The 68,441-nt window shown below is 60.9% G+C and overlaps 1 protein-coding gene across 2 annotated transcripts; it reads left to right on the top strand.

Annotated features, from left to right (window-relative positions):
* Positions 1 to 8,280: 8,280 nt before the first annotated feature.
* Positions 8,281 to 65,544, top strand: BAHCC1 (BAH domain and coiled-coil containing 1). Of its 2 annotated transcripts, none has more exons than XM_088829252.1 (28): positions 8,281 to 8,631; positions 8,845 to 9,239; positions 28,786 to 28,965; positions 39,370 to 39,492; positions 42,918 to 44,666; positions 44,964 to 45,072; positions 45,376 to 45,584; positions 45,714 to 45,872; positions 46,111 to 46,325; positions 46,503 to 46,836; positions 47,912 to 48,757; positions 52,643 to 52,842; positions 52,986 to 53,122; positions 53,724 to 53,834; positions 56,008 to 56,128; positions 56,961 to 57,243; positions 57,987 to 58,169; positions 58,269 to 58,570; positions 58,779 to 58,886; positions 58,982 to 59,126; positions 59,214 to 59,328; positions 59,421 to 59,496; positions 59,616 to 59,724; positions 60,452 to 60,571; positions 60,747 to 60,923; positions 61,021 to 62,192; positions 62,318 to 62,554; positions 63,165 to 65,544. In XM_088829252.1, exons 2-28 carry the CDS (start codon positions 9,059 to 9,061, stop codon positions 63,369 to 63,371), a joined length of 7,908 nt encoding a protein of 2,635 aa, XP_088685378.1. In that variant the 5' UTR covers positions 8,281 to 8,631; positions 8,845 to 9,058; the 3' UTR covers positions 63,372 to 65,544. The 2 variants fall into 2 exon arrangements, with proteins under 2 accessions (XP_088685378.1, XP_055264325.2); XM_055408350.2 differs by having other exon boundaries at positions 46,500 to 46,836.
* Positions 65,545 to 68,441: the final 2,897 nt, after the last annotated feature.

The raw sequence follows: 68,441 nt of genomic DNA, 5'->3' as shown, positions 1-68,441 counted from the left end.
ATGGGGTGGGGCCTAACCCTGCTTCCTGGGGCTGGAGGGGTGCGGAGGCTGAGCTCCTCCAATCTAGGCATCTTTGGGAATGTGTTTGATTTTTTTTTTTCTTACCCCACTTACTTGAGAGGAAGAGTACAAACCTCTGACCCCTGCATCAGATTCTGGGCTGAGATGAGGTAACGGTAACGCTGACCTCCAGCTGAGGGCGGGTGGGGTGGTTGCTGTGAACCACACCCGGGGCCCCCAGTTTCCCACTGCAGGCTGGGCGAGTACAAATCAGTGACCCCAGCACCCCTCCAGACAGGCTGTCTGTCCCCGAGCCCAGCCTCTAGACCCAGCCCCCTGTGCCTCTGGTAGGAAAAATTAAGAGTCAATTTTTGTCAAGAAATTGTTTTTAATTTGCCCTTTGACTAATGGCACAGGGAACAATGGAGAGACACCCGACACACAATTACCCAGCGCGCAGCTCTGCTGCTCTCTGGCCCAAGCAGGCGTTTATTTGGAGCAGAGACTAATTCACAATTTTATGTAACTCGCCCAACACCTCCACCCCCTTGCGTTAAAAAAATGATTATTTATTTCATGATTTCAGACAGAGCTGGATGGCGGCCTCTGGGGAGTGAGGAGCCCTGGATTTGCAGCTGCTCTCAGGGGCAGTGGGGGCAAGTGCTGGGAGAGGTCCCACGGCTGGGCTAGGTTCTGGGGTGGCAAGGGCCCCCAGGCTGTATAAGGAAAGGCAGGCTCTCCAGAGCATTGGTGCCAGTGTGTGTTGTGAACGTATCGGTGTGTGGGTGTGTGACGTGCTGTATGATGCTCAAGCGTGTGCCCGTGATGTGTTTGTGTATGTGTGTGCACACATGCATGTGTGTGGATGGGCAATGTGCAAGGGTGCACGCCCAGGTGTCAGGGCACAGCTGGCTGCATGGGGCCATAGGGCAAGCTTGGGTACCTGCCACGGAGGAAGCAAGCTGGGATTTCAAGGACACCCCTGGGTAGTGTTCCAGGCTGGGGCAGGGCATGTGGGTTGGGCAGGGTGTGTGGGCCTCGCCTGACTGGGAGCCCATTCATTTGTGAAACTGTGGGTGACTGCAGAGACCTGGACACCCCAGCTCACCCCTGATCTCACATTTCTACCCCCTCTCCTTTCTCCTTCCCCACCCACTCCCTGGTCCTGTCTCCCTCCCCAGTGGAAAGCTGGTCTGCAGATCCCTACACCATGTTCCTCTAAAATTAAAAACATTTGTTAGCTCTGGACAGCAGGCAGAATAAAAAAGGAAACTGGGGAGGTTTCCTCTGAGCTGATAGTGCGCCCAGCCAAACATGCCCCGGCCGGCCGGAGCCTCGGTAGGCCGCGTCTTCTGAAGGGGAACACGGGGAGCTTATTTTGGTACTGCGGGAGCTGCTGAGCGGCCAGGCGCCCGCGCTGGGCAGCTGCCAGCCCCTGCCGCATCCAGCAGGCCCGTCTGCAGCTATTTGCTGTAACAACTGTTTTGAAACAGTATTAAGGAAAAAAAAAAAACCCACTAGATTTGTTTTCAAGTGATGCTGAGGAAAGGAGGGGAAGAAGCCAAGCAGACAGGGGGCTGTGCTTCGCCTCCCCCAGGCAGGCAGCTTCTCTCCCTATGGGCCAGGAGGGGCAAGGGACAGCAGTGGGGATTCTGAAAGCCAGTTCTCTCCCACTGAATTAGGAATTTGGCGATGGCGAGCTGGAAGGATCTGAGCCAGCCTTCCCAAGGGCAGGGAGGACCCGAGCCGTGCCATCCTCTGCCCTTCCATCTCGCTGGCAGCCTGCACATCTTGGATTATGCCTAGGGTGGGGCCCATCAGCCAGGCTCCAGGACCCTCAGACAATATTTTGCGTGTGGGGTATGGGGGTTTGGGAGCCCCTCCTCACACACTCCGAAGGAGAGTGGGGCCTGGAGGCCCTTTCCCCACGTGGTGGTCCAAGGCTGAGCCCCTTTCCGACTCCAGTGCACCCCAGGGGCCCGCGCTGGCAGGCGCTCAGAGAGCTAAGAGCAACTACAGGGACACTGAGGGTAGGCAAGGTATTCTTTCTCTGAGGTGGAGGATTTTTCTCTCATAGACTTTTTTCTCATTTTTAAAAATGTCAAGTGGAGCTTAAAAACTTCAGTTATAAGTTTCTGCGCCAGAAAACAAGCTCATCAGAGACAGTAATCCGGAACCCAGATTCCAAACGTCCGGAGGCGAGGAGCACCCAGCTGGGGGTCAGGACTCCGAGGGCTGCGGGAAGCTGGCGGGACCCCTGGGCGTGCGGAACAGGCAGTCTCGGCGTGCCAGGTCACCGGTTCCGAGGAGGCGGTGCGAGGCCGGTGTGATCCGGGACAGGGACCGCACAGCTAGCCGCTCCCAGCCCTAGCTCCGGCTGCTCCTGGCCTTGTGCTGGATCCGGGAGCCATGGCCGCCCTTCCCGCCTGCCTACCCACCCTCCCTTCCGAGGACGCGATTTCTCCGCAGCCGGGCCGGGCTCAGGCTGGCTTTGCACAGTGTGCACTGGAAGCCGGCCGCCCCCGCACGCACCCGCTGGGGCAGGACCTGGAGGAACCCGTCCCCTCAACTCGCTCCGGGGCCGATGCTTTGACTTCTTCCTCCGGAAGCCACGGCCCAAGCCCGCAGGTCTGCGCCAGAACCTTTTCCCCCCACTTCCCGCCCCGCATTGGCGGCTGCGGCCAACCCGCGCCGGCCCCACCTCGGGCCCGCACCCAGGACCTAATTCAATCGCCCCCGGCCTAATGAATAGCCGTGCGCTAATCGGATCTCCGAGCGCTTTATGGATTTATACGTGCCGCCTCCTCTCCCGCTGCTGACGCGCGCCACCCTGGTGGCTTCCGAAGGCACGGGCTTCGGGACTGGCCAGGGGCTCAGGCAGTGGGGGACAGGGGTCCTCGTCACCTGGCAGGGGTGTCGCTGGAGCCGGGACTCAGGACCGCGCCGGCCGAGTCCTGCGTCCTAGGCCCGGGTCCGCGGAGCCAGGCGCTTACCTGCCAGCCCCGGACTCTCCGGAGCTGCCCGGCCGCGCTGCCCAAAGCAGGCTCCCAGTTCCGGAGCCCCGCCCGTGGCCCAAGCCCCTACCCAGGTCAGAGATGCCCGCGGGGGAAGGCCGGCCGGAGCCGTGCGCCCGGCTTCCCCTTTCTCTCTGGATGCCTTTGATCCGCGGGCTCCTCGCCGCACCTCGGCTCCAAGGCTGCCAGGGTCGGCCCGCGGGGGTCCTGGAAACGGTCCCTAGCTTATCTCCTTTCATCAAGCGGCCTGGGGCCGCCTTGAAACCGCGGAGCCAGTAATTGCTTTTTTCAGGAGGCCCTGTGCGGACTGGACAACAGCCAATCAGCGCCTTGTTTACACTCGGTGATTGACAGCCTGCTGGCCGAGTGCCAGCCAATCCTGGCGGTCCCGAGGGAGCGGGCGGGGGGGCGGGGAAAGGAAGGTGACAACAGAAGGCCTCTGGCTTAACCCGTTCCTATCCCTACTGGTGGAGAAGGAAATGGCAACCCATTCCAGTATTCTTGCCTACAGAATCCTGTGGACGGAGGAGCCTGGTGGGCTGTGTCCATAGGGTCGCACAGCGTCGGACACGACTGAAGCGACTTAGCATGCATGCATGCATTGGAGAAGGAAATGGCAACCCACTCCAGTATTCTTGCCTGGAGAATCCCAGGTACAGAGGAGCCTGGTGGGCTGCCCTCTATGGGGTCGCACAAAGTCGGACACGACTGAAGCGACTTAGCAGCGGCGGCGGTCCCTACCTGCATGAGCCGGTGGATAATTTCTAGCGCGCGTGCCTGGAGTTGGTTGGCATCTAGTTTAAATGCCATTTTTGTCCTCCCGGAGGGGGAAGCAGAGCTGCACCTGGAGGAGTAAAAATAATGTATCCATCGCCACTAAGACATAGACTTGACTCCTGAGCATAAATAGCATCGTTGGGAAACCAAACTCTTAACAGAAATATTTGGAGAATAACCTAAGAAAGTAGTTTGCATCTAATTACGATGAAGATATTTGTTTAGTGGCTTTTTTATTTAGGGCAAGAATTTAGCAGATATGCAGGAGAGTGACATTGAAAAAATACTGTGCATGGTTTTCACACTGTGGGTATCAAAGTGAACATATTTTTAAAATCTAGTTGCAGATGAAGAAAGGGCAATCTTTGTCATGGCCATAAATCCCCGATTTTCATTTTCATCAGTGCTCCGTTGCAAAATATAGCCAAGGGGAATAAAAACTGAGGGTCCTCAGATACGTGGCCAGAGACACAAGAACTTCCCCCCAGATTCTGATCCCTGGGGCAAGAGGAGGAGAGGACAAGGCCGGCGACTGGAGGCCTCTATGCTTGGATCTCGGGCCTACCTGTGCCGGGTTCAGCCACCTGCCAGACATCCCAGGTATTTTAAAAAGCATCTGCTTCAAAGTGTGTTGCTGTATCATCTGGCCTCTGTGCACCGGACGCCAAACGTTAGACCTGCTGGGTTAAATTTAAAAAAAAAAAAAAAAGCAAAAGCCTTCCCCTCGGCGTGGATAAGCGCTCCCACTCGCCCCTTCTCCCTCTCCCGCCCTGCGCCAACACATTCCCATTCAGCAGCAACGATCTGCGCAAAGGAGCTGCGCAGTCGCCGGGCTTGAATTAGGCGCCATCGGGCTTGGTAGTAGCCCTGCTGCTCCCTGATTGGCAGCTCCCTGGCCCGGCGCCAGCCTATTGGGAGGCCTGTTTACGCCGAATGAGTGGCACGAGCTCCAGGCCGCGGAGGGCCGTGCGACCAATCAGCGCACTGGCTGCTCCGGGCTGAGTGGCACGAGCTTATTAGTATGCAGGGCCCGTGGCTCGCCGCGCCGGGCTGCAGGTTTGAGAGCCGCTCTGGATGGGCTCGCTAGAGTCGTTGTTGTGGAAGCGGTGCATTTACAGTGCAACAGTCAGCACATTGAAAATACCAATAGGAATACAAAACAAAGTCACATTTACTGGTTTAATTGTATTGCATTCAATTGTATCCAGGAAACAACCTCCAGTAAGTAACTGAAATTGCTTTCATTTTTTTTTTGTTTTTGTATTTTTATTATTATTTTATTTTTATTTTGGCTTTGGGGATTTACAATTTTTTTTTTTTGTAAGAGAATTTCAGGGTTGCGATGTTAAGAAGTATATATCTACCCTTTTAAAAAATCCGTTATAATGTCGAACAGGCTTTTTTTTTTAATGGACTATATGTAAGAGCGATTTTTTTTCCCCTCTGAAAAATCTTATCGATCGGTTTAAAATCCCCCCCGTAATGCGTCCTTGCTTTGCTCTGAGCGCTTGTTGTGTCGATCGACACCCAGCATTAAAAATAAATAATCGCGACAGGACAGGGACCGCCAGGCTGCGTCCGGCGAAAGCCGCGCGGGCCGCTCCGGCTAGACAGTTGGCTAGGTCCCCGACGCAGCCAACGCGCTCCCGGCTCTGGCGGCACCACGAATGAACCCCAATTGTTTGCACACCCCGCCACGCTGCTCCCCTCCCCCGAGCAGCCTTAGGTCAGCCCCGCCCGGTCGCTCCGCGGCGCCGGGAACCGGCTGGCTCGCGCTGGCCGAGGCGGCCGAGCCGCCTACCAGAGGGTCTTGCCGGTCCCCAGCCGCGTGCGGGGCGAGGGACCGGGCGGAAAGGGGTAACGGCGAGGTTTGTGGGGGTTCGCTTTCCAGAGCCTAATTCATTTCAGGACATTTCAGAAAAAATTTTCCGGGGCGGCTGAGGGTGGCGGAGGGGGCCAAGAGGCCAGCGCAGGGTGGGTTTCTCACCGAGCGCATTCCGGGTGGCGTGCAGGGCTCAGACCACCCCCCCAGAGGCGGCATCTGCGGGCGGGTGCGCCTTGGGGTGCGGGGGCCCGGAGCGGCCACGGGCCTCGGCCCTCTCCTGGCGGGGGTAGGGTGGGTGTCGGGCGCGACCGTTTCGCAGGGAGCGGGTTCTACGGCGGCGCCTGAGCAGCACGCGCCGGGTGTGCGCTGGCCCCAGCCCAGCCTGCAGGCCCCACAGCGCCAGCGCACCAGGAGACGGCGCCGGGGGACGCGGGCGGCCGAAGCAAAGGGAGGGTTTTCCGTGTTTAAATTAAAACCGAAGCAAAACCGAAGGAGCCGCTCCCACAATCCTGCAGCGCTCGAGCCACGCGCAGAGAGACGAGCGACTCCTGGGATCGCGCCGCGGAGTCCTGGGGAGGCCCCGGCGTTCCGAGGTTCGACTGTTTCCAAAATACCCTTGACAGCGACTTTCCAGCCGGCGCGGGAGCCCCCGGCACGCCACCGCTTTAGCTCAGTGTCCTTTCCGAGTCCGGCCCGACGCGAGCTGCGGTCTCTCTTGGCGCTGGGGGGAGGGGGCTCGGAGGCCTAGGATTCGCAGATGGCGGTGCCTGGGATCCGAGGCTCCGGGCCCAGGCGACGGCGGCCGCGCGTCGCCGCCCCGCTCCCTGCCGGGCTCGTGCTCCGTAGGCCCCCGGGAGCCGCTCTCTGGCGCACTGGGAGGCGCGGCGCGGCCTCTTCCCCGGAGCAAAGAACACAAAGGAAAGCTCTGACCTGGTGAGAATCTCCGCGGCACGGAGGGGCGACAACAACCCATCCCCTTCCGAGTAAAAAGTCTGGCGGGCTGGTGGGGAAGAATCAATCCGGCCCACAGAAGGTGAAGATTAAAGCTGTTGCTGGTAGCCAAGCCCGCGTCCCGAGAATCGAGAGCAACTCCCTTTCTCGACAGTTTTGGAATTTCTTATTGGAAAAAAGAAACCCCACAAAACAAAAGCATAGTATACGCGGTTCCCCGGAGGCCGCTGGGAAGCCCCCCACCCCCCGTGCGCGCAGCCGCGGGCCTTCGGCGCCTTTGAAGCCGCAGGTTCTCGATCTCCCTCCCCTCCTTCTTTCCCTTTGTCCCGCCCCGTGCCCCCCGGCTCGCAGCTAGCTGCTGCCCGGAGGCCCTAAGCCCCGCGCGGGCAGCCCCTCCCTCCCCTGACCCCAGCGCGGGCAGCCCCCTCGCCCGGCGCTCTCCGGGTCCTGAGGCCAGGCGTTCGCTCGGTAGGCCCGAGCGGCGGCGAGCCGAGTGATTTGTTAGACCCGGGTAGAGAGCTGACGATCCCTAGAGGGGAGGAAGCCCAAAACCCCTTTGTAGGAAGTTGAGAGACAAAGAGAACTCTTTGTGTAGGTCCCGTTTATTTACAATGCAAAAGCTCTGCGAATAAATATTAAAAAGCTTATCAGCTGAGCAAATATGTATTCGCTTAATACATTATGTTTTCGGTTATAGATTAAATCAAACACAAAACAGTCTGCAAATAAGACGTGTAGAACCTGTAGCATTAAATATAGTAATTTAAAATGGTATTCACAAAATGGAAAACATCTTAATCGCTTTGTTGTCACGGTGGGACGACTAAAAAAAAAATCCGAAGACTTTCTGCAAAGTTCACAGTTAAGAATATTGAGCCTGCCCATCTCCCTTTTGTTCGAAGTGATATCAAACGTTAAAACAATGCAGATTGAGGAAATGAGAAATGTGCAAAATGAAAGAGGTCCACGCGGGCGCACAGCTGTTCAGTTTATGTTGCTTGCTTCGTCGTTTCATACTCAGCATCTGAAATTGTCCCCAATTTCACCTCGGAGTGGACTCTCCGCGTTGGGTGGGGGTGGAAGAGAAGGGAGGTGAGGGACATTACAAGTGGCTCAGCCGAGAGGTGGAGGTGGACGACGGAGGCCAGGGGTCCGCTGGGACCTGGGCATTGGCGAAGGTTGCCCTGGGCCGGGCCAGTTGTCCGCGATCCTACGGCCGAGCCCTGCGTCGCTAACCCCACGTCCCCGGCCCGTGCCGAGAACGGCCTCGGCTCAGCGAGCGACCTGGGGCAGGCGCCGAAGGGAGAAATTCCGTGGCTGATTTGGGGCGTTGAGGAAGAACAATTTCTGACTCGCAAAGAGGCCCCCACCAAACCCCCAATCCGCAGAGGAAGATCCTGGGCGAATTTCACCGGGGGGCGGGGTGATTGTTTGAGCCTCGCTAGGAAGCTCCCGGCTCCCGGCCAGCCGGCCGGGCACTGCGGCGTGGCGGCCCAGGTGACGCCGCTGGCGGACATAGACCCCTGGGGCTCGGGGAGCTGGCCCGGGGTCCGAGCTCGGCATTGCGGGGTGGGGACTTGGTCCCGTTAGGGCTATGGCGGGGCGGGGGTGGGGGGGAGGAGCGGCGGTTCAAAAGAATGGACCAAAAGACGCATGGGGGGGATGGGAGAGGGGAGAAAAGGAAGGTTATAAAAAAAAAAAACTCTTGAGTTACAATCAATAAAATTACTCGCTTAATTAGCATGGTTATTCGGTTAAGCAGAATGCAGTAAAAGCTGGACCTCGGAATGGAGAGAGAGGGAAAAAAGCTAGCGTGGACCCCAGGCCTTTTCCTCAGAGACACCTTTGGGCAGCGGGGGAGGGGAGAGGGTGTGCGTGCGTGTGTGTGTGTGTGTGTGTGTGTGTGTGTGTGCGTGATGGCTTCGCAGATTTGGGTTTTTATCACCCAACGGAGCCAGCAGCCTTTCGCCGCGGCGCCCTCGCCTCAGGGACCCGCGAAGGGGAAGGGGCGAGCGGTACGGCCGGGTTCCCTCAGGCTCCTCCGGACCGAGCGTGGCCGGGACGGTGCGTGTGCGCGGGGGGATCGGGGCGGCCCGGGTGGCCCACGCGCGCGCGTGCAGCGGGGAGACGCGCGGGGCGCTTGGCGCCCTGGCCGCCCGGCCTGGCGGGACTCGGGCCGGCGGGGTGGGAAGGATGGCAGGCGGGCGGGCGGGGGCGGGGACCCCCCGGCGAGCCGAACCCCCCAAGTCACCTAGTCTCCTCTGCTTGTCTCCGCAGACTATGGATCTGCACGGCGGCCGCCGGCTTGGCACGCAGCCGCCCGCCGAGGAGCCCAGTCCGCCCGCGTGCTGACCGGCCTCGCCGCCGCCGCTGGTGACCCCAGACACCGCCTCCTCCGCGCCGCCTGCGCGCCGCCCGCGCGCCGAGCGACCCCCGGGCCCCGGCCGTGCTGCTCCCGGGAGGCGGCGGCGGGCCGGGGCCGGGGCCCGGCATGGATGGCCGCGACTTCGCACCGCCGCCTCATCTACTGTCGGAGCGCGGAAGCCTGGGCCACCGCAGCGCCGCCGCCGCCGCCGCGCGCCTCGCCCCGCCCGGGCCCGCCGCGCAGCCCCCAGCTCACTTCCAGCCGGGAAAGTACTTCCCGTCGCCGCTGCCCATGGCTTCGCACACAGGTCAGTGCCGGCCGGGCGGGCGCGGGAGAGGAGACCCTGCCGCGAAGTGGGCACGGTCGAGGGTCTGATGGGAGCCTGCCTTTCCTCTCTTGGAGCGTTTGCGGAGAAGCCTTCGGTTTCATTTCTCTGCTCCGGCACCGGTGGCGGCCCGCGCGTCCTGCAGGGGCCCCCGGACCCGGATCATCGCGGTTTAGAGCGCCCTTCCCCGGGGTCCCCCAGGGTTTCGGAGGGGCAGCCCCAGAGCCGACTAAAAATAAAGCCTTTCCCCTCCTGCACCCTCCCCCACCCCTTCCTGCCGAAGAACTAAATTCCGCGGAAACCTCATTTCTGCATTCTGCATTCACATCCTTAAGACATTCCGGGGCTGGGACAACGAGGCCACTTTCTGCGGGAACAAAAACGGCTGTTGTGACTTGGGGAGGGGAGTGCCGCGGCCTCTCGGATTAGGGCGGTGTGTGCGCCGGGTGAGCGTTAATAGGGACTGCTGGTGTAAGACGAGCAAATCCTGTTTCTATATAAAGCCTTGAAGTGTCAGGGCGAGAATGGGTTTGCAGGGGATGCATTTGCTTTAACAAGTGCCTCTGGTATCCTGCTAAAGCCGGACAAAGCGTGGCCAGATCGTGGCCCAGCCTCTAGGCCTGCGCTCTGGGGGAGGGCAGCGCCGGCGCCGGCTCGGCTGGGGGCGGCGCGGGGGCCGCCGCCGGATTTCGGTGCAGGCGAGTTCGCCGCAGATTTGCTCCAAGAGGAGAGAGCTGGGGCCTCCCTGCACTCCGTCCTCTCCCGGGAGAGAGCTGTTCCTTGGCAGAGCTGACCCAGATCTCCAGAGCGGTGCCCCTCTGGGGTGGCTTCGATACTTCTGTCGAGCCAGGTCAGAGGAGAAGCAGGGCCAGGCAGAGGGTGGCAAAGGGGCCTCTACCTCGCGGAGACCCTGGAGGTCACTGGCCAGCGCCGGCTGAGCTTGCAGGAAGCCGGAGTGGCTGCGTGTTTGGGGACCCTCTGGTCACCCTGGAAGGTTGGCTTGCTTTTGTTTACAGTTTGTTCTAAACATTAGAAATGTTGTTTGCCTCTTTTTTGTTGTTGTTAATTTGGCAGTAACAGTTATTATTGCTAGCTTGATGAACTGTGAATACTAATAAAATTATATCTGCTTTAATGGGATTACAATTAGTGTGTGGATTAAAACGGATGGCAGAGTCAGGCTAGAAGGGAAAATGTCAGAAGGGAGGGCAGTCAGAAAAACATAAATTTCCTAAAAAGAAAAAAAATAACGAGAAATTGCTTAATTACTAATGGGCTTTTAGCATTTACCACATGAGATTCAAAAAGTTAGAGCAAGCTGAGAGTGGAGGGGCTGGACTCAGCACTCTCCTGGAATCAGCGCTTCGCCCGTGTTTCCTGTTCCAGTGTGAGCCTTCTGCAAGACTGCCTTTTTCCTTTGCCTCGCTCTTCCCTCTTCCTTGCTTTTTTCCTCTTATAGATTTATAATTCAAAAGAGCAAAAGCACTTGCCTGGGCAATCGGTGATTTTAAATATCTGTCCTTACTGTCCCTGTGGTTATCCCTCCTGCTCCTGCATTGGAGATGCTGCCTGCCCAGCTCAGCTCACACTGAGGGGCTGTGGTTGGGGGCTTGTGGTAGCCGTAGGGACAGTGCCACAGCGTCTCAAGTCCTTTCTGGATGCACCCCCCCCATGCCATATGCCATGCCCTCTAGCCTGGAGGGTAACAGAAGCAAGGGTTCAGAAGGGCCCCTGACACCAAGGCTGTCCCAGTAGTGCACAGACAGGCTGGGGCCATGCCCTCCTGGGCGCTGGGCGGCGGTGGGGGGGCATGGCCAGGCTGGATTCCCCATCAGTTTAAGTCACTGCTGCCTCCCTTGTCCCTATTCAACAGCCCACAGTCCTCGCCAGCTCCTGGTCAGCCGCCATTTCTGCTTTCTGCTCTTATATCCAGATGCAGGCACCACCAGGCCAGGTGGGAACATGGTCTGGGTGACCTGAACCATTGTCTTGCTCATTCCAAGTTTGACCACGTGGTTCTTGGATCGTAGGCCATGGAGGGACTGGAGAAATCAGGTGGGCGCTGGCCTGGTCTGTGTCCTTGACCTAGACCCTACTTACCTTTCCCATAGGCAGGGTGCTCTAGAGAGCACTGGAGGTCCCCAGGGCACCCTCAGAGGGGGAACTGGGGGCCCACATGTCCGCTGCTCCTGGAGGCTGCTTCCACCTCCCCAGGGGACCAGAGAGACCTATTGTGCCTGGAGATGTTCAACCCATTTGTGACGGAAAGGCTGGCCTAGAGGGCGTCCAGCTAGAAACATCTGCCGCTGAAAGGCTTTTTGAAATTGCTGAAAACCAGGATCTTGTATTGGTTTTAAAATTTAGCTACATCAATTAAAAAAAAAAAAGAATTATACCTCAGACTACTTTGCTTTGGACTGTATCTATATATGATCCAGTTTAAAAAGGAAAAAGTATAATTAAGTTAAAAATTTTTTTTTTTTGCATCTCATGTTCGGATTTCAAAATGGCCAGTTTGGCGGACTTTCTTCCCATTTCCGTGACGGCCTCAGGTCCATAAGCCAGGCTGCAGCAGCCCAGCCTACCCCTCCCTCCACTGACTACCCTGCTGAAAGGAAAATTGCACCAAGCTTCTTCCTATTTGTTCGGCTCTAACATGGGAATAGGATCCAGCCACCGGAGATCGAGTCCCTGGCTTCTGAGGATTCCTCGTCTTGGCTCGGCACCCCCAGCCTGGGCCAAGGGTCTCCCTCCCTGCGCTCCTCCAGTGCTGCCCCCACCCAGCGCTTTCAAAATGTCATCTTGAAGGACCCCGATGGGATGTTGGGCTCCAGGGCTTCTCCCATTGTTTTTCTAAAAATGAAAGTGTGGATAGCTTTATCATCGGGCTGTAAGGTTTTATGGTAAAGTGCTGTTCCAGTAACCTTGTCACCAAAAGGTGCAATTAGAATGTTTGGAATCATTATTTTTAGTGCAGTGTTAGATTTTGTCTCTAATACAGATGGTCCGGAGGCAAAGCTGTGAAATCTAGGGGGGGAAAAAATGAAAATCAACAACACACCAACCCAAGATTTTTCATCAGCGCTACTGCCTGGAGCGATTGGGGATCGCGCCTCTCCTCGGAGGGAGCGCATCTAGTAGGAGGCAGACCTGCCTGGGAGAAGCCGGTCCCCGCCCCCTCTTCCAGCCGGTCAGCTACAGCTACTGCCCTTCATCCTTCTCTGTGTCGCCCTTGGGGCCAAAGGAGAATCACTGGGTCTCCACCCGAGGAAGGCGGAGGTTTCGGCAATGTGACTGCGGGTGGGTTCTCCTCTCTACCCCTTCTCTTGGCTTCTTTGGCGTGTAAATGACTCGGCCTGGAAGCCAGGTGCCCTGGGCCTGTGGTGGTTGTTGGGAGTATACAGGGCGGCAGGTTCCTTCTGGTGGGATAACCACAAACTTCTCTCCTGCTAAAAGTGCTTCTGATCCTCAAAGAAAAAAAAAACGCAGTGGGGTTGGGGAAGATAATTTCCTGGTGTGAAAAGACCCCATCAAAGGATCCCCCTCCCTTCTCATGTGATATTTTTTCGTATAGAAAAAAAAATACAATTTCGTAAATACCTCATTAACTCAATGACACGATGGAGTGTTTCGGCAACCGTTACCAACATTAAGTAGGTGTGAAAAGAGTTACTTTCCGAAGACTCTACCCATCCTGCTCTGTAAGTGGCAGAAGCAAACATCAAAGCCACGGCCGCCCTGTGGAGTCCAGAATCCGGCGGCTGCGTGGACTGGCCAGGCTGTGGCTGCCTCACCCACCCCAATGAAGCCATTTTTGGAATGTGGGTTTTTTCTCAGTGGGGCTTGTACTGCCCCCATGTCTGATTATTCCTACAGGGATATTCCTATAGGAATATCCAGGTCACGTGAGCACTAAGGCAAATTAGCCAGCGAGGCAGGGAGTGGCCTTGTGCAGATCCCAAATCACCCCCAAATGCTCCCGTTTATTCTTAGAAATCTCCCTCGTCTGCTGTGAGACTGGGTTCAACAGCCCGCACAGACAGGACAAAACGCACAGGAGGCTGTTAGAATAACATGGAGGGAGCTAAAAATACCCCTCAGAAACACACATAAAAAAGCCAAATCCAACAACAGAACGAGCTAAAAATATTCCAGGCTTTGGCAAAGAGCACAGAGTTAAATAAATTATACAAGAGCCATTCATGGGAGCAAGTTGACTTTCTCTCTTACGGGAACTTGGTTCAAGCTAATAAAAATAATAATTTACTGGCCACTGAGCTTTGCTTGAGTTTAGATTTAATTGGTGGGGCTTCTGGCGTTTGTCACTTCTTGGCGATTAGTGGGCTTGCCCTGGCCTGGGGTGGAATGGGGAGGGGGCACTGAGTCTGGGTCCCTGGAAGCAGGGGCAGGGTTCTCCTCCCCCCACCCTACCCGAGGAGCAGGGCCTGGGTACAAGGGCAGGATGCCCAGGAGACCAGAGAAGGAGAAAGGCTGCAGGGGAGTGGTCAGGGAAGGCAGAAAAGGGACAGGCAAGGAGCCGCTATTTTAATTTGATAAATGATCGTACACCTTTAAGAGTGTGTTTTAACAATCAAGATACACTCCAGCAAGTTGATAGGATGTTCGCTGTCAACTTACATATGTCATCAGCGCGGGCTGTGAGCATAAATAATGTGTGAGAGTGTGCGGGATGCGCTGCAGCCTCTCCGGGAGCCCGGCAGGTAGCACCCCTGTCTCTCCTGTGATCTGGAGGCAGCTGCCAGAGGAGGAAAGGCATTGGGGAATTCAGGCTGGGTCTTTCCTCTCTGGGGAGTTCCCAGGTCTCCTCACCAAAATAAGAGCTCCAGACAGTTTGCTCAGGGAAACAACTGCGGGTGTGATCTGAAGCTGGAATCCAATATTGGCTGGTGTCTTTTCAGGGAGCAGAAGTCTTAAGTTCAGCCATTTCCCAGAAATGTCAGACTTCCACCTTGGAATTAGGGTCAGGGTAACCTCCTTTGCTCTCTCTGCTTATTTGCTTGCTCTTGATGGGATGCCCACCCCACCCCCCAAAATCCCAGCAGGCCCTCCCAACTCCCAAAGGACTACACTTCCCAGAATGCCCCTGGTCGAGCTCCAAGGTCTGAGCCTGGGACCGGCCCTAAGCTGGGAATTCCCAAGCTCAGACAGAGTTCAGCCAGTACCACTGGGAATGAGTGCTTTCTGGGTGGAAGGGGGCCTTGGTCACCACCCTCAGGGTCCTCTTGCCCTTTCTTCTGAAAGAGGCCTCTGGGGTCCTCCCACCCCCGCCTGCCCTCTTCCCTACCATAAATATCTGAATGTAGGCCCCCAAAGATGGGACCTGTCCCTCTACCCCAGGGACCCTGTGAGGCAGGGCGGGCAGCTGCCTTGATTGGCATGGCCAGCGTCTCAGGGGTATTCCCACCAGTTGCCCTGATCTCAGCCCTTTGCACAGGGCTTTCTCAGAGGGGCCCTGGACACACTGGCCAGAGGTCAGCATGGAAGGGATTTGGGGACGCCACCTGGGTGGCCTCAGGGCTGATCTCTGCCTAGAGAGTCAACAAGAAAATCCTGCACAGCCTCTGGAGCATCGCTCCTCTTCCCAGCCTCATGTCACCAGGCAGCAGTAGCCCTTTCAGTGCCATATTGACCAGCATCCACCTTGGATGACTTCTGATGACTAGAAACCATCCCCCCAGGGCGGAGGTGCTGCCTTAGCCCCTCGGAATGGGGGCCCATCATCACCCATCCAGAGGAAGTTCTCACTCAAGCCACTACCAGTAGCCTCTTGGAAAGGTAGACGCCCCTTGGAAAGGCCATCCTCGGAGGTCTTTGCTGGGCCTTGTGCCAGAACTCTCAAGCTGATGCCAGGGCTTCAGGGTGCAGCACCTGCCCTGTTTGGCAGTAGGTGACTCTCACTGCTGCGCTCCACCTGCCTCACCCACCAGGGGACGGCTCCCCCGGGGTTCCTTGGTCCCCATTAACCTCTGGGGCCTTCTTTCTCCCACCAAAGTTTCAGGATTAAAAACAAACAAGATCACAACCAGCATGCACTGTCTAGAACACATCCCTACAGCTCTGGGCTGTGCCAAGGAAGGTTCGGGCCTTGCAGCCTGTGCTCCAGGGCCGCTGCTCCATCTCGGCTCTGACGCCCTGCCCGCTGACGTTTTTATGGGATAATATACCGTTTAGATCACGCAGGCCTATTTGTCAGTGGGCCGCCCCTGTTTGTTGTAATATATAATGTTACTGCCTCCCGTGGCCCTGCCAGCAGCTGCCACTAGAGGATGGGGACCAGGGAACTGGGTGTGGGATTGGAAAGGGGGGGCGCAGGGTGGGAGTTGCTCCAGCCCCACATAGGCGCTTGGTGTGGGTTTGCAGCAGGCCGAGGGCCTGGCGGGGAGGCATCCAGTGCCCAAGCAGGGAGCCAGCCGGGCTGGCATCCGAGGGTTGCTGCAGCTGTCCAGATGATTAGGTTCCAGATTGGATCAGCTAGGAAGCTTTTTTTTTTTTTCATTCTGACCTAGAGCCGGGGCGGAGGAGGAGGAGGGGGAGGGAATGAACAGGTGGGTTGGGTTCCCTGCCCCCTCCCCCTCCCCCCAGGGCCCCCAACAAAGAGTCCAGTGTCTAGATCCAAAGACGTTTGATGCTGGGGAAGGGGGACCCGCTGTGTGCCTGGAACCGAAAGGAAAGTTACAGCAGTCCTGTTCCATCCAAGTGCAGGGACTTGGTTTCCAGTAGAAATTACCAGAAATGCAGGGGAGGGGCAGAGGATGCCTGTGTTGCCGAGAGAGGCCACTGCGTGGCAGACTGGGGTCCCCCAGGGTGGCCTGGGGCTGTCTTATTGGGGCATCCTGCCAAGTGAGAGAGAATCATCAGCCACGTTTAAGTGGTGGTTTATGGACTAAACCACCCTCTGCCATCTCCTTGAGAAGAAGCAGTCTTGGCTCTATCCCTTTGCTCCTCCTTTGGGGAAGCCAGGGCCTTTCTTCCTTGGGACTTTGTTCTCAGAGGCAGCTCTGGGGAGGACACCATGGTCCTAATGTCACACAGCCAGGCCAGGGAGGGCCCCCTACCCTCAAGGCAGGCGTGCTGGGAGCCTAGCTGGATGGGGGTGAAAAGAAGGCAGGTGGGGGACAGCGGGATGAGACCTTAGGGGCGGGACCCAGGGTGGGGGTGTGCTGATGGGAGTGGGGAAGGAGCTGCACTGCCAGGCTGCTGCCCACCAGCATCTCAGGGCAGTTCCGTGTGGCAGGCTCCAGCTTAGCACCAGCCTTGCTGCCTGGCCCTGCTTGTGTCCCCTTTGGGGGCAGAGGCACAGACCCTGTCGTCGTCCCCACAGGCTTGCCAGCACATTAACTGGCCGACCTCACACATGCATGGACATGCGTCACACCTGCTCACGTGTGCTCACACCCTGAGGCATGTCCTTACACCCACACATGGTCACACTCATACACACACACTCACAGACACAATGGGCCTTCAAGAAATCACATCCCAGTTGGCCTGGGGGAGAGCCAGTGGGCCCAGCTATTAGAATGTGTGTTCCGATCTGTCTCCACTTCCCACCTCCTGCTCCATCCTGCAGCTCCGGGGCCAGCTGCTGGAGGTGGAGCCTAAAGGTCCCCAGTGACCTTGGATGGCAGACTCAGAGCCCAACGTGCCAGGCTTGGTACTGGTGAGCTGCCTGCCCCTGCTTCAGCACCTTCCTTCCCTCTGTCACCATGGAACCCATCTTCCAGTTTCCACTGAACTGGAGCTGGTCCTTTCCCAGCACCTGCCCCAGGCTTCTTCCAGTGAAGCTGTTCAGTTCAGTTCAGTCGCTCAGTCGTGTCTGATTCTTTGCCACCCTATGGACTGCAGCACACCAGGCTTTCCTGTCCATCACCAACTCCCGGAGTTTGCTCAAACTCATGTCCATTGAGTCAGTGGTGCCATCCCATCATCTCATCCTCCGTCATCCCCTTTTCCTCCCACCTTCAATCTTTCCCAGCGTCAGGTTCTATTCCAAGGAGTCAGTTCTTCGCATCAGGTGGCCAAAGTATTGGAGTTTCAGCTTCAGCATCAGTCCTTCCAGTGAATATTCAGGACAGATTTCCTTTAGGATGGACTGGTTGGATCTCCTTGCAGTCCAAGGGACTCTCAAGAGTCTTCTCCAGCACCACAGTTCAAAAGCATCAGTTCTTCGGTGCTCAGCCTTCTTTATAGTCCAACTCTCACATCCATACATGACTCCTGGAAAAACCATAGCTTTGACTAGACGGACCTTGGTCATCAAAGTCATGTCTCTGCTGAGCCCACGCCTAGTTCCTCTAGGAGGTGCTGGTCAGCTTCCCCATCCTTTCCCAACCTGCAAGTCAGTCCCAAGCCTGTCTGAGCCTTCAGCCCTGCTTCTCTTTCACTCACGGTCTCCCTTCCCCAAGCCCCCCCGACACACACACTTTAAGTCAGCTCCCACCTCCTACTCTTGGCATTCCACTGTCCCCAAGCGTTCCCAGTACTCAACACCTATGCCCAGCCACCCACAGGCTTCGGCCACCTCTGTGCGCCTCTTTGCTGCCTCAAGTACCTTCTCTGCCCCGTTCCTCTGCCCTTCTTGGAATCTTCCCACCTGGGAATCCCCCACAGTCACCAACGCGCAGATCCCCATGACCTCCGGCCCTGACCGCCCTTGGCAGTCTCTCGCACCAGGACTGTGGCAGCCCCATCCTCCTCCACACGGAGCCACCTTCCCTGAGGGACGGCAGGGTCCTGAGTCTGGGTGTCTCTGCCTTCCATCCCTCTGTTTCCCTGGAGCTGGGCCTGGCCGTCACGGGCCTGCCTCCCTGCAGGACGGCTGGCGTGAGAGAGGGTATGCGTGTCTGTGCACACTGAGGCAAAGCATGCACGTGCCTTTAGACATGGAGAAGGGGCTGTTTGGTTTTTCTCCTACCTGTGTGCTGCCACACTGGGAACTCGAGAAGATAACGCTCGGAGAACCTCGTTAGGAAGAGAAGGGCAGGAAACATAGGGGTCTGGATTGGCCCTCGTATCTAGACTAAAAACCGCCCCATACCTGACCACACATGGTAGACAGTCACGCTGGCAGTGTCTCCAGCCTGTGTGGCCACCTCACAGAGATCAGGTCAGCGTCTCCTCACCTTCCAGAAGCATCTTCTGTCATCTTCAGAGGCTCCCAGACTGTGTTTTAAAAAGGTATCAGAGCTAAACAGATTGGGAGAAAGGGCAGTCCCCTCCTTCTTAGCACCATACACGATGGCAGGGGGCGAGAGCATGGCCAGGAGTGGTCCACTGGGCAGTACAGCCCAGCGTCATCTGTGTGGCATCAGGGTTGGCCCCTGGGCGCACATGTGAAGTTGGGCTGTGGAGAGAAGGGGCCGGTGGGGATGGAACAAGGCTCAGGAAGGGGACCGTCCCTGCAGAGACTCCCCTGCCCCGTCCCGCTCCAGTAAAGGAGGGACCTGATGGAGCAAAAGCTGGGTACCAGGTGGGGCCACTTCCTGTCTGTCTCTTGACTGGCCCTGGCACCCTCTGCAGGTGGCTCTCTCACCATCAACAGGAGATTCTGTATGTGATGGGGCACCTACGATGGATCAGAGGGTAGAAGCCAGTGGCCTCACCTGGGCCCTAGGGCCTGTGGGGCAAGGAAGGACACATGCTGGGGAGAGCTGCCCCCTCCCCTCCCCTCTATGGTAGCTGTTTAGGTGACTGAGTAGGCAAGAACTGGGGGTCAACCAACAAAAGAAAAATAAGGGCTCAGGAGAGATGAGAGAGCAGGGCTGTGGCCCCTCACCCTCTGCTCCGTGTGCTTCCCTGGCCGGCAGGTGTGGCAGCGAGGGGCTGTGGGCACCCACGAGCGTTGTATAGCCAGATGGGGCCCCTGTACTGCACCACTCTGTTTTCCAGCATTTAAGCACCAGGAAGCTTAGGAGCTGCTCCAGGTTCTCAGCCTCAGCACCCAGCCTGGCAGGAGTGCGTGGCTGCTTGGGGCTGGTGGCAGTTAGTGGGACCTGCTACCTGCACGTCTCCTGGAAGCCCTTTTCCACAAGCCCTGCCACTCCAGATCCTGGTTGCTTCTCCTTGCCCAGGCAGCGCTCACGTCCCTGCAGCTCCCACTCGGTGGAGCATGGGCCCTGACGACGCCTCTCATCACTCCCTATAGCATCCTGGCGGCCAGCAAGCAGAATTCAGGGCGCAGGCTCAGACATGGGTGCAGCGAGGACAGGACCGGGCTCCTACCCGTGGCACCACGCGGAAGGGTGCCACCAGATCCTTCTGTCCCTGGCCTGTGGGCACAGCCCTCCTTGCCCTACACAGGATGCAGGTGAAGGAGCCAGACCTGGAGTCCCCCAGGACTTCCCAGTCTGCCCGATGGGACAGCTGCCCTGTCCAGCTGACCTGCCACATGCCTGGCCAGCAGGTCACTTGAGGGCAAATTGCCTGAAGCCAGTCCCTTTTTCGAGACATTTTGCATCCCTTTGGGTCTCCTAAAAATAAGCTTTTAATTTGTTTTAAATTAATATTAAAATTAAAGCTCAATTAAATTGTAACGCATCTTTAGGCGAACTCTTAAAAAGCCCTTAACGAGTGTGAATACAGGTAAAATCAAGAAAAGTTGGAAGATGCACACAAGTAGCAGTGTCTTTCTACCCATCAAACGTCTGCTCCAAGATACAGGCCAGTGAGATGGTCCCAAGCAGCCGTGAGGCCAGTGTGGGTCACCGAGAGGCTGGAGGGCTGTTGTTGAAGGCTCAGGTGCCTGGGCAGCCTGCGGCTTCCTTGGACGCCAGGGTGGGGGTGGGTGACCCTGCATACTGTGGCCGCTCAGTGACTGTCTAACGTATGAGCTGGGTTAGAATTTCGTTCTCTGGCCAGAACTCCGGACGCAGTCTGTGGCTTGGGTGACAAGGACGTTCATGCTGTCCGGTCTGGGCAGCACTGTCCCCCATCAGCTGCCTGCCCTAGCGAGGTCAGCAGGTGCCCTGAGCTTCCCTGGGCACTCGCCCTGGACTACCTGGAGCCGATGGAGATTCAGGACAGCCCCACCATGCCCTGAGCCCTCCTGGGGAGTGGGCAGCTGGTCCAGGTACCCGCTGCTGGACTAGGTGGCTGGGAGGGTCATGGTGCATCTTGTGGTCTCTAGACTGGGGTGGGGGGCACCCTTTGGAGACCTTGTCCCACTCAGGCAGCCCAGCACAGAGCTCCCTCCTCTGCTGTGGCAGCAGAGCCTTTGCCGATGACACTTGATTCAAGCCCAGCGTGTGAATCAAGTGAGGGAGTCAGTTCTCAGTCAGGGCTGAGTTCCCTGCTGCCCCCTTGCCCCTGAAGCAGGTGGGATCCAGGTGGTGGAGACTCAGCAAGCCAACTTGCTTGCCCTGTGGTCGCACTGGGAGACAGGAGGGCAGGCTTCTGGGCTGGAGATCCAAGGCTGGTTCTCTGCCTGAGACCCCCCACCCCCTGCCCCGGGCCGCCCTGCAGTGGGGCTGGGGGAGTGTAGGGCTGGGTGCACACGCTGTGGGCTAGCTGCCTGTGCTGGGGATCTTCTCTCCGTTGGGAGCTCCTGCGGGGCTGCCCTGAGCCTTTTCCCCTACCGGCTCCCGAGGGCTGGCTGCCACTCTGTCCCTGTTTGGGACCTTTGATCAGTGGGGTGCCCTTCTGCACCCCAGAAACAGCTCTCCTTGCCTCGCTCCTTTCGACACTTCCCAGAAATATTGTAGTTGTACGTCAGAGAATTGAGGTTTTCTCTCTACTTTACACCCATTGTCTATAGAGATTAAAATACTTTATCTCTGTACTTGGAAGGGAGTGGGGTGGTTTGTCAGAGCAGCGCTGTTAGAAGCTACAAGGATACGGAGCCCTGGGTGCACCCTGCCCTCTGCCCCATCTCCCTTCTCATGCTGGGTGGGTAGTGCTGCCCCCAGGAACACATTGTGGGGGATCCCGCTCCCCAGTGATTTGCCCCCCCACACAGTGCTCCCTCTGCCAGGAGCCAGGAGCAGCCCCAGCCCCAGTGTCAGGCCTTTTCCTGCTTCTGGTCACGGATGTTAGAGTTGGGTGGGGAGGCCAGGTCTACTGAGAGTCTCAGAAGACAGGGATGGGCTGCAGAGGGTGGCCCGTCAGAAATTTGAGAATGTGGGCTCCCTGAGGTCTTGCCTGGAGAGGCACAGCCCCGCCCCCAACCTCGCCATCTGCTCCCCTCTTGCCCTGCCTACTCACGGTTGAGACAGAGGGGTGTCCCAGACCAGCTCGAGTTGCTGAGTGCCTGGGTCCAGCGGATGGAGTGTAGGAGAACAGGGTTTGCCCCTATGACCCTGTCCAGGGGCTCGGGTGTTTGTGCACCCCGATGTCCACACTGGACTACAGCCCCTAGGGCATTCGTCTCGTTGCAACTGGCTTATTTCAACATGGTGTGATGCTTTGGCTGAGGCTCCTTCTCTGGCTGGCGGGGTTTGGAGGGGGTGGCGCTGGTCACCTCCCCACGCCGCGCCCCCCGCCCCCCGCCGGCCTTCAGAGGTGTCCTGAAGGGGGAGTGCTGGCTGCTTGCCAGGGAGGGTGTGAGAGGGAAGCAAGGCAGAGACCCCAGAAGGTGCGAAGAACAGGAGGAGGGGGAGCAACCCTCTGAGTCACTTCTCGGCCAGAGTCCGAGGGCGGCCCCAGGGGGAAGTGTTGGCCACCCCCCACCCCTCCAGCCAAAAAGCTAAATTTACCCTTTTAATAAGAACCAGACTTATATCCGGTTTTCCTTTTCTTTTATTAGTTCTGGGCTGTTGGTGGTTGGGCCCGTCCCCTGTCATCATTGCCTCTACACTTGTGGGCCTGGTGGTTCAGTAACCACAGAGTTTTCCTATTATGGCCTGAGAGATGCTGCCTTTGGGTCAACCGGGTCTTCTGGAAGGTTCTCCTGGACCAGCGGAGAGGGGCTTCCCATGTGACACCCGCGTGTTCTGGGCAGACACCCCTCACTGGGGCTGCCCCCACATCTCAGGGTGGGGCTGGCGGAGGCTCGCCTTCTGTCCCCACTGCTGGCCCCCACATGCCGCCTCCCACCACGGCAGCTGTCTCTCTTCCTGCCTCCAGCCTCTTTCTTCTCTCCTGTCCTTCCTCCCGCCCTTCCTAGGCCTATCTTACCTCCTCTTCTGGTCCCTGCATCATCGCGGGGCTATGGACAGCAGCTGGGATTATTGGATGGCGTCCTCAGGGACTCGGGTTGGGGCAGCAGAGGATAGCCAAAGGCAGGGCAGGTTTTGTGTCCACTGAGACCCAGCAAGTGAGGGGAGCCAGACAGGAGGCCCCCGATTCGAGGACAGAGGGGAGTGCTCCAGATCCCGACAATTTCTGGGTTCTGAAGAGCCTGTCAATAAGACCAGCCCTGCCGAGAGGGAGTCTCAAATCCAAGGGGGCTTCTGAGCTGCTTCTCCACCGCAAAGGGATCGGGTGTCTGTGGGAAGATGGCCACGCAACCTGCCTGCTGCCCCCAGAACCCATACCACTGCTGGATCCACTTTCAGGTCCAGGTGGCCGTGGGTTGAGTCACCGGGCTGGAGAGGGGGACCAACTCCCAGGCAGCAGGGAGTTGGGGGTCTTGGGACCACAGTTTGGTGCAGCCTTGAGGCTTGAGTTCCCCTCCCACCACGAGTAAGCTGGACGAGCCCCCTCCTGGTGGAGGAGAGGCGCGTCCTGGTGTCTCTCACACGCCGCCATGGGCGTCACATAGAATCCAAGGCCGGGAGCCTTCTTCAGAGTCTGGGCCAGGAAGGAGACTGGTTTGGTGGAGGTGTGACCCTGGGAAGCAGTGTCCCTGAGGGCTGGCCCAGGCTGCGTGTGAGTCCCTCACATGCGAACGAGTCACCACCTCGCACACACTCTGAGCCAGGTGTGAACACCCGTGTCCTGAGCACACACTCAGAGCCCCGGCCCCGGACCTCCACGCACATCTGTAGCCTGTGCGCATGACCATTGCCCATGTGCACCCTCAGCCCTGCACACACGCCGACACACCCCGAGTGCCCACCTACTCGCTTCGCTGCCTGTTATGCCCACATGTGCGCGCGCCCACACACATTATCTCATGCCTCGGCCACTGACGGGTTCCAGCCCAGTGGGGAGTGTCCCTGGTGACATCAGCAGTTAAGCCCGGAGCGCGTGTGCACCCAGATCGGGTCTGGTGGCCGGCAGTGCAGCGTAGCCTCTACGGCCCGGCCCCTGCTCTGCCTGCTTTGGGTTTCCCGTGGGGCAGTCCGGAGCAGCCCCTCCCACCTGGGCCTGATATCCCCAGCCCTGTCTCTCTCCCCGCTTTCTTCTCCTGGGTGGCCAGACAGATGGACGCCCACCCGCCTGCAGGGAGGCTGGACCGAGGTCTCTCCACCTCTGTCCACGCGGACACCCGGGATGGACATCCGCCCTCCCCTTCCCTCTCCTGGAATGAGAGGAATGTGAAGAGTCCACGTGGTGGGCTGTTGCCCTTCCTGCGGCCTCCTCTCCAGTCGGCTCCCCGTGGTGGGGGCTGGCCTAGCACCCGAGGGGCACTTTGGCCTCCCAGGCAGGCCACCCGATGCGGTAGTGTCTCAGCTGCCCCTGAGGTCCTGGGGGAGACCCAGGGACGGCCCCAGGGGACCTGGATGTCCCCAGCGCCCAGGCAGGCTCTGCCAGGGGCTGGGGGCAGTGGGGCGCCTTGAGCAGGTGTGAGCAGCAGGGCGGGAGCGGTTCTGGGCGGTGGGCGGGCGCAGCCGCCAGACACAGCACCCCTGGGGAGCCTCGTGCCAGCGGCCCATCAGCTGGGCCTCCAGCAGTGGCAGGGGAGCCGGAAAGGGCTTGACTCTCAGGAGCAGCCGCCAGCCATCACAGGGAAGCCTTTTGTGTGTGTGCTTTTTTACAACCCATTTCACCGTTTCCAGAAAAGGTAGCTCACTTAAGTCAAAACAAATGCTCCCGCTGCTGTACTCTGGGCTCCCACTCCTGCTCCCGGGGTTTCCTTCTCTGTCCCTTCTCTATCTGTCCCTCCGTCCGCCTGGCTGATGGGGAGGTAGAGGCTGGAGGCAGAGGAGGTGCCCCAGGGCCAGCCTCTAGAGTGCCAGCACTTTGAGCTCTGGTGACTTTGCTGCCTATCAGACACTCCCTGGACTGGAAGCTCCTCGGGGCACCCCTGGACTCCACGGCAGGGGCCCCCTCAGCACCCCTCTGGCCTGCCCAATTTCTGTTGAACATCTTGGCTGCAGCAGGTGGGCCTGGCAAACAGGTTGGCAGAGGAAGGCCCCCTCCCCCTGGTTTCGCCTGGGGGCACGTGGGGCAGCCTTGGGCATGGCCAGCACAGAATGGCCCTGTGAGTGCAGGCTAGGCAGTCAGGGGATTCCGGCCCAGCCCTGTCCAGCTGGGGCAGCTGGAAGTCGCCACACGGCCAGGGCCCAGGTATGGCCTGTCTCCCAGTCCAGGTTGTCTGGGCCTCAGGGCGTGGGAACGAGTAGGCCTCCGAGGGTGAGGGCCGGGCCTGAGGAACTGGGCCATGGCGGGGGGTGGGGGGTGTCAACCAGCCCTCCCGGGCATTCTGGCTTCCGGAGCGGTTTTCTCAGCCAGCCCGGCACCCGGGCCAGGCCTCCGTGGTGTCCCAGGCAGAGCTGAGGCGGCGCTGGAGTCGGGGCTGGAGCCCTGTGTCTGGGGCTGCGGACCTTGGCCTGCGCCAGCCAGGCAGTGGGGACAGCGGGCTGGGGTCTGGTGTGCGGTTTCAGAACCGTCTGCCTCAGTGGCCCTGTTCAGGTCTCAGTCCTGAGATGATGTTCAACTTGGCCAGATGGCTCTGTTGCGAGCCCCTAGAGGACACAGGGCACTGGCCACCGTGACAATGCTCCCTGGACAGGCCACATCCAAACCCCAGAGGCTATGGGGCCAACAGTGATGAGGCCCATTCCTTCATCACTCCCACGGTGGGCCCGCCACCTGGGATCACGGTGACCTGCATTAATACAAGGCTGTGAGAAGGGCTAGGGCAGACAGTGCCAGGGTCAGGGCTCCCAGCCCCTGGGGAGCTCTGAGCCGAAAGCCCCTCTGGCCCTTCCTGTTGCTCGGGGTTCCCACTGTCCCCTCCCGGGTTGCTAACCACAACACTCCGTGGGCAAGGACCTTGCCAAGAGGAAAGAAGTCTCCAGCCCAGTTCCCGGCCAGACTTGGCCATGCAGCTCCAGCTCTGGCTGGTGCCCAGGCCGCCTCTGCTCAGGCCCTGTCTGGGACTGGCTACTGGTCGGCGGGTGGGGGCTGGGAGGTGGCAACCAGGTCTGCCCATGCCTCTGCTGGCTGGGCACGGGGCCATGGCTGAAGTCCTTGAGGGTGGAAGTGACATGGGAGCATGGATGCTCTGTCTGAGGGTCAGGGGTCAGATGGGGTGGGGGAGGCTCTGGGTGCCAGCCATCCCCTCCCCGACACCCACCATGGCAGTGCCTACCTGGCAAAGCCTGTAGGACCTGCGGCAGCTTGCAGACTTCTAGCCCAGGATGGTGGGAGGAGACTGACCCTTTTGGAGCAAGGCTCATGGAACCCACCAACTGAGCAGGGTCAGGGCTGGGGGGCCCGTCAGGGGAGTTGGCTTTGCAGCTGCCCAGCATCCATCCCCCAGGGCTGGCCTGCCGGTCAGGGAGTATGAGAGCCCCTGGCGGGACCTGCTGCTGTAGGCTGGGGCCTTAGGAGAGTACACCTGGGAACCCGCAGGTGGCCCACCAGGGCAGTACCCGGAAAGTGGTCCCTGGAATGCATGTGCCTGTGCCCCAGAGCAGCGGGGTCCCTGTGACTTCTGTTTCCTTCCTTGTTGTTATCTGTCATTTGAATGTCTTACACTGATGATATAAAGACATAATATTCATGTGATAAGGCTCTTCCGTTTTCAATGTGAAAGGAAAAAGGAGGGAAAAGACACCCCCGCCCCCGAGATAAATGAGACACTGGGGCCGCAAACTGCCCTTGAGGCTGGGGAAGACGGAGCAGCAGGGGCATCCCCAAAAGATTTGGAGCAAAGGAGGACTCTGGGGAGCCCTGGACCGAGGTCAAAGGGGAAGACTGGAGTGCCATCCCAGCCACTCACTTCCCACACTCAGGAGCAGGGGTTCCTTCCTTATGGACTCAGGAAAGGCTCCATGAGGGTCCCCCAAGTTGGGAGACTGGCTGGCCTGGGGCAAGATGGACACACAGCAGGAAGCTCAGCCTGTCGGTGTGTCCCCTGCCCCAAGGAGCTGGGACTGGGGCTGCTGAGCTCAGTGCCGCTCCCCTCCAAGGCTCCCACACAGTGGGACATCCCCTTCTGGGATCGTGTCAAAATAGGCAACTTTAAGAGTGCCCAGCCAGGGCCAGGACTAGTCTCCTGGGGGAGGGGGACAGGAAGTCCCACGTCTCCCTCATCCCCACCCCAGTTCCAGCTTAGAAGACTAGTCGAACTTCCCCCTCTGGGCTTCAGGGATGCTCCCCACCTGCCCCTGCCCCTGGTGGGTGGTCCCTGGGGGTGTGGGTAGTGGGTCTGCAGAGGTGGCCTGCTGCCCCTGCAGGGTGCCCGGGTGCAGTAGACCCTGTGAGGGGGGCCACCTCTGAGTCTCAGTTTCCCTGCATCCGGACTGGAGGGGCCCTATGGGATGCTAGGCCACTCCTCCGGCTCAGCTTTGGGCCCACCCACCGCCCCCGCCCTCAGGGCTGTGGGAGAACTCAAGGTTCTCAGGCCAAGCTCCCAGAGAAATCCTTTATCCAGACCAACTTCTGGACTCGGTTGCTTCCCACTGTCCCCAGGAAGAGCAGGGCGGAGGGACTTCCCTGGGAGGGTGCGGGGGTGGGAAGGCCTGGGGGACATGGGGTGGGCCTGGGCGAGGCAGGAAGAGGCCTCACTCATCCCACAAGCATGGCCCCCCCAGGGTCCCTGGAGCCCAGCAGGAACCGCCCTCCATCTCCTGCCTGCTCTGCCCACCCGCCCGGGAGGCCAGTACTTCCCTTCCCAGCCCAGAGTCTCCTCCCCTGGCTGGACGTGCCTGTGGTCTGGCTGGGGCCCATGGCAGTCCCAGCCCTGCGGTCTGGGAAGTCCCTGGCTCTTGGACACCTTCGCCCCCTGCCCCTGGGTCCTCTGGTCCTTTCAGGGTCTCCCTTTGGCCTGATACCCACCACAGAGGTCAGCTCACACCCTAGCATCCGGCCAGCACTCAGACCCTTCCTCTGAGGCCGGTTCCTGGGAGAGGCCTTTCTCATCCACGAGTCTCATACTCGAATGGGAGTGAAGGGAAGTGGAGGGGAGCTTCCAGGGTCCTGGTGGGGCAGCCCCTCCTTCTCCCCTGCTCCAGGGCCTTGCCGCCTCTCTGCTGAGTCACCTCACGTCTGGGAAGCTCCCAGGGCCAAGCCAGGCTGGATGAGGCATCACAAATTTGCAAATTCCCCCTGCCTCCCGGGTAGGGAAACAGCTGCCCTGACTCACCTTGGGCTGGGCCTGCAGCCTCCTGGAGCCCCCAGAACCCTTGCAGACCCTGTCAGGCTGTTGCATTCAGCCTAATGGGATGGTGAGCCCCCAGAACCTTGTTCCCCATCCCCTGGGATGGTCCCAAGCCAGGCTCAATGCCCATGGAAGGGAGGTGACAAGGTGCCAGGGGGCCCTGCCGGGGTAGGGGCTGAGCGGTGCAGCCCAGACCACCCATCTGGCACCGGAGACTGCACTGCACAGAATGCACTGTGTCCATCATTCCCAGGCAATCCACTGGTTGCCATGGTAACCCGGAGAGACTCGATCAGCCTGGCCTTGGCCACTGGACAGGGCAGAGAGGGAGACACAGTGTCAGAGGGTGCAGGTAGGCAGGCTGTGGAAGCTAGATGTTGGGCGAAATGCCGAGTATCCTGAAACATAAATGGCTGACTGCGTCTCAATGCCACTGGTGAGGGCCTGACCCCGAGAAACCCTGGGGACCTTAAAGCAGATGCTGCCACGTCCATTCTCGGGCTCCTCCTGTGGTTCTCTCCTGCTCTGCCTCAGTTTCTTCTCTTGCTCACCTGGTAGAGGGTGTGCCAGTGTGATGAGGTGGTTAACCGGATCTGGGGAGAAGGTTGAAGACCCTGCCGGGGGGGAAGGCCAGAACCCTAGTGCACCTGGGGGAGGGCAGAGACTGCTGAGACCTGCTGATCCTGGGCCTTTGCGGGAGGTGCACTCTGGCAGGTCTGCCAGCACCTAAGGAGCCTAGGAGACTCAGCCTCCAAACTGAAGACCTGCCCGTAGGGTCGATGTTTCCCTCCAGCCCTGGATCCCTGAACGTTTATTCCCACAGTACCTGGCACCTGGTTGCTGGGGGTGGTGGGCGGGGTGAAGGAGGACAACTCAGCCGAAGTGCCAATCTTCAGGGTTTTGCAAGAACAGGAGGGTATCAGGGCCTCCAGGGCCCAAGTGGGCAGCTTCTCCCACCTTGGCTTCTTGGCTATTTGAAGACAAAAGCCCGGGAACTTTGGGGCCTGAGAGTCAGCCCTGGGGAAGGGCTCCTTAGTGCTTGTCCCTGCCCAGACTCATTCTCGCCCACTGTGTCCACAGCCAGCAGCCGCCTGATGGGGAACTCTCCGGCCTCCTCTTTCATGGGCAGTTTCCTCACCAGCAGCCTGGGCTCGGCAGCCCCTGCGCACCCCAGTGGCCCCACCCCGTCCCCCTCGGATCAGGCCTACCGGGGCTCACACCCCGCCACCTCCCAGATCTGGTTCTCCCACTCCCATGAAGGTAAGTCAGGGGCCCAGGCTCCCAGCCGTACCCTGCGGCTGGAGCCACTGACCGTGGTGCCCAGGCCCTGTGGTGAAGCAAAGGGCTCTCTTGCTGTGGCTGGCAGACCATGCCAAGCACCGGGGCGAGGGGCTGCCTCCCTGTTGAGGACGCCCCCTGGGGGAGGTGGTAACTGGTTGGAAACAGTGTGTCGGGGAGCAGCCCTGCCAGTCAGTGGTCATGGCCAGATGTGCAGCAGAGATGGGCAGAGAGGGAAAAAGGGGTGGGGCGGGCAGGCTCGGGGGAGCTGAGGAAATGTGGAACACAGCTGGGCTGGCCGGGCAGGCCTGCGCCCACCTCCCAGACTCGGAGAGGCATGGGCTCCAGATGTGTCAGCTGGGAGGGAGGGGAGGGGAGGAGAGAGCTGTCAACAGACTCAGGCTGCCACCCTCGGGGCCTGGCCTAGAACAGAGTCCCTCCCTGGCCCCTGCCTCCCCCTCAGTTGCAGCCTTGTACACACAGTAGGTGCCTCATATGTGTCACTCTCAGGCCTCGTAGCTGGCTGGAAGGCCCTTGCAGGCCCTATTAGGATGTTGAGGTTCCCCTTGGCACTCTCAGGGAAGGTTACCGCCCCCACCCAGCTCCGCACTGTCTGCTCAGCCCCTGGGCACTATGATGTGGGCTGTGACTCTGGGCCCCAGTGTCCCCAGCCCGAGGTTGCTGGTATCCAGTTGGCCACCACAGCGTGGGAAGGGTTAAGCCCAACGGCGGCTGGCACGCGGAGAGGTAATTGCAGTTGGCAGCGGGCACAGAGGGCTCTGCGCTCCTGGCACCAGCACCGCCGTAACTCAATGACTGCTGAGCGGCGGGCGTTGTGTTTGCAGAGCACGCGGACCCACACACCGCGCCCGCTGCCGCCCGCGTTCCAGGCGGGGAGATTAGCGCCCAGCGCTGCTGGAGAGCGAGAGAAACCTCTCTTTGTGCAACAAGAAAGGGGCTGTTTTCCAAACAGGACAGGTGACGAGTGAGGGACAGTTGTTAAAATAATCTGGGCTTTAAGCGCCGTGCGGAGCACACATGTTGGGTAGGCGATAAGGAGCCAGCTCCCTTCCCCAGTGTAAGGGCTACCAGGCCAGCCCTGAGGACCCAGGTGGGCAGAGCAGACACCTGGCCCAGACCCCTCTGCCGCTTGCTTCCCACCCCTGCCTCTTCGCAGCCTCCCCAGGGGATACCTGGTGCAATGGTGTCAGGCCCCAGATCGGGGCTTCCCGGGCCAGCCATGCCTGGCACCCCTTGCTCCCCTGCTCCTCCCTGCTCTTCTGCCTTCTGCATCTGCTGGACAAACTCTTGAACCTGGCGGGAGCGTCTGGCTCCCAAAACGTCTGTGGGAGGGAGGAGAGGGCCGAGTGCCGTGGGGCGGGCAGAGCATATTTGCGGCAGCCGTGTAGGACCGCTTCCACCAAACCCACGGCTGCTGCCCTGCCCTGACCTGGCCATGGGGGCGTGGGCACGGCCAGGCTGGCTGCCACGGTGATCCCTGGTCAGGGTCAGGATGGCAGAGCTCTGCGTCAGAAGGTACATATCCCCCTGCCTCTCCAGCCCACCCTTGAGGACCTTGCGGGCAAGAAGGGCGGTTTGTGGGCAGTGCCACCTGCCCTGGGGCCCAGGGAGAAGGCACCCTGTCCTGCCCCTCTGGGGGCTGCCGGGGAGGCAGGGGTGGGCGGGTGGGAGGCAGCCCACAGATATCGCCCTCAACGGCCTCCAGACACTCACTTCCCCCTGCCAACGGCTGCCTCCGTGGAGTTGCTTGCAGCCTGCAGGGCACCCCACCACCCACAGCCGCAGCCCCAGAGCCACCTGGCAAATCGCAGTTCCCACCACCCAGTGTGAGGGGACCAGTGTGTGGGAGGGTGCCAGCCCCCCAACGCACCCCTTACCCACCGTGCATGCCGGGGAGGCAGCTGCTCCGAGGCAAGGACAGTTGGAGCAGCCCCGAACCAGCCCTGATGCCTCCTTGGGCTGAGTGCACCCACAGTCTCGTGGGGGAGGGTGTGCATGTTGAGGCGGTGGGCTCCGTGGGCAAATGCAGGTGGGTGCAGGACAAGGGGAAGCCAGGAGGCCTCTGAGCCGCCCACGTGGAACACAGGCTCTGGAACCAGAGTCGGGGGGAGAGCAGGGGCCACCCGGGGCTAAAGATGAGTTTAGGGGAGCAGCGGCCTCTGGGGAGAGCACCCCCAATCTGCCAGGTCCTGCCTGAGGGTAGCTCGTGCATCTGTCCTGGGGACCCTACAACCTCCCAGGTCTGTGCCCCAGTCTCCCCTTCTCTGCCTGCAGTTGTGCTTCCTGGCCTGGGATCCCCTTCCTACGGGGTTCCCCTGCCCTCCTCTCTCTGCAGCCTCGCTCTGACAGGCCACGTGGTGCGGCTGCTTCGCTGTGAGCTCCCAGCGTAAAGGCCGGCGGGCGGGCGGGGCCAGGGCGAGTGGCAGCTCTGGCTGGCTGGCTGGCTGCCCTGGCAGCGTGCCTGGCTGCTAGTTTGACTGGGTGCCAGCTGGCTGCCCGCGTGCCGGGGCCTGTTTCTCTGCCGTGTGTGTTCAGGGGGAAGGGGGGCTGAGGTGGGGCGGGGGGGCACGCGACATGGCCGGAGAGCAGGGGCTGGTGGGCAGGGTGGGCTGCCTGGGCGGGCTGCTCCGCGGTGTGGCCTCACCCTCATCCTCTCACTGCCCCCAGGATGGGCGGGGAGACAGGTGCCTGGCAAAGCCGGCTTGCTACCCACCCCCTTCCAGCCTGGGGATGGTCAGGGCTGGGCCCCTAAAGGAGTACTTAGCTTAAGAGCAAGGAGGCCAGGATGGTGGGGGGTGGTGGGGAAGGGATGTCAGTGGGGGCCAGGAGAGAGGATGGGTCCTTCCACTCCAGGCAGGGCCCCCAGCTCTCCGTGGGTGGACCCAACCCACCATCTGGGGGACAGCCACCAGAGCCGGAGCCAGGGCTTCCTGCTTCCCTGGTGGAGCAGCTGGGGTGCAGGGCAAGTACCCCAGAACGGAGGAGCTGCCCCAGAACATGTGGCCTGGACCAGAGCTTGTCTGTCCAGGGCCTCTCACCCCAACCCACCCCCAAACCCCCACCCCAGGCTCAACCAAGTGAAGGGTCCCTCCAGAGATGAGACCTTCCCTTCCGGGGCCTAGGGTCAGGGTGGGCGGCGGAACTGACCTGAGGCAAAGGGGTGAGCCAGTGTTCCGCCGGCCTGCCCTGGGTGGGTCCCAGTGGGGGTGGGGTGCAGCACAGCTGGCCCTATTGTCAGCAGGCCGGGGGAGGGGGGCCTCCCTCCCTCCTCCACCCGCACCCACCCCCACTGCCTGGTGGGACCACCCACAGGGCCATGAAAGGGGATTCTGTTCCTGGGGGCTCAGCTGGGGAAGAACCGGGCTGCTGGGTTCCCACAGCCCAGGCCACGCGTGATCTCTTGTGCCACCTGGAGGGGGAACCTCCGGAGGCAGCGGGCACATGTGCCAGCACTGGCCGGTAGCCTGGCTGGCTTCTTTGTCAATTGCTCCCACCCCGGAGGCTATTTCTCCTTCCGGGGCTGGGCTTGCCTCCAGGGGGGCAGGGGTCGCACCCAAGAGCCACTGGGCACTCCCTGCCGTTTCTCAACCCCCCTCCTGGCTTCCCTGAGCCCCTCAGCTGTCCTTCTGTCCCCCTCTGTCTCCTCTAATACTTCAGGGTTCACCAGGGCTTCTGGGAGCACGTCTGTGTGGGGGACAAAGGTCCCAGCTGGTGTCACCGTCTCGGTGTGGTGACGCTGTTGAGAGGACCCCTCTGCCTGCCCTTCTCGGAGGCAGATCCCTGCCTTGGACCTTGTCCTTCTCCCCTGGACACTGGCCGCTGCAGCCCCTTCTCCTGGCCTCAGTTTTCTTGGTGGCCAAAATGGCCTCTGAATCTGCCCTCATGGGACCACCGATGATCACCTCCCCTCCCCGCCCAGCCCAGTAAAGATGCCTCCACATGTAGGCAGCATTCCTTACCCTGCCCACCTGGTCCTGCCAGTGCCAGAGGGCAGGGCTGAGTCATTGGGGCAACTGACCACCCTGTGATATGGGGACAGTGTAGGGGAAGGGACCAAACTCCCCAGATCCAGACGTGGGGGATCAGGGCTGCCCTGCCAGACAGGCCCTCTCCTGCCAGCTTCATCGTAGCCAGAGGGAAGCCTGTCCCATCTGGACCTCTGACCCCCTCCGGAGCTTTCTCGGGTCTTTGCATGGCCAGCCCCGCACTGCTCCCTGTGACCTTGGCCCCTCACCGCTCTTTGCCTCTGCCCACTTCCCCATCAGGGTCCCAACCTCCAGGGACCCCTCTGTCCTTGCATGTCCCGCGTGGCAACTGTCCACTGCTATGCTGGGGGTCTGGGGGCCTGGGGTTTGAAGCCGGGGGTGTATGTGAGCTACATGGGGTCTAACAGGGCTGGGGAGAGGCCCAGTGTCACATCTGGGTGTGGGGCTGGCTTGCACTGTTCCTGTGGCCCCAAGCACTATGAACTATGTGTATCTTAGATACCCCAGGATGGGGTGGGGGGGCCTTAGAGCATCTACCCAGGAAGACAGGGTGCAGGAGGTGTGGTCAGGGGTAGCGTAGGGCTCTCTCCAGCTGAGCTCCCTGACAGAGGTGTTGGGTGGGGTCTTGTGAGGGTTTGGGGGGTCATGCCAGTTTGTTCCCAGCTCCAAGCTCTGAGACTCTGTCTCTCCCCCAGCTTTAGTCCTGCAGCAAACCCTGGTCCCCAACCCTCCCCAGCCAACAGGTCCTGCTCCCCTGGAGGGGCTGCTGCTAAGGCCTGCATCTCAGCTCTATATTGCTTGAACCCAGCTCCTCCCTGCACAGCACTCTCCAGGAGCCCGGGACTGTCCATGATCACCTGGCTCCTGCGCTGGCTGCCTGCTCCTTTTGTTCCAGAGGTGTCCGTGGGAGCCTGACACCTTCCCCTGGCTCTGAGCCACTCCACTCAGCCTGGGAACAGACCAGGCAGCCGGGCCCCAAACCTGGGGCGACTAGGGGTCAGTGTGTGTGCCTGGGCCAACTTTAACGGGCCAGTGGCACAGAAATCATCTTGTGCCAGCCTTAGGCCCCAGCCCCAGCCCCCAGCTGCAAGAGGCTGAGATCTGGGTACTCCCTGAAAGGCCCAGCTTCCAAGCTGCCTTCAGCCCATTAAGGGGTCTCAGCTCCTGCCAACAAAGTCCACGGTGGTTGATTTTGGGAGCTGCACTGTGATGCCCAGCCTGGACTCCCAAGGGTTCTGACCACTATGTGTAAGCCTGAAGGGGCCTATGGACAGAAACTGGAATATTTGGCAAAGAACAGGGAGGACGTGGGAAGGAGGCTGTTGCAAAGTTACCCCCTTCCGATACTAGAGCAAGGGTGGCGGCAGGTGTCCTCCCAACCTTCCTGTGCCCAGGGCAGGCATTACTAGTTGATTACAGCACTTTCCAAGCTGCGTGTGGACACAGCCTCAGAATCCTTCTTAACCCAGCTTTCAGGGTGGTCACTATTAGTAGTCTTGTGTACCATAGTGGAAATCCACTGACACCCTGAGTGAAAAGGATGTCACAGGAAGAGAGCCAGCACCCAGTTAGTGTTGGCGTGACAGAATTCAGAGGGATAGACGTATGTGGGGCTCCAGGAACAAGGGCTCTTTGCCTAGGTGTCTGTGGGGATTGTCATGGGTAGAGTAAAGATGGAACCGGTCAGGGTTGGCAGGACATTGGTCGAGGGTGGAGTGGTCTGGTGGGGGCACTATCCAGAGGGGTTTTCCCCTCTGCTGAGCCCTAGAGGGTGGGCTTGACCCACGAGATAGGCAGTTGAGATGGTTTGACTTGGGTTTTCTGGAGTGCCAGCCTGCCCTGCCCCCCCACTGTGGCTGGCTGTATAAAAGCGTGATTCTTGGCCCCATTGATTAGGGACTCAGCCAGTCACATTGTGGGGAGCTGCCCTTGGGACTTGATGTCAGACCCGGCTATCAGCCCTTGGCCACAGCTCAGGGCTCAGTGGTGGGGAGAAAATTCTAGCAACTTGAGCCTCCAGGGAGGTGGCCATGTTTTTGTCAAGCCATCATGGGGGGCGAGGGGCATCTATTGTGGAAGGCCTTGCCCTCATGGGTGTGCAGGGAGCCAGTGGAGAGCCAGGGCAGGACCCTGGTGGCACGGGGGTGATTAGAGCCCTGTGTGTCAGGCCGCTGGCAGTTTGCTAAGCCTGCAGGGTCTTCACTGAGCTCTGTGGGCCTGGGGGTGGGGGTCTCAGGGACCCTGCAGTGGGAGTCCCCCGACCCATCCCACAAGGGATTCTGGTCCACTGGTTGGCTGGTCACAGGCCAGACCCCACCCCATGCCCAGACCTGGCCAGGAGACAGTCAGCCTTCTGAGATACAAGAGCCAGTCTGCTCCTAGGAGGGTGGGCCCTGCAAGGACCACGGGGAGGTGTTATCACCTCTCCAGCCTTTGGGTCTGGCTTGGGGCAGGTGGGGCACCTTGGGCTGCTGGGAAAGTTCTACAGCAGAACTCAGGAGAGGTGAGGTACCTTGCAGATGGGGTGGGAACTGACCCCACCAGGCAAGGAGGGCGCATGTGGGGGGCCTGGGCCACCCCTCTTTCCTCTCCAGCTGAAAGACTTGCAGCAGGCCTGGGGTCCTCCCAGGCACCGTCTCTGGTGGAATGACAAGAGGAGCCTCCTACCCCATGGCACCCCTCACCTATTTCCCCTGTAAAGTCTCCCCACCCTTCCTCTCACCCTTCCATCTTCAGACCTTGCCCTCTGGGCAGCACCTACCAGGGGCGGGCTGCCTGCTGCCTCCTCTCCTCCTTAGCCCCCTTAGCACACTCCCCACCAACACCCCTGACCTTCCCGGATGTGGCCAGCAAGGGCCCCCGGGGATGCTGGCAGGGGCTGGGTGTCCCAGGAGACCAAGGACCTGGTCTGTGCTGCCCCCGCCCAGCTCGAGCCTGCCTCCACGTCATTGAACCCCATTAGGTGCTGATGGCATCACCTTGTTGACCCTGTTAGCGCTCACGTCACAGGGTGGAGTTAAGTCTCCTGGCAACTCAGAGCGTGGGACCAGAATGGGGGAAATCTCAGTGGGGTGTTGGTTGAGGCCCAGGGCTTCTCCCTAGAACTCAGCAGGGGCTTCCAGGGCTCCAAGCGCAGTGGGAGCCCAAGGACACAGCGTGGGCTCACCTGTCAACTAGGGCGATCGCAGTAGCCAACCTCGGGGGGTGTAAGAGCCTGGGAACAAGGGGGTTCTGGACCACACCACACCAAAGGAGTGCAGGGTCGAGGGTCTCTGGCCCTGGGTTCCAGGGTATCCGACCCGCATCGTTGGCTCCCAGAGTCATCTTCAGAGCCCACCACCACCACATTCTCCTCTGCAGAAGCCCCTTTGAGGACCTGAGGCATTTCCCAGGCCAGCTACAGCAGCCCTGGCTTCTGGTCACAGAACAGCTGCTCTGATTCATAAAAATCATTTTTTATTTTCTTCTTCAATTCAGAGAGTAGGGTCTTGTTGGGAAGAAGAAAGGGTCCTTTCTGTGGCTGAACTGGGAGGACTTCTCTGCTTCCTCCCTCTCCACCCCGCACCCCAGATGCCCACCCGCTCTTCACACTCCCCCTCCCTGCCCACCCCGCTCAGCTCCTGCCCTTGCCCATTCCATTTCTTCTTCCGTCTCCCCGTCCTCACTCCCCTAGTCCTAACTCCCCTTCTGGGGTCCCAGAGAGTGGGACTTTATGCAGACTGGAGATGGGGGGAGGAGCCCCCCGAGATTCCTGATCCCTGGCCACCAGCTCAGGGTCAGAAGTGGAGGGACAGGCATGGCCATCACCCTCCCACTGCCCCCCGAAGGGTGCGGCAGGAAGGAGCCCACCACTCGGACAGCTGGGCCGGAGGCCCAGACCTCCCGAGGGGTCACAGGGGGGTCTGTGCCTGGGAAACGGGTGTCTGGGAAGGAGGAATTTACAGACTTCTGTTTACCAAAACGAGGCCCCATAAAACATTTAACAGCAGCCAATTAAAGGGGGACAGCTGTGGCATTTTAACCACTCCCCCCCACTACACACACAGGCCTCTCCCCCCTGCCCTGGCCCACCCCCATCCCCGTTGGACTTGCCCAGCTTTTGTCAGGTCTTCCAGGATCTGCATTTCATCTCGGAAACATCTGCTCCAGATGTGTCTCCACTCACAAACCAAGCAAGGCGGCCAGGCTCCCCGGACTCAGCCGTGCCCTCGGCAGGAGGGGGCTGCAGAGGGATAGGCCTGGGGGGCAGCGGGCACCTCCCCTGTGTCCTCCCATGGGCCTGGGGATGTGAGCCCCTCTGTGGGGAGACACCCAGGGACTTCTCAGAGCTTTTGTAACAAGCGTGCTCGAGGGGAACCTCCGAATGGGGCTGGTACGGGAGCGTTCTGCGGGGAGCACCTCGTGAGAATGGGTGCCACAGTTTGGGTGCACCCTTTGGACTGGGGGCCTTGACCGTGGGGGCTCCCAGAGTATTTGAGGCCTGTGAATTTCCCATTCTCTCAATGCTCCTCATCCATCCCTACCTCTTAGCTGGGTTCCACAGCCCCACCCACACTGGCATGGCTCCCCCCTCCCCAACCTCAGGCCTGCCAAGGGGCTGCTCCTGGGCCCCTCATACTCACAGCAAGCGCCAGGGCTCACCCCCATGACCCCACAGAGATTGAGCCGGCCACCACCCTCCATCTCAGCAGCCTCAGCACCCAAGCAGGCCGGCCTGAGGGCCTCTGAGGACCTGGGGCCTGGAGGCCTGTCCTGTAGCTCTGAGCCTCTCCTTCTGGAAAGGTGTTGGTCTCATGTGTTCCATGGAGCATGCGGCCATGAGTTGCCACAAGGAGGTCCAGTAAAACAGCAAAGGGCTTCTGTCCTAAGAGGAATTTAGAAAACAGTAAACGAGCAGGTCACACGGAGCTAGCTCCGTGCTTCAGACTTGTCTGTAACTTTGTCGTGATGCACTAAGAGAAATGTTGGTACCCCTGCTCCCCAGGCATGGGGCTCACGGCTCCCTTGTATCAAGGCACGGCTCTGACCTGGCTCGAACACTCACCCTGGGACCCGCCACCCTCCCCTCAGGGCCCGCTGCCTCGGGACCCTGCACCATCTCCTCCTTCTCCCTGTGGCCATTGCTCCCCAGGGAGACCCTGGGATTCCTTCCTGCTCCCTTGTCACAGCCCAGGCGCCTCATAAGTCAGGTGGGAAGCCGCTCCCAGCAGCCATTCACTCTTGGAACAGCCATGGGGCCCCAAGAGAAGCTCCTCTGGGACTCATTTTCCATGGGGAAAATGTTAAGAGCATTAGCTCAAAGCAGGAATTTTGGAGCAAGACAGCATCCTGTCCACCCCAGCCCAGCCGGCTCAGCCATCCCAGCTGCAGGCCTCCACCCGCCCCCGCCCCCCCACCGCTGGGCCTGGTGGGGAAGGACCAGCTGTGAGGAGCCACATTGCAGGTGGCTGGTGGCTCTCGGCATCCAACAGACACGCCTCCCACGGCTGTGCCTGGTCTCAAGGTGCCAGTGCCTGAGGGGCCTCCTTGGCCAGATGTTCGCTCTTTCTGTCTTCATCACTTCTGGGAGGCAGGGTGTGTGTCCCAGGTGGCCAGAGCGAAGTCCAGGGTGTAGCTGGTGGTCCTCTGCTGGGCAGGGCCAGTCCAAAAAAACAGTCCAGGCCCTTCAAAGGGACAGAGAGGGGCCTGCTTGACCTGACTTGGAGGCTCCAGGGAGGGTCTGGAGCTGGGGACCAATGCGGGAAACTCTTCTGGGGAGCAATGCCACCATGGCTGGGGACCAGCTCATTTTGCAGATCTCAGAGCACTGAGGAGGTCCGGCCGGTGGAGAGCCCGGTGCCCGTGGCCTCCAGCTAGGCAGAAGCTGGCCACACCCAACCACATCAGCCCCAGGGTGTGGGTCACTGAGCCCAGAGTGGCTTGCTCACCTGGCAGCTACAGATGGTGAAAGCCAAAGTGGTGTCCAGCCCTGCCTCTCTCCTCTCGGCCTGAGCTGCGAGGGCCTCCATGTCCACTGCATGTGACCGCCACATCTCCCTCCTCCCCAGACACCTCTCCAGAGCCCCTTTTGTTGGCCTGCCTTGAAGCTCCCGCACTGCTAAGTGCTGCTGGGAGAGAAATCAAAGGCTCCCTCCTCCATCCTCCCCTCTCTCCCCAGCCCATCAGCAATTCAATTTGTGCCACACCGGAGGGATGGTATTAGTCGAGTCAGAGTTAATATGATGTATTGATGGGTTGATTTCCCACTGGCGGGCTGCATGCCGGGCTCCGCGGGGCATCACTCCTGGGCCACCCGCCGGCTTCTCACCTCCCTGGGGTCAGGGCGGGTGCAAGCCTGTGGCCCAGAGGCGCATCTACCGCAGTCTCCTTGCTTCTCTAGCTCCAGGGTACCCCAGATTTTCGGGGAGTCTGGCATCCACCTTCCTACCCATGAGCCACTTGGATCACCATGGAAACAGCAATGTTCTCTATGGGCAACATCGTTTCTATGGAACCCAAAAAGGCAAGTGTTGGCGTGGGTCTGTGAGGGATTGCATGGGGCCTGGGACACAGTGCATCCTGGAGGGGTGAAGGGCAGGGTCGGGGGCTTCTGGGGCGCCAGGTGAAGGTGGCCAGCTTGGATGAACCCTTCTCTCCAGGTCTCAGGCCACACTGTTGGGACAGGGACTGAAGGAGGGTTGGCCTGCTTCTCAGGCCCCCAGAGAATTTAAAGTGTGGGGCCCAGGACCATGGCCAAGCAGCTGGTTGCATGCTGGGGTCAGGCGAGCGTGCTGAAAACACAGCCATGCTCCATGAGCTCCCATCACCCAGGTGGAAGCATCTCAAACAAACGCGGCCCTGAACGAGTGGCACCTAGCTCCCTTACCACCTGGCTTTACCCTGTGGCACCCCCGCCCCAACCCACCCAAGCAGCTCAGGGGTCCCAGGGGCAGCTCATAGGAGAATATCATCTGGTGGGGGCTCCCCTGCCCCCAGAAGCCTATACCTCTTACCTCATCGAGCTAGACAGCACAAGGCCCAGGCCCCAACCCACACCAGGGCTTGAGGTCAGAGGTGTCAGGGGTGGGAGATTGTGGGTGGAGACAGCAGCAGGGGATAGGGGCAATGGTGTGCCCCCAGCAGACGGAGGGACTCCTACCCCACTAGCAGGAGATGTCGCTGGAGAGGGTACACTGAGGTTGGAGCTTTGCTGATAGGAGCATAGGGCTGGTGGAGTCAAGAGGGCATTACGTAGGAGGGTGTGCTCACACCACGTGCACGCGCACCGTGTGTGTGTAAAGGCCCAGCCTTCAGGGTGCAGATCCCATCAGGGAGCCCATGGGAGATGTAGCCACCTGAAGAGGAGACAGGTGTAGGGGGTGGCCTGAGACCTTGATGCCCGGTGTCCAGGATTTTTCTTGGGTGGGGTGACACTTCATCTGCGTTTTAGAAAGATCTTCCAGGGATGGTGCCCAGGAGGCTGGGGTTAGTTACCGTGTAGATGACAAGTGATCTGAACTTGAACTGGACCATGGGATCCCATGGGGGGCTGGATGGAGCACGAGGGTCAGGGGGCCCCAGATGACCCCCATTTACAGCCCAGGCTGCAGGAAGGGGTGTACCTGCAGAGGAGCAGTTCAGAGGGGTGGGGTGAGTTCAGCTTCCATGCTGAGGGGATGGGGGGAGGGGGCCGCCTTCCCAGGGGTGACTGCACACTCATGGTGGGGGTCAGTGCCAGAAGGGTGGGTTGAAAGGTTAATCTGGCTCAAGGAGAGGGTCTACCCAGGTGAAGAGGGTGAATAAGGACAGATCCAGCTCCAGGGAGCCCCAAGAGTGGGGCTCTGAGTGGGGGCAGGGGAGGGGCCCACAAAGTACCTGGCAGGCTTCAAGCAGCAGCAGCTAAGAACGAGAGAGTCCTGAAGGGTCTCAGGGAAGGAAGGGGACCCCAGAGTGGTGACCCCATAAGTCAGGTTGGGGGTGGGACCTGTGGCCAGTCCTCCTGCCCTCCCGCCACAATCCCCCTGTTTCCTCACAGCCTCCTACTCCGTGACATTGGGGTTGGGTGTCTGTGTCCTGGGAGCCCACCTGGCATCTTTGTCCAGGCGGGGCGGCTGAGGCTGTGGAAGGCCTTACTCTCGCTTGGCCCAGCCCAGGGCTGGCCAGCTTGGGTTGGGGTGGATGAGACCCTGCCTGCAGAAGGGCCAGGAGCACTCCCTGGCCCTGTGAAGGGTTCGGACAGACACTGGGTGCCCAGGAAGCCAGTCTCCTCGGGGTTGGAGCGCAGGTGCTCTGCTGCCCAGAGGAGAAGCCCACGCAGGCCGCGGTCTGAGTCCCTCCACCTCCCACATCAGCCCCGGCCTGTGCTGCTGTTTCGACAGCACTTGTCAAGAGCAGGCAGGTGGTCCCAGCCCCAGAAATCCAACCCAGAGCTAGGGACCCCCTCCAGGGTGTGGGCCGATAGCTTCCAGGAGCGCTGGCAGCCTCCTAGGCTTTCACAGTGTTGTGGCGGAGCCCCACCCAAGAACACTTTGGTTTTGGAAATTGAGCTAATTAGGTCTAGCCCAGGCTACCCTCTTCCCCCTTGCTTTAATTAGCAGGAAATTGACAAGGAATTTACACGACTCAGGACAGTTTTACAAGTTCCAAATGTTTCTTTTGTTCCCTCTCTAGGCTCCAGGCCATCCAGGCTGCCCATCCGCCACCCCAACTGGGTGTAGAGGGCGGTGGCCCCTCCAGGTCCCCAGTAACCCAGCCCCAGCTTAGGGAGCAGTGAGTGTCCGCAGGGCTGGCCAGGGACCCAGGTAGAGAGCAAGGCACCCCCGGTTAGGGGGGGCACAGGCTGGCCCTGTGCAGGGAGCTGGGGGTACTCCCCCCAACCACTCAAGCAGGATGGGCCAGAGCTGCAAAGACATTGAGAGCCCAGAGTGGACTAGGTAGGGGTGGCTGTCTGGACAATTCTCCTTGATCGCCCTAGCCCCTGGTGCAGAAGGGCTGGGGGCCTCTCAGAGTATTCAGGAGGTAGGTGGGCTGGGTCCATTCTCAGCCGCATGTCTGCCCAGGGCCTCACTTCCTCTTGGGCGGGGGTGTCTTGGCACTTACAGGGGGCTACTAAAGGCCGTCCATTTTTCTGTCCATAGTGCACTGTCCTGCTTTCAGGGGCCTGCCTCAGATAACTCTCCATGTGGCTGGGTGTCCTGAGCTGTGTAGTGGCCACATTATAGCACATGCTGTCCACTTTCAGCCATCCCCCAACTATAAGCCCCTGGAGAAAGAAATGGAAACCCACTCCAGTATTCCTGCCTGGGAAAATCCCACGGACAGAGGAGCCTGGTGGGCTACAGTCCATGGGGTCGCAAAGAGTCGGACACAACTGAGCAACTAAGCATACAACTATAAGCCTACCACTTCCTTAGCCTTTAGGGTTCTGATGGCTGTTTGTAAAGACCTGATCAGTTTGCACTCCTCCAGCACTGTGTGGGGTTGGGGGAGATGCTGCAGCCTCAGACTTCACCCCCCTGAGTCCAGTGAGGACACACTGCTGCCCGCTCCCACCCTCCCTCCACTAATCCGCAGGGTCCGGCTGGGGTGGGATCTGTGCTCTTTTTAGCGTTCATCTCCTAGGGGTAAACATAAGTCAGAACCTCTGGGACATGGGGAGTCGGTATTGAATGGGGACAGAGAGCTTCAGATTGGGACGATGAAAAATTCCGGAAGTGGACAGGGATGAAGGTTGCACACCAGCCTCTGAATGGCACACTTAAAAATGGTTAAATCGGTGATATTTATGTTAATATATTTTCTCCGGTTATAAACCTTCCCTGGAAAGTACCAGTGGGTCAGGGGCAGCCGGTGATGGTGGGGAGGCACCCGGAGCAGTGTCTTGGGGGCACTAAGCCCTCCAGCCCCTGCCTCGGGCTTCCTGTTGACCTCAGCTCTCTCGGCACACAGATAACTTCTACCTGCGCAACCTGCCCCCCCAGCCCACGCTCCTGCCTGCCAACCACAACTTCCCCAGTGTGGCCCGGGCCGCCCCCGGCCACCCCATTGGCTCCTGCAGCCGTGACCGGGGTGAGGCCAGCCACCTGCAGAAGGGCACCAAGGAGTTTGACCGCTTCCTTATGGGCAAAGAAAAAGCCGGCAAGGCAGCGGAGGGCAAGGAGCGGCCAGCGGCGGAGGAGGATGTCGGCCGGGGGCGGCACAAGCTGGTGCTGCCCGTGCCAGGCGACTCTCACTGCAAGGAGGGCAGCGTGGCCCGGGGAGCCTGCGAAGGCCGCCCCAAGCACCTGGCCTCCTGCCTTCTCAACACCAAGGTGCTCGACGGCGAGCTGGGCCGGTCCGCACTGGCCAGCTGCGCGGGGGCCGTGCTAGGGCGGCCGGGTGTGGGTGTGCCGGCCTCTGGACGCTGTGCCAAGGAGGCGGTGGGCCCCGCAGAGCCTGGGCCAGCCTTCAGCGAGTGCCTGGAGCGGAGGCAGATGCTGCACCACGCCGTGTCCTACACAGTGCCGTCCGGCCTGCCCGCGGGGCCGCCCCCTCCCCTCAGCACGGCCGCAGCCGGCCCCTTCCCCTGCCTGCAACTGCATGGGGGCACAGATGGGCTCTGCCCCTTGCAGGACAAAGTCCCCCGGGACCTGAAGGCCAGCGGGCCCACCTTCGTGCCTTCCGTGGGACACCTGGCTGACAAGAGCCGCCCCTTCCAGGCGGCCGAGGCCTGTGCTGTGGTGGGTGAGGGCAAGGACCGGCATCTGGAGGCGGCTGCCATGCCTGACCATGCTGCGCCTTACGGGGTTTCCTATGCCCACCTGAAGGCCGAGGGCAAGGGCGAGCGGCGGTCCGGGAGCTTCGAGGCAGCCCTCAACCCCCGGCTGAAGGGCCTGGAGTACCTGGACAGTGCCGGCCCCGAGGTCCCCTTCCCCGGGCTCCCCAAAGCGGGTCTGGACAAAAGCGGCTACTTTGAGTTGTCCGCCCCCTCGCAAGACTGCGCCCGGCCTAATCACCAGGACCCACTGGGCGGGAAGGTCACCCAGGCCTGCTGCACTTTAGACAAGGTGGCCAGCAAGGAGACTCCTGTGGGTGCCCCTGGGGCCCAGAAGGTGGCTCGCATCCGGCATCAGCAGCACTTGGTGGCCCCTGAGGTAGAACCGGGGGGCAGTGGGGCCGAGGCCAAGCGCAAGTCTCTGGAGCTGGCATCTCTGGGCTATGGTGGGCCGCCCCCGCCCCCGTGGAATGTCCAGTCAGGCCAGGGGGGCACCATGGCCATTGGCGAGGAGCGCAAGGCAGGTGCCTATCTGGACCCCTTTGGTGGCACCCTGCAGCAGGCTGCCCTCCTGCCGCAGGACCTGCCCGCCCCGCCCGACGAGGTCTCGGCCATGAAGAACCTGCTCAAGTACAGCAACCAAGCACTGGTCGTCGGCCAGAAGGCACCCTTCGTGGGCCTGGGGGGCCTGAAGGCCAGCTGTGCCCAGCAGGACGGGAAGTTCCCAGCCTCCAAGGGTGCAGGCCAGGCCCCGGGCGAGGTGGAAAGGCCCGACTGTGCCCGAAGCCGGGAGCATGATGCCACCCACAGTGATGGGGAGGTGCGGCAGCCGCCTGTGGGCATTGCAGTAGCCTTGGCCAGGCAGAAGGACACAGTGAGCCGGTCGGAGTCGGCCTACAGTGCCAACACAGGACGGCAGGGCCGGGCAGTCCCCGCCTTCAAAGGTATGGACCCTCCACGGAGAGGGAGGAGGGGGAGGGGGTGTCACTGACCTGCCCTAGTCCACTCACCTAGGGCTCCCAGGGCTGGATCCTGGGCTTTCACACCCATCACCTCCCCACATCTGCAGTTTTTCCCAGGGCTGAGCTGACCTGCCCTGTACCTTTCCTGTGAGGCTCACAGGGCAGGAGACCCCCTCAGCTGAACAGTCTCCTGGCTCGAAGTGGGGTTCCTGCTTGCTTTAGCTGTGGCTCCACAGCTGACCCAACCCTCGCCCTTTCTGCCATCTCCCACCTGTGCAGCTGGTGGTGGGCCCCGCTCCACCCACCCGCTGGACCTGGAGGCCGAGGAGGAGAGAGCCCGCCTGTGTGAGGACCGCCTGGGGCTCGCTGGCCGCGAACTGCTGCTGCAGTAAGAACCAGGATGCACCTTTGGGCTGGGGACTGGGCCATGCCCCTGGGGGTGCCCAGTGGTGCCATATGGGATCAAGTGGCCACAACGTCAGGTTTTGTGACTTGTCTCCAGGCACAGCTGTGCACCCACCCCCAGGCTTTGCTGGGGTTTCTGCCCACTTTGGGGGGAGTTCTGCTAACTTCCCCTCGGCTAGGGGACCAGTGCTGGTACTGACCATGACCCCATGGGGTAGGGTGGAAGAGCTGGGCTGGGGGTGGCTGGCGGCCGTGTGGATCCCTCACCCACTCCCATAATGGATAGGGACAACAAGGACCTCGTGGAGTTCGCCCGGATCCACCCATCAGGCGGCTGTCCCGGGGACCTGGCCCCCCATCTAATGATCACCGGGGGATCCTCCCTGCAGAGTGGCCAGCTGGCAGGGGACCCGGCACCCCATCCCCACCCTGCCCACCCTCCCTGGCTGCCCCGCACCCGCAGCCCCTCCTTGTGGATGGGAGGACATTCCTACGGTCAGTGCTCTGAGGGCAGGTAGGGGCATGGGGCAGGACAAGAATCCTGGTGGGGCGTGATGGTTAGTGCCGGCCCGGGGCCCTGTTTCCTGCTCTGCTCTGTCTGACTTCAGTGCCCTGTCTCCACAGGCCTTGGGCACCCTGCCCTGCACCAGAATCTGCCCCCCGGCTTCCCTGCATCTGTGCCCGGCTCCATGCCACCCGTCTTCCCCCTCTCCCAGGATGCCCCCACACAACTAGTCATCCTGCCTTCTGAGCCCACACCCCACACGGCCCCCCATGCGCTTGGTAAGGGCCTCTCAGGCCAGTCTATTTGCATGTGGTGGGGGGATCAGAAGCGGGTCTGAGGAAGGGAGCAGCCCCCTTGGGTGCTGGGGAACAGGCGGCGAGGCAGGCACCCAGCCAGGGCCCAAGAGACAGGTGTGAGGTGAGAAGCGAGGACGGGAGGAGGCCCGCTCGGGGGCTGGGATGCGGCCTGGTCATCCTGTCTCCACCAGAGCTGACCGCTCTTCTGGCCCTGCCACAGCTGATGTCATGGACCAGGCTTCGCTGTGGCCCCCCATGTACGGGGGCCGGGGCCCCGCCTCCCACATGCAGCACCCGGGCCAGCTCCCCGTCTACTCGCGGTCCCAGTTCCTGCGGCAACAGGAGCTGTATGCCCTGCAGCAGCAACAGCAGCAGCAGCAGCAGCAGCAACGGGCCACTCAGGCCCTGGAGCTGCAGCGGGCCAGCCAATTCCAGGTACCCACGCCCTGGCCATGTCCAGCCGGGACCCAGGGCACCACTGGCTCCCTCTGTCCTTCAACCTGGTCCAGTCCAGGAGTCCCCACTGCCCACTCCCCCTGCCCCTGCCCTGCGCCACAATGCCCTGAGCATTGGGGGCCCCAGCTGGGCTGAACCTCTGCCCCTCCCCAGCAGCAGAAGCCTGAGACCCACCACCTGGAGTTGGAGGAGCCCGCCCAGGAGAAGGCCTTGAAGTCCACCCACAAGCCAGTTGCCTTAACCCCCACGGCCAAGGGCACCCCCTCACCCGCCACCGCAGGCCCTGCCAAGCTGTCGCCCTGCTGCCACTCTCCTGCCCCGAAGCCCGCCCCTGCCAGCTGCCCTCCACCACCACCGCATCCTGGCGCCCCGTGCACTTTATCTGTCTGCCCCACCGGCAGCCCCGGGCTAGGCTCCAAGCTGCCCAGCGCCGAAGACAAGAGTGGGGAGGGCCAGCGGCCCAGAGCCGACCTCAACACGTTGGAACCAGGTGAGAGCGGGCGCACTGGGCTGGCCTTGGCCGGCCCCCTTCACTCAGGCCTGTCACCTGCCTGGTGGGCTGAGCTGAGTGGGGACCAGGCTACCTGGCTTGGCCCCTGCAGGGCTGTCCTCACTTTCCCAGTCCCCCTGATGGGGCCTGGGACAAGGTGGCCTGTCCCCCTGCTCTTTCCCTTCCTCCCTCTCTGTGTCCTTCTGAGGGACCCATAGGGAAAGCACTCAGGGTCCCTGCCCCTGGCAGATGGGGCAGGGTGAAGGTCAGGCCCAGTCAACCGGTGCTGGAGCCTCAAGGATGAGAAAGTGCCTGGCCTGCCGGGGATGGTGGCAGGACCACGGGGCAGCAGCCACGAAGCTGGGCAACATGGAGCTCATTCTCACTGTGGGGGCCCGAAATGCCACGGGTTGGGCCCGAGGCAAGGAACAGCAGCCTGCGGTGAAGGGGGCCCAACCCGGTCGCTGCAACCGCCCTTCCACCCGCTGCCCGCCAACTCCCCACAGCTATTTGATTCTCCCGGAATTAGGCTAAGAGTTTACAGTGGAAGCCCGTGTGGCGAACATAAAACCCGTCCCAGTTCCACAATAAGGAGGCTGAGCCAGCCGAGGTTGTTACGTGTGTGTGTGTGTGTGTGTGTTAGACTTTTTTTGCTTTCTTTTTTTTTATTGTAGTTAATGGGGCGTAATGCCTCCGACAGGCTGCCAGCTCGTTCTGGTTCAGGGAAAACCCTGATTCAAGTATCTTGTTTTCAAATCCCCCCTTTTCTGGTTAGCCACACCACACATGCCAGAGGTGGCCTCCAGGGACCCCCCAGGGATCCCCCCACCCCGCCAAGGCTGCAGCAGGAGCTGGGGATCTCACAACCGTCCTAGTCGAGGAGAGGTCCTGGGAAATTGCCCCTCCTGCCCCCGGTGCTCTTCTTCTGCCCCTTTCAACACACCGTGTCCCCATTTCTGCCTGGCACGTTTCGCAGGCAGAGGGTTGGCTGGGGACCCTCCCCACAGGTGGAGCTGGGGTGTTTGAGGCCACCCTCGTCCCCAGCTGCTCTCCTGATCGCGCTCCTCTCTTGCAGACCTGCCTCCCGGATACACTTGCCCTCCGGTGGCCAGCTCGGGCTTCTCCCTGCCCCGCAGCGTGCACTCATCTGACCTCTCGGACCCCGAAACTATGCAAACCGCCCCCCTGGGGGCCCAGCCTGAGCTGGCCAGGACGTTCCCACCCCGGGAGCTCTGCCTCCGCAGCCCCCAGAAACTGGAGGAGCCTGGGCTGCCCTCAGGGACCAGGGAGGCCACCCAGGACCTTGCCGCCACCCCCCACCCTGCCGAGCGGGGACCCCCGGGGAAGGCAGCAGACCCCAGCCCGCTGGAGGGGCTGCGAGAACTGCGGTGCGGGGCTCTCCTCGAGGGAGGGGGCCCTGAGGCCTCTGGCCAGGCTGATTCTACTCAGGGAGGAGGGGCCCAAGAGGCAAGGACCACGGAGGAGGGGCAGGAGGAGGGAGAGCTGAGGCCCTCGTTGGGGGCCGGTCCCCAGGCCGTGGAGCAGCCGGCGAGGAGCCTGGGCACCCTGGATCAGGCCGAGCCGGGCAAACAGCAAGCCCCTACAGACGCAGAGGCGGAGGAGGTGGCCGAGTTCGAGGAGGCTGAACTAGAAGAGGAGGAGGAGGAGCAGGACTGGGGTTCGACTCCTGACAACAGCCAGCTGCCCAGGGAGCTGCCCGGGCTGGACGCTCTGGTGGCAGCCACCATCAACCTGGGGGACCTGCCCGGCGTCGGCCCACTGGACCCTCTGCCCCCCGCTGTCCCTGGGCCACCCAGCACAGCTCCCCTGCCCCGTAGCTCAGGGATTCATGGAATTGCCCTGCTCAGCGAGCTGGCCGACCTGGAGATCCAGCAGCAGAGGACTGAGCCAGCCCTGCAAGGTGAGCCCCATCCCTCCAGAGCCCCGGGAGCTGGACCCTCAGGCACAGGCTCAGGGTCAACCTTCAGCCCCACTCAGTCGTCCCCACAGTGTGGCCCCGGGCCAGGAGACCAGGCAGGTGCACCCACACCTCCAGCATCACCTCCAGCCCCACCTGCAGGTTGGGCCATGGGGGTGGGGCCTCAGGGCCAGGCCTGTGCCCCCAGTGATGGTGTCAGGAAGACCTGGGATTCTCGTGATGCCCTGGAGGGCAGGGCGTGTGCTTAAGGTTGTCCCCATTTTACGCACAAGGATGCCAAGGCCCACAGGTCGGAGGGTGGGGGGCCCAGGTCACTAAACGATGATCTCACAGCCAGGAAAGGGGAGGAGAGAGCTCTCTCTGCAAGCTATCACCACCTCGGGTTCTGCAGCTTCCGAACCTGATACCTGCATGGGTTCCAGCTAAAGACACGGTGACCCTCGCCTCCCAGGCCCTGGGAGGAGGGGCCCTGGTGAGGTGAGGCCCCCTAAGCCTCACCAGGCCCCCGGAACTGACCTGCTGGGCAAGTTGCTCCTGGACTCCCTGCATCCCACCCAAGGGCCAGGGCTCTGCTTAGACCTCTCTAGCCCTTAGGTTCCCCCCAGGGACTCCACCCAGGCTCTCCCAGGTGGAACCCCAGGGGGAAAAGGGGAAGCACCCCGAGCCAGGCACTGTGCCCGGTCGATATTTATAGAAAGAACCCAACAACATCCTCAGCTGGCCTGCCCGTCTTCTCACCATACGAAGCTCTCACAGTCCACAGCCAGCCGCCAGCGCCTCTCGTGCTGCGTGGAGATAAGCGAAAGTTCTTGTTAATTTCCCCGAAGGCCTCCGTGTCACTCCTCTGCTGTCTGACCAGCGGGGCCACCGCTGTGCTGATGAGGAGAGTGAGCCAGCGAGCCCGTGCTGGTCACAACCCCTGGAAGGGTGAGGTGGGGTGGCCCTGGGCAGGGGGCTCTGCTGCCCAAGTCACCTTGTGAGAGTGGCTGGCATGAGGGTGCACTGAGCCGATGCCAGGCACCATGTGTGTGGCCACCCGACTGGTGCCTGTGAATGCCTGCTGGACCCGTGCCCATTCATTGAATGGATGCTCACGTGTAGACCACGTGTGTCCCATTGTGGGCGTTGCAGCTGCCAGTCCAGGCCAGGCCCTGCTGCCACTGCTGGGTCTCCACCCCACCCTCCCCTTCTGGAACCTGTAAGCCCCCACTCTCCCCTCTTGTTTCTCCCAAGCCCCCCACCTTCCCTTCTTAGAGCCCTCGGGTCTTCACCCTCCCCTTCTGCCGCTCCCAGGCCCGCCCCTTCCCACTGTCCCAGTTAATTGGCCAGTCTATGCAGCCTCTCAGCTCTGGAGCTGTTCCCTACAAGCTCAGTGCCTGCCTTGCCTGAAATTAATTAGGAAATCAGCTTGTTTTCGGAGCAAAAGGCAGGACTCACAGAAGGACGAGACGGGAGAACATCCCGGGAACAGGCTGCGATGCGGAGGGGAGAGGGAGGGAAAAGATCCCAGAGGGTCAGCAGGGCCTCCCGCCCCCTCGTCCTTGAGTACATCCCCCTGAAGTACATCCCAGGCTGGGGAGAGCTGCTGAAAGGCCAGTGGGGACCCCTGGCAAGTGGGAATGAGGCGGTAACCAGGTTGGGAAAGGTTAAGTGGCCCCTGGCTCTGTAGCCGGCCCCAGGCTGTTTGCTCCTACGCTGGAACCAGCTCCACTCTCACCGGTGTGGGCGTCCAGAGCCCTCACTGCCCCCACCAGTAGGACTTGGCCCAGGACCCTGGCTTATCCCCCATCTGGGCTCAAGTCCAGGGAGCTCAGTGGGCAGGCTGCCCAGCCCGCAGACCTCCATTCCAGCTGGGGCAGGGACTCAGGCCCCAGACAGAGCCCTGAGGTTGGGAGGAAGTCGAACACCTCTGGCCATTCACTTATCTGGCCGTGGATTTTTAGGCCTGCCTGCAGGGGCCCATCCCTGAGACACCCAGAATGCCTTACTCTGCACTTGGAGCGGCCACCAGGGGCCATGGTGCCCACTGCGCTTCCCACCTACCTTGGCATTTTGTGACGCCCAGGCCCCATCCCAGAGTATGATTGCCCTGTCTTTCCTGAGTGACCTGCCCAGTTTACATGATGAGCTGAGACCCCCCTTTTGATCTGCTACACTCCCTCCTCCCACCTGCTCCTGGCCCTGAGAGCCTCTACCGGCTTGGCTGGTTGGGAGGAAACCCAAGTCTTCCGTACCTGTGAAACCTCAGCCTGCCTGGAGAGCCCAGCCCCACATCCCTCCTGGACACGAGGTGTAGACCTGGAGGCTTGTGGGGTAGGACTATTGTCTGCCCCTGCAGCTCCCTGAACCGGAGAGCAAGGCAGGGTCTCGTTTGGAGCCAAGAGAAGAGCGCAGCACCCCTGCCATCTCCTTGACCCCCCCATTCCTGCCCCCCCAGAACTCACCTGCAAGACTTTGCCATCTTAGCAGGCTTAGCCTGAGGAGTACGTGAGAGACAGGGAGGAACAGGGAGGCTTCCTAGCAGTTACAGTGACCTCAAGAGACAGGGAGACCCTGTGGAACTTTTAGCTGAAATGGAATTTGCAGATATCAGTGCCCCAGCCTGAGGTGGGAGAAGAAAACCCCCGCAGCCCCTCCCCTGTCTTCCCAGGGCACCTTTGACTCAGCACCCCACCTCTGGCCGTGACCCAACACTCATCCAGAGGGTTGGACTTCCGGTGTCGACCTGTGCTTTGTCCCATTACTGAGAGTGGGTCACCCTGAAGGCTGCTCCGTCAAGGCTGTGACCGGGCACCTCCTCTGTTGTAGTTATCCAGTGGGAAGTGTCTTTGAAATGATGTGATATCTCGTTCCTTTTCAAATGTTGGATTCACTCATTAATTTATTTATATCAGTGTAACTTGTGGATATTTATTCACTTCAATCTATTGTAATGTGTCACTGTCCCCATTTAATCTGGTGATTGAATTGTCTCAGGTTTGGCCCCTTCACCTGGATCGTTCCCTGAGCACTTCCTGTGTTCCCAGCTCACACCCGAACCTTCTTGGGCAATGTCCCCAAGAAGGCTGATGCCTTTCCTCAGAGGATATTAGAAGCCAAGTTCAGGGTGTAGGTGTGCTCATTAGCACTGGGGTGTTGCTGCTCTCGGGTCTCCTTCGGGGGCAGAACTGGCTGTGTGTTCTAGACGTCATGGCTACCCACTATACATCTCCAGCCCTAGGGACACTATCTGACCCACCGGGCTCATCCTGGCCGGTCCCTCCTGAACTGTAGCTCATAAGATCTGCCCACCTGCGTGTGCCCTACCCTCCCCACCCCCCCACACAAGTCTCTGCCACCACCCCTCCCCATGGTTGTATTCAGCCCCAAGTCTTCACTCCAGGCCTGTCTCATGAATGGACACTGCCCTCCACTGGCCAGGCTCTGACCCCACACTGGGCCGTCCCTCCCCACCCACCAGGGCTGTGACACTCCACGTTTTCATGAATCCGGAAGAGAGCAAAAATGCAAGGCAGCTGCTTTTAGAAGCATAATGAGCCCCAGTGCCGTTTGGTCACTGTCCTGAGGACTTGTGCCATTCCATCTGGCCTGGCCCACGGTAGCCGAGGGTGACATCTCCCTCACCCAGAGCTGAGGCGAGGGCTAGGTGTCTGACCCAAGGACTGTCTCATCGTTCCCGGCCGCCTCACCCTTGTCCTTAGCCTGCATGTCTCAGGGAGCCGGGCAGCCTATGGGTGAGGTGGTGATAAGGGGTGGGAGCATGATGCAGGGTGGGGGCTATGCTGAGATGCAAGGTGACGTCAAGAGACTCTTTGAGGGACAGTGTGTGGCCTGCTGTCGTCACACTGACCCTCCTGTCCCCTGCAGAGGAGGAGGATGTGCTGGCCTTCAACCTGCAGCGCCTGGCCACTCTGGCCTCAGCCTGGTCCCTGGTTGAAGCCGCTAACCTGGACAGCCCCGCCTCCTCGGTCCAGCCCCCCTCTGCTGACCCCTGCAGGGCTCCCGCCCTCACCCCCCGCATGCAGATCCTGCGGCGCAAGGACACCTGGACCCCCAAGACCAAGCCTGTGAGTGGTGGGGGAGCCCTGGTCGCCCCCATTGCCCACTGCCATGACGGTGGGCGGGGCCTTGAGTGCCCAGGCCAGCCACCCGCCCGCCCCATCGTGGTCCCCTAGCTGGGCTCACAGGCCCCTGTGCCCCTTCCCACTAGGTGTGCCCACTGAAGGCTGCCATCGATCGGCTGGACACGCAGGAGGTGGAGATGCGCGTGCAGCTGGCGGAGCTGCAGAGGCGCTACAAGGAGAAGCAGCGGGAGCTGGCCCGGCTGCAGCGCAGGCACGACCATGAGTATGGCCCAGGCTGGCAGTGGGGTGGAGAGGGTGGGAGTGTGGCTTGTGGAGATGCCCCTAGTTCAGGGCAGAGTCCAGGGCCATCGCCTTGTGGCCAGGGGTAAACCTGTGTGTGCTGGGCTGGGTGGGGGTCAGAAGGCGGGGGGCCTGGGAAGGTCCCCAGAGGCAGTGGAACCATGACGCAGTCACCCAGCAGAGAAACCAAGGTGCGGAGCGGTGTGGGGTGGAAGAAGTACGTGGCAGAGGCTAGTGCAAGGACCGAGGCTGGTCCTTGGGTAGTGGGGCAGAGGGTGAGGGCAGTGCTGTCAGAGAGGGGGCCAGGGCAGGATGGGGCTTTGGGGGGCAGAGGGAATCCCAAGTTTGTTGTAGCAGTGGTGGCAGCTCACCTGACTGGTGTGTGCAGGACAGCTGGAACTGGGAAGCAGCGATGGTGGGACCCTGGCTCAGCCATGCCCTCCACGGGGCGGCCAGGCTCCCCAGGCCCAGTCTTGGGACAGCTGGCTCCCACCATATCCCCCAAGGGCAGTGACCTCTGTTGGACACTTGTCAGGGAGCCAGGAAGGGCATCAACCTCTGACCACCCTTCCTGCGGCCCCCAGGAGAGACGAGAGCTCGAGGAGCCCTGCCAGGCGAGGGCCTGGCCGGCCACGGAAGCGCAAATACTCCAGTTTGCTGCCTGCCCTGCGCCCCAGCGACAGCAAGAAAGTTAAGTGAGTCCTGGGTGCAGGGGTCCCGTGGGGTGCCTAGGGTTGAGGTTACTCAATGAGGTTGGGCTGGCCCAGGTGCCCTTAAGGCCTGATGAGTGGGGCTGGGCTCTTGTCTGGCTCCCGGGGCCGCGGGAGTCCCCCTTACAGCTTCTCCTAAAGACCCAGAACCCCAGGCCAGCCGTGGTGGTGAGAGCAGTGGTGTTCAGGGCCCTGAGCTCAGTGCAGACAAGCCCCACCCCTGGGCCGGGCACGTGGCCACACCAGCCCCACGCACCTGGCCTGGCCGTGGCCAGGGCGGTGGCATACCCCCTGCTCGGCCCCAGCCCCCGCCTGGTCCCACGAGTGCGAGGCGGCGTTGCGTAAAAGCCTCTTTATCTGCACCGTATAGAGCCGTTGGTCACGCTGCGATGCTGCGCTCGGCTGCCGGCACGCGGTTATTATCCATTACCCGCCCGGCGCAGTCGTTGGCGCACTCCCGGGCCTGGTATAATTGTCCTTCTCGGCTACAAATTGCCTCTCCCGGCAGGCCCATTTGCATAAATCCTCGAGTTCCTCCAAACACGATTGGCGCGGCGTGTGCGCACTGCATCAATCCTGATGATTTGGTAATAATAGTTAAATCGGCACTAAATGGTTCCTTCAATTAAGACAGAGGCAAAAAATTAATCTCAGGGCTTTATGTCACAAAACATTAGCAAATGCGGAGAAGGTTACAGGGAGGGGAATTTGCCTCGGCTGCGGGCGGGGGAGGGGATGCACCATATGGCTGGGGGGAGCCTCCCGGGGCTGTCCCTCCACCCTGCCCAGGTGTCACCCGGAGGGGGCCCCAGGGGGCTCCCTTTGAAGACTAGCCAGAACTGTGGGGGCTGCTGGCTAAGGCCAGGGCCTGGCAGGGGGCCCTGTCAGGGATCCTCTTGTTGAGGCTGCCCCACGCTTGTCTCAGACCAACCTGGCACCAAGCGCCAGCCTGAGCCTGGAAGCCGGGTCCTGGTGCTTGCATCTGGCCACTTTCTCCTCTGACCTGAGAAAGCAGGCCCTGGGTTGGCAGGGTAAGGAAACCAAAGCCAGGGCCCTCCCTTCCTAAGGACTGGGGTTCCCTCCCACCTCTCCCCATCTCAGGCTCCTCTCTACTTTCCATCCCTCTTCTGGGCCCCTACCCTGCAGTAGCTGTCGACAGTTAGGCTCAGGCAGGAAGTGGGAGGGCCAGCGCCCGGGGTCCACGTGTGGCTGCAGACTGGCTTCCTGGCTGGCCTCTCTGGGCAGGAAGGTAAAAGTTGACTTCTGGCCACACAAGGCCAGGGCTGGGTCAGGGCCCTCGGCCTCCATCTGGGACTCATTTTCATTAATGCTACGTGGGTGAGGGAGAGGGCAGGTGAGAGGCCCAGCCCCCAGCCCCTGTTTGGCCCAGGACAGAGCAGAGCTCGCAGCCTCACACCTGTGGGACACAGGGAACCAGGCTCAGAGTCAGCAGCTCCCAGGTCCCAGGAGCCGGGTTGGATTCGGATTCAGAGTCCCTCCTTTGAGACCAGGAATTGAAGGCAGGGGACAGAGTTCTGAGGGGTCTGAGCCCAGCAGTGGGAGTCCCAGGGGCCAGGAGGCAGAGCCTGGGCACGAGTTTCTCTGGCCACTGCCCCCCATCCTTTTCCTGACCGTGGCAGAGATGCTTCAAGTGGACCCCATTCTCAGCAGACTCTCCTCACTCCCTCTTTTTTCCTAATTGCGGTAGCTGCTGGCCTTTGGACTTATTAAGGGCCAGGCCTGGGACCGGCACGATCCCACCCCCACCTTGCAGAGAGGCACAATGAAAGGCACCCCCACTTTCCAGGTAGAAACACTGAGGCTACAGCCCAGGAGGCCACAGGCCAGGTCACACAGTGGCCCAGCTGGCTGCAGGGCCGTGGCCCCTGAGCAGCAGTCAGAGGGGGCCGACTGGGTAGCAGGTGCCCCAGGGGCTCAGCACTGGCTTGGCTCCCCCAGCCCCAGCAGTTCTGGGTGCTTGGAGGAGCCTGGCCCAGGGACACAGCCTTGGCCAGGAAAGAGGCAGGGCCTTCACAGGGAGAAGTGGGTCTGCAGCCTTAGAGCTGCACCACACACCCCACCCTGGCTGCCACCACAGGGCCTGTCATGGGCACGAGGCCCGGGTGCCCAGGTGTGACCTCCGCCCCTGTGCTCCCAGGGCAGTGCGGTCTAGCCTGAGCCTGCTGTGTGCTGAGCTGCGGGGTGGCGACGATGAGCCTTCAAAGAAGCGAGGCCGGCTGGAGAAGGGCACCTACGTGGGCCTGCAGCCCATGTCTGCGGTGAGTCCCCGCTGCAGCCTTCCCCTGGGGCTGGGTGCAGGATGTCAGACAAACAGGACAGAGGCCAGGCGAAAGACCAGCCTCAGGCTGGACACTGCCAGCCTGCACCGCCCCGCGCCACCACCCAGCTGGGGTCCCCTTGCTCAGATGAGCAGACGAGGCCCAGCGAGCTTCATATGCCTCACACAGAGGCGGGCTCCTGAAGGTATGAGGGAAGCTGGTTGTGCTCCATGACACCTGCCGCCTCTGCTCACTGCAGTGAGCGGAAAGGAGCACTTCAGTGTTGTGGATCACAGGCACACTGCTCTGGTCCCAGGTGGACGATGCACACCTGGAGCACACCGGGTGTAGGGGGTGGGCCAAGGACAGCTATTCCTCCCTTGGGACGGGCTCCCCCCGGGTGCCAGGCCCCCCATTCCTTCTCAGTGGGGTACATCCTACCCCACCCCTATTCTAGGGTCCTGGGAGGGACAGGTGAGAAGTGGGTCTGAGTCTGTTGTCACCTTGCCTGACCCTCCCCTAGCAGGAGGCTGGCTCCTCTCTCCAGGCCAGGACAGACACTTGGGTCCTTGGCTTCCCTCCCCAAACCTGAATAGGTTGGGCGCCTGGGGAAGCTGTGAGATGGGGGACAGACAAGCACAAGTTTAGGCTCCACTGGGCGGGCCCTGTGCCTGGGGGGGCCAGAGCCCTCTCAGTTATTTTGGAGGGCAAGGCCAGTGACTTGCCACCTCCCAAGCCTACCTACCACTGGTAGAAGGGTGGCCAGAGTTCGCAGGGCCGTTGCTCAGGGTCGGGGTGCCAGTTACTGCAGCCTCTACCTGCTTGTTCACAGGAGAAGGTTCGTTGCAAGAAGAGCAGCAGTCAGGGCGACCTGGCATCTGCTGTGGCCCACAAGGTGGCCCAGCTGAAACCGAAGGTCAAGAGCAAGGGGCTGCCCACTGGCCTCAGCCCCTTCCGGCGGAAGGAGGCCACCCCAGGGGGTCGCATCCGGAAGAAGTTGTCACGAGCCAAGAATGCCAAGGCGTCTGGGGCGGCCCGGCACCCACACCCCGATGGCGGCAGGGAGGCACCTAAGTTCCCAGCCCAGCCGGCAGCGGCCACAGCATGTGAGGCAGGCAAGTTGTTGGTCTGAGCAGTGCGACCAGGACCTCCATGCTCACTAGGGGCTAGGGGAGGGGGTGGTCAGGAGCTCTTGGAGTGTTCCAGACCCAGGGAGACCCTCTTGCTGGCCTAGGATGGATTCTCCGTGTCCCACTCACACACTGGGGGCCACGGGGAGGAAGCAGACAGCTGGATGCATCCTGGAAAGAGGGGTTAAAAATAGCCCTTCTGCCTGCTCCAGCCAGCCTTCCTGCCGTGTCCGGCCGGGTGACCTGGAGAGGTTATCTGGCCCCCAGCAGACACACATGTCCAGAGACAGGGGCCTGGAAAAATAAATCCTTCCTCTCTGCCAGCCCCTGCCCCCTCCTCCAGGTCCCGCCTGGGAAAGAACAAAGGGAAGGAAGAGGAAGCAGGAAGCCAGAGGGCATCTGGCAGGAGGACGAGGGAGGGAAAGGGGCTGCCCCTGGGGACGGGGACCCTCAGCCCTGCAAGGTGGGCGCCCCACTGTCCAGCGTAAGAAAGGGAGGTTGAGACAGAGAGAGGGAGGTCAGAGAGGCCGCCCCTTCTTTCTGGTCTAAACACCCTCACCTGGACACCTGGCCCAGGTGTCTGCCCTCGAAGCAGCCCCCATACGACAGTGACGGACTCTACTCGGCCCCTGACACATCCGCACACATGAACCATCCACTCCCCTAGCCGCACCCCAAAATGGCACTGCTCTGATGCCAAGTTACCTGGATCGCCCGCCTCCCCGCAGACAGCGGCTCAGACAGTGAAAACTGTGACGGTCTGCTGGAGACAGAAGAACCCGCCAAGGAGCCTGGGTTGGTGCTACACGCCGGGGCCCGCATGGCTGTGCTGGGGCCCTCGCCCTCCTCCGTGGTCAAGATGGAGGCCAACCAGAAGGCCAAGAAGAAGAAGGAGAGGCAGAGCTTGCTAGGTACCCAGGGTTCTGGGGTGGACTGGGGCAGGCTGGGCCGGTAGGGGCCCTGGAAGGCAGCTGGGACTCCTGCGACGCCCGCCTTCCCTCCCTCCCCAGGGGCCTGCCGCCTGTCCAGCCCCGAGAGTGAGGTCAAGGTCAAGCGGAGGACGGTGAAGACCAAGGTGGGCAGCAAGCTGGAGCAGGCCCCAGGGCGCAGGCCCCCAGGTGGGCCCGGCAAGAAGAAGGCCAAGGCCAAGGCCAAGGGTGGCCTGCGGGCAGAGCCGGGGGCTGCGCCCAGCAGGGAAGCCCTCTGCAGCCCCTCCCGGGCCTTCACCTGCCACGAGGAAGGCAGCAGGCTGGCCAGCGAGCGCCTCAAGAGAGCCACGCGCAAGAGCACGGTGCTCCAGCCGGGGCTGCGGGTGAGAGCTGGCGGGCGCCCCGGGCTCCTGGGCTTGGTGGGGGTGCTGGATGCAGAAAGCCTTCGGGGACCCTCAGCCCGCTCTTCTCTGCTTGCTGCACCAAGTCACACCCTAGGACTCATACTCGAGGTCTGTCTGTGTCACTCCATGGGCACACTGGGAGCAAGGAGGTTTGTGCCACCCTCACTTCACCCCTCTCCTCCAACAGCGGAAGAATGGGGCCCTGTCCATCGCCCTGTCGCCCCGCAACGCCAAGGCCATCCTGGGGAGGGGCCGAAAGGCGGGCAAGGTGAAAACCAAGGCCGTCGGCAAACAGGTAGCATCCCCGCCCCAACACCAGGGGACCAACCGGCCCTGACCCACCCCCACCCCCCGACCCGTCCCAAGGGAGCTGACCCCTCTGGCCCCCAGGGCAAGGGCCGGGCGGTAAGTCGGCTGCTGGAGAGCTTTGCGGTGGAGGACGACTTTGAGTTTGAGGACAGCAGCTGCCTCTCTGAGGACGAGGAGGAGGAGGAGGCCAGTGGCCCCCTGAGCGCCGAGCAGAGCGCCGCCCTGGGTGAGCGGCCAGGAGGGGGCACGGAGCATCGGGGAGGGGCGGTGGTGGCAGGCGGGGGGCCGGGCACTGACGCCCTGGTCTCCCCAGCACGCTCGTGCACCATTCATAAGGAGGACCTGCAGGACGGGCTGCCTGTGCTCATCCCCAAGGAGGACAGTCTGCTGTACGCAGGCAGCGTCAGGACCCTGCAGCCCCCCGACATGTGAGGCCCCAGCGTGTGTGCAGGGAGGGCTGTGGGCAGCGGGGTCTGCAGGCCTGTCTCATGCTCCTCTTGCCGTGCCTCCCCACCCCCAGCTACAGCATCGTCATCGAGGGCGAGAGAGGCAACCGGCAGAGGATCTACTCGCTGGAGCAGCTGCTGCAGGAGGCGGTGAGGGGACAGCCGCTGCTCGGCTCACCGCCCCAGGGAGGTGGGCCTGACAGCACCCAGCCCCTCCTGGGCACCCCTCGGCCAGCCCGCTCACGGCTGCCAAACTACTGTTCCCGCAGGTTCTTGATGTCCGACCGCAGTCCAGCCGGTACCTCCCGCCCGGCACGAGGGTCTGTGCCTACTGGAGCCAGAAGTCCCGCTGCCTGTATCCAGGCAATGTAGTGAGAGGTGCGCACCACCCGGGGACCCCCACTGAGGCCCGTCAACCCCTCCCCTCAGGCAAAGCTACAGACCAGAGGCCCCTCCAAGACCACTAGCGTGCTGAGGGGGGGACCCGGGACCCTCCCAGCCTTGCTTCCCAGGCCGAAGCGGATCAGATAAGACAGACGATAACCTCAGCTCCTTGGTCAACAGGAAAAGGCCGCCTGGGTGGGGACAGGGTGGGGCCTCTGGCTGACCAGAAGGCCTAGCAGAGAGGGGCCCCAGAGACCCGGACCTGAGGGTTATGAACTGGTCACCTGGGCACCAGCTCTCCTGGGGTGAATCCTTCCGCTCCCCGCTCCCCTGGCACAGGATGTGAGGACCCTGGGGTCAGACAGGTGGGTGGGCAAGTCTGCTGGCAGGCCTCAGCCAGGCACGTCTGCATCCGCAAGCCTGTGCACAGGGGGAGGTCGGGGGCCTGCGTCCCTGCATGTGTGCCCTGGGATGCCGGTGATGGATGGCGGTAATATTGCCTCTCTGGCGGCACTTCAGGAGGTGGAGGGGAGGCAGGCTGCTCCCGGCTGCCACGGCAGCTCCAAGGTCAAATGTGATCAGGGAGCAGAATGTCCCAGCATCATTTGTCAGGCGCTCCAGAGCCCATCCCTCATTCTCCTGTCCCGGCCACCTGGCCACCGGGGAGAGCCTCTTGGGCCCGGAGTGGAGGGCAGTGTGCTTAGGTGGGCCCTGCCTCCAGGTGCCTCCAGTGATGAGGAAGAGGACCTGGACTCTGTGGTGGTGGAGTTTGACGATGGGGACACCGGCCACATCGCTGTCTCCAACATCAGGCTGCTGCCTCCAGACTTCAAAATTCAGTGTGAGCCCCCGGGCCCTTCAGGGTGGCGTCCTTCCTTTCTGGGTCAGCCCATATGGCTGGAGTTGGGCGGGCTTCTCCTAGGTCCAGACATTAGCTCCCTGGTCTCCCAAGAGGAGGCTCACGGGGAAGAGGTCACCCCAGCGGCACAGCACTGAGGCCACTGGCCACCCTGCAGGCACAGAGCCCTCGCCAGCCCTGCTAGTGTCCAGCAGCTGCCGGAGGACCAAGAAATCTTCCTGTGAGGCTCCCCCGCCCAGTGAGGCCACTGCTCCCAGCCTGTCTCCTAAGGCTCATGACGGGTCCGAAGCCTCAAAGACCTCCGGGAAGAAATCCACAGGCAAAGACAAAGCTGGTACTCACAGGACCTCGGGTGGGGAACTCCCTCAGGAGTTGGGGGGAAGGAAGGGTGGGCGGGTGGTTTCTCTGACTCTACCTGGCCTCTTCCCCAGGCAAAGCAGAGCTCCTGACGTCCGGTGCCAAGCCCCCCGCGGGGGCCTCAGACCACTTCTTGGGCCGCCGGGGCAGCCCACTGCTAAGCTGGTCAGCGGTGGCCCAGACCAAGAGGAAGGCAGTGGCCACGGCAGGCAGCAAGGGGCCGGGCGTGCTGCAGAACCTCTTCCAGCTCAACGGCAGCGCCAAGAAGCTGCGGGCCCGCGAGGCCCTGTTCCCCATGCACAGCGTGGCGCCACCTGTGTTCGGCAACGGATTCCGCGCTGACTCCTTCAGCAGCCTGGCCAGCTCCTATGTGCCCTTTGTTGGCGGGGCTGGGCCCGGCCTGCCGGGGGGTGCCCACAAGCTGCTGCGGGCCAAGAAGGCCGAGGCTGAGAAGGGCGGGCGGCGGCGGGCTGGCAGCGAGTTTCTGGTCAAGCTGGACCACGAGGGCGTGACCTCCCCTAAGAGCAAGAACTGCAAGGCGCTACACGCTGGCGACAAGGACTCGGGGCCCAGGCCGGGGAGGCCCCTGCCCAGCCCCAGCTACCCGCACCCGGCCCTCGTGGGCAAGGACAAGAAGGGGCGGGCACCCGTCCACCCGCTGTCCATGGGGCTGGCGCTGCGCAAGTTCGCAGGCCAGGCCGAGTACCCGCTGCCCTGCGACAGCGACTGCCACAGCTCCTACTCAGACGAGGAGGAGGACGGCCCTGGCCTGGCACCCGGTGTGCCCTCCCGCTTCCTCGCCCGCCTGTCCGTGTCCTCCTCGTCCTCGGGTTCGTCCACCTCCTCCTCCTCAGGCTCCCTGTCCACCTCCAGCCTCTGCTCCTCGGACGACGAGGGCTCTTCCTACAGCTCGGACGAGGAGGACCCCACCCTGCTGCTGCAGACATGCCTCACCCACCCAGTGCCCGCCCTCCTGGCCCAGCCCGAGGCCCTTCGCTCCAAGGGGGGCGGCCCGCACCCGCACGCCCAGCGCTGCTTCCTGTCCAGGGCCGCTGTGGCCGGTGGGGGAGCAGGCGCAGGCCCCAGCGGAAGCAGACCCCGGCTCAAGCGCAAGGAGGCCCTGAGCTTCTCCAAAGCCAAAGAGCTGTCCCGGAGGCAGCGGCTGCCCTCCGTGGAAAACCGGCCAAAGATCTCAGCCTTCCTGCCTGCCCGGCAGCTCTGGAAGTGGTCGGGGAACCCCACGCAGGTAGGTGGGCCTGGCCTGTGCAAGCACCCTCAAGACACGCCATCTGTTTCTCCTGCACGCTGTCCTTCTCTGTCATTCTGTCCTGTGTCCCCTGCCCACCCTGTGCCCCTGGCTGTCTCCTGCAGAGGCGTGGCATGAAGGGGAAGGCCAGGAAGCTGTTCTACAAGGCTATCGTCCGGGGCAAGGAGACGCTTCGCATCGGGGACTGCGCGGTCTTCCTGTCGGCCGGGCGGCCCAACCTGCCCTACATCGGCCGCATCGAGAGCATGTGGGAGTCATGGGGCAGCAACATGGTGGTGAAGGTCAAGTGGTTCTACCATCCGGAGGAGACCAAACTGGGGAAGCGGCAGAGCGACGGGAAGGTGGGGCCACTTGGTTGGGGGCAGGGGTCCCGGGGGTCTGGGCAGGCTCAGAGTTGGGGGCCTTGGGAAGAGGTATCTTAGCAACTAACACCTGCAGTCAGAAGAAAGGGAATGAACATCCCTCCTCCCTGTCCCCACACCTCAAGGCACCAAGGGTCACACAGGCCCCACGGGGAGTAACATGGCTGAGGGCTCAGGGCCAAAGCCAGGCCACCTGGAACCCTCCCCGACCGCTTCTATGACTCCTAGTGGAGTGGGTGACAGTTTCACCTCATGGGGGGCTGTGACCCACGTCAGCACGTAGCATCAAGCAGGTCCCGCCCTCAGCAGCGCCCCCCCTACAGCAGACCCTCTGGTCCCTCCCTGCCCAAATCGACCTAAGACCATAAACACCCCCAGCACACTCTCCTGTCTTCCCTGAGAACCATGTTTGCAGATGGTGCAGAAACAAGCGTTTCTCCCACTCTGCCCACCTGCTGGGGCTCCAGGCGCTGGCTCCCCTGCCACACAGTTACAATCTTATCCAGAACTGAGGGTCCTGGGTTCAGGTCGGGTGTGCTGTCCCAGGCCATACCTGACTCCGGGTGCTCCTCACCCTGCTTCCCGGCAGAATGCGCTGTACCAGTCCTGCCACGAGGACGAGAACGACGTGCAGACCATCTCCCACAAGTGCCAGGTCGTAGGGCGTGAGCAGTACGAGCAGATGACACGGAGCCGCAAGTACCAGGACCGGCGGGACCTCTACTACCTGGCGGGCACCTACGACCCCACCACGGGGCGCCTGGTGACGGCCGATGGCGTGCCCATTCTGTGCTGACTCTGCGCGGACGGCCACAGGTGACCCACCCGCCCAGCAGTGCCCGGCGCGCGAGCCACAGGCACGAAAGGACGCAGCCCCACACTTCTGAGTAGGAGGCTGGCCCACACCTCCGAGGGCCAAGTCTGAGCAAATATGCAAACCCACCAAGGCAAGATCCAGGCTTTTTTTTATTATTATTATTTTCCCTGGAAAGCGAGAGAGCTTTTAGGTGTCGGAACCCAGTCCCATCCGTCTGCTGCGGAGGGTCAGCTGTGCCCCCAACTGGGACCCGCCGGCCCTCTCTGTTTTCCCGCATTGGCAATTCACGAGAGATTAGAATCCAAGCCATATTTTCCCTAGTACCTCCGACTGTCTCCCACCAGGGAAAGCAGAAATCAGGTGTGTTGTCTATTTATTTCTCTATGTAAATATTGTATTCCTTGCGGGGAAGTTTTACGGAAAAAAAGTGGAAAAGGATTTTTTTTCTTTCCCCACACGCGTGACAAGGGTGTGTGTGGGTGAGTGTGTGCGTGTGTCTGTGTATGTGTGTGTGTAGAGATTTTGTTCTGGGGGGTTTTCTTTGAAAATGCACTGTTTTCCTCAGCCTAGCTGAGTTCCAACTGGGGCGTCTGTAACGACAGAGGCAGCTGGGGCGTGGTCCGAGGGGCCAGAGGCCACAGGAGGGATCAGACAGAACCCTAGATTATACCTGCTGACCTCCTGGGGGGACTGTCTAAAATGGAAGTCACACTCGAGTTTATTTCCTTTTAATTCATCTCCTGGGAAGAAAGTATTAGGGGAGGTTGATGATGAAGGTCCCTGGGGGGTAGAAGGGATGCCAGGAACAGGCTCCCCAGCCCAAGAGTGTGACTGCAGCCATATATATCTTACCTCTGTTTAAAACAAAGCAAAAATGAACAAATGTTTTAAGCTATCAATATGAAAGGGTGATGTTTTGATTTGATTTCCTGAATATTCCAAGTTATTTCTGATATCCATTTCAGTGACCAGCTTGCCCAGCCTCCACTCTGAGCAGGAAAGGAACTGGCCCTCCCCAACTCACATAGAGGTTTGCGGGCCTTTTCTGCAGCCACTTGGCAGGGCCGATGGCCTAGCAGGCTAGTGCTTGGGGCCCAGAGCAGGGTTCCCCCTGCCCACACCCCAGCCACGGGTACAGGGAGTGCTGCTCTGCCCCATGCCATAACTACTGTTGTGCTGCGTGGGTGTCCCAGACCCTCAGCACCACCCCAGTAACCCCAGAGAACAGGTCACCCCCTCACTTCTCCTGAGGCCAAGAGGGACAGGCAGGCAAGCCAGCCTGTGACCCAACAGCCCTTCCCTCCCCCCCAAAAAACGCACTGAGGGCTCCATGCTCCCATGTCACACTAAGGGTCCCCTGGCCTCACTGAGAGCCCCAGGAAGGCCCCCCAAGTTAGCCACTGCTCCTTCGCACGGGCTCTTGTGTGACCCACAGATCTACACCAGGTACCTGGGAAATAAGTCGGCGGGTGCCTGGGCCCCCTTTTCTTTCCAACCAGGAAATCACCCTGCCCACCCGGAGGGCCCCTCACCCATTCCTGACGGCTCCAAGGAAAGTACAGGGACAGGGAGGGGTTCCCCTGTACCCTAGCTTTCCTCTCCCCCCCAACTCTCCCCTTTGTCTCAGCTCGAGTGCAATATTTCATTCCTGGTGGTCGTCCTGGAGACGGCGGCCAAGGTCCTGCTGGCGGCTGGGGAAGTGGAAAGATGCCGTGGAGAGGACACGGCCAGTTGCCAAGGCATGTGGGGAAGGCCCAGCCATGGAAACTAGAACTGAGGCTACTTCCAACCCCAGTCTGCAAGGCAGGAACGAACAAAACAGGCAGCCTTTTCTTGGCCCTCCCGCCCTCCCATTGGTTCTTCTCCCTCGTCTATGGACTTCCGTCCTTTGCTTTTCTCTTCCCATCCCCTCTGTCCATGTGTGCACGGACAGCGCGGCCCCCCACCGTGGTTAAACCTGGCAAAAGCACGACTCATGTAAATGTGTAAACTAAGAGGATGGTTGATTTTTTTTTCAATGTAAACACTAAAAACAAACAAACAAAAAAAAATGCAAAGGTTTTATGAACAGCAAACTATGTAAAGGCATTTTAGTATTAAATTTTTTATTGATAACTTGCTTAAGAATAAATATATAAACTATTGTACAGGTTTTCAGTGGTCCAGAATCCTAACTACACCCGTGTCCAATGTGTGTGTTCTAAGGGGACTCCCTAGAGGCCCCAGAGGCTGGGGTCTCAGCAGACAAGGGACTGGGGCGACGGCGGGGCCTACCCTGCAGCAGCCTAGCAGAGCCAGAATTGGGGGGGGGCTGGGCCTTTGAGGGGCATATGCAACCAAAATGGCTTTGGAGTGGCCTTGGCTTTGAGATGCCCCCCCGCCGCAGGACAAGGGTCCCTCTCTTGCTAGATCTCTCCCAAGGTGGGTCAGATGTCCAGCCTGAACATGTGGCCAGGCTGGGTGCCCCTGGAAGGGAGGAGGGGAAGGTACAGGCATGGGAGAAAAGGTGGTCCCCAAAGTGGAGGGAAGGGGTTTGGGCAGACCGGACAGCAGACACTCTCTTCACAGAAGGCATGAATTTACTCATTTGACAGATATTCTCAGCTTTGCAGGAGTTACACTCAAACAGCAGTCCTGACTATTCAATGGATGTTGGCCCCCATCAGGGCCTAGGGGAAGTTGGGCAGGGGTACATCTCAATGTGAGCCCCGCCTCCAGAGAGCTCCGCTCAGTGAGACTGTAGCCCTGAGGGCCCCCAGGAACCCTCCCTAGGGGGGCACTGTTTTCCCTCCACCTCTAAGACCTCCTGGGGAGGACCCCTTCAGCTGAAACTGGGGCCCCAATGAGGGGAGCTCAGGTCAGTGCAGAGAAGTGTGGGTAGTGGGGCTGTGACCCCGCCGGAGGTGTCAGCAGCTGCGGGCCATTTGCACAGGGGCACACACACGCTGCCAGCCCATCCACTCTGGGGCTACCCCAGGCCAGCCCTGACCACGCCCTGTTCCCCTTTCTCATTTCCTCCGCTGGATGATTCAGTCAGAGAGAGCAGACCCCTCCCTGGGGTGCAGAAGGCCCAAGGCCGTGTGATGAGCCAGGTGTGACAGGTGAGGCCTGACAAGTTCTTCCCTCAGGCTGGCACAAGCCCATCAAGGAAGGTGATGAGAACGGGGCTCCTGAGCAGGAGTCCTGGGGCTGCAAGAAGTTGGGACAATCAGTTGGAGCTCCCGAGTTCAGCCATGCCTGAAGGCAGACAACCTAGCCCTTAGATTCACCGAGTACATGAGTCAGCAGCCCCCGCTCTGTGCAGGTGCAGATTTCCAGCTGCTCAGGAGGGAAGCCCAATTCCAAGGGCTGCAGCAGGGAGAGGCGAGGGCAAGCCCAGAGGAGGCCTTGGGGACTAGGATGAGCGGCAGAAGCGGTCTGAGCAGGGGAGTGCTAGCTGACCACGGTTTCTGGCTCAGAGACCCTCCATAGTCGTGCGAAGGGGGCAATGGGGGAAGCAGGCAGAGACCCCTCTGGGCCTGAAAGTGCCTTTGGTTATGTGCTGGGGCAGAGTCCAGGCAGAACCATGGCAGGGAACAGGGAGGTGAGGAACGAGGCTGACTGGTGGCCAGGAGGCACAGAGGGGCAGAAGCAATGGCTGGACTGCGGCCAGGGCCAGAGCCCGAGTGCAGGACGGGTCTACACTGTCTGCTGGACGACGGGACACACAGAAGTCTCTAGGCAGAGTCCAGAATCAGATTGAGACCCCTCCCTCTGCGAACCCACAGTCAGACTCAACCAGCACCTCGGGGAGACAGGGGCACCCAGAGAAACGCTCTAAGGGACTGGGGTGGGGACAGGAGTTCAGGTTTGGGCTAGAGGGTGAGGGGACCCTAAAGACCAGAAACCTGGGATGGGTGCCAGTGGGCACAGGAACGTGGGCAGATGGAGATGAGCCAGGAGGCGGGGAACTGCCGCGACACAGGTGAGGACCACAGCCGGGCTAGGTGAGCCCCCGAGGGTCTGTCCCCAGCAGCTCTACTTTCTCCTTCCCTCCCCCAACCCCTCCCTCTTCCTGCCTTAACTCCCTGCGGCTCTTGCCTTCTAGAACCTCCTGCCCTCCAGAACAGGGCCTGGCAAGGGACGGGGGCTGGGGTCGGGGGCACACGAGAGGCCACAGAGCCCCAAGGGTTAAACATGCGAGACTGCACTTGGATCAAGACAAACGAGCCATTATGTGAAATGCTGAAGCAAGATAAGTGATGGCATTGGGTGAGTGAGATCAATAAAAGTGATGTTTTATCAGGTAGAAATGACAACCCGGCTGATCGCAATTCGTTTTTAATACCACAAACCAATTGGGGACAGGGGCTTTAATTGTTCTTGCCCGGCTGGGGCGAGGTGGCTGGGGGCTGGGTGGGGAGCAGACCCAGGCCAGGGACAGGAGAGCTCGGCCTAGCCATCAAGGGGTCATCCAGGCACTCAGCCGGCCAAAGGCCAGTGGCCCGTCGGAATCTTAGCAGCCTCCTGAGTCTGTGCAGCTTCGAGAGGCCCTGCCAGGCACGGAGAGACCCACCTCTGAGGCCCCTGGGTGAGGACGTGGACCAAGGCGGCACCGAGAAGTGTGACCCTAGGGCACCCTTGCCTCCCAGAGAGAAGCTGGGGCCTCGACCTCCCTCCTTCCTGCCACCCACCCTCTGCCGCCACCCCCTCCCCTTCCCCAGCACTCCCTGTGACAAGCCAGCACCCCTCCCAAGCCATTTATGCTCTGAAAGTCAGGCCACCTGCTGAGACCCAGGATGGTGACAGGAACAGGGCTGCTGGTGCACAAGCTCCAGGCAGACAGACAGGCTGGGGATCATCAAGCCGAGCCCCCACCCAGTGCCCCGGGGGTCAGAGTGGCTCAAGCCTCTGGAGAGAAGGATGAGTGGAAGTGGAGGTGGAGGTGGACCTGGTGGGAGCGCAGCCCGGGACCACATAGTCCTCATCTGTGAAACGGGGTCCCCAACTCTTGCCAACTGAGGAGATCAGGGGAGGTTGGTGGGAGGTAGCGAGGGATGTCTGGACCCA

Source organism: Moschus berezovskii, chromosome 20 (assembly GCF_049115385.1).
Source record: "Moschus berezovskii isolate FMDL1 chromosome 20, NW_MosBer_1.0, whole genome shotgun sequence".
NCBI classification, from domain to species: Eukaryota; Metazoa; Chordata; class Mammalia; order Artiodactyla; family Moschidae; genus Moschus; species Moschus berezovskii.
Note: the sequence above shows the minus strand (reverse complement) of the source record. Positions and strands in the feature narration are given on the sequence as shown.

Coding starts and splice junctions, on each gene's coding strand:
- BAHCC1 (XM_055408350.2), top strand. CDS start 9,059: ATGGATGGCCGCGACTTCGCACCGCCGCCTCATCTACTGTCGGAGCGC. Junction 58,170..58,268: donor GGAGAGGCAGAGCTTGCTAG/GTACCCAGGGTT, acceptor CTCCCTCCCCAG/GGGCCTGCCGCCTGTCCAGC. Junction 59,497..59,615: donor AGCAGCTGCTGCAGGAGGCG/GTGAGGGGACAG, acceptor CTGTTCCCGCAG/GTTCTTGATGTCCGACCGCA.